Here is a 72089-nt window from a genome sequence, read left to right as displayed (position 1 = left end):
CCATTTAACTTCCCTTGGCCTCAGTTTCTTCATTTGAAAAATGAGGGGACTGGTTGAACTCAATGACCTCTAAGGTCCGTTTAAACTTTGAATCTATGATCTCATGATCATTTCTAGTAAAAATCTTCATGCTGATTTTATGTAAGTAGTTGTCCCCTAAATGTATCTGACCAACAGTGAATTGTAGCAAATGATACAATGAACTTCTCCACTAAACTAGTGAGTACTTCTAATTGTGATAGTTCATATTGCTGTTAAACTCCCATAACCCTGGCTATCAAAATCTTTTACTCCCAAGAGTATGGAAAAGCCTGTTCCTTCACACTGGAGGGTCTTCAAGCACAGGCTAAAGAATTCTTGTCCAGCCTATTCCTGCTGAGGTCTGAATTGGACTAGAAGATCTCTGAGATCCCCTGCAATCCAGGTATTAGATGATTTTTCTGCCATTTAAATTTGTGGTTCAGTATTAGTAGATGGCTAACAGAGAGAGATGAATTAGAAAACAGTCAGGAAATCATCTTCAGTAATGAAACCAGATGTACGCAACATAGGAAACATACTTTGTGGCTCACACAAAACATTTAATATTACTTTTTAAATAATGTAACCTTATTTAATGTCAAAAAATTCTACTTCCCATGATATGTAGGTATTTTGTGATAAATAATTCTGTGAACTAAAGAATTTGGTGAACATCAACTCTCCTTGGTCATAAATTTCAAATGTGAAAGGGTGAGACAAAGTGCAATTGACACACTTTTTCTAGGATGCATAAGTACAGGGACCTAGCTCTTGCCACAATGCTTGAAAGATATAGTTTATAGAGGCTATGAAAGATGACGCATCTTAATGTTAAAATAAAAAGCTATTGAGTATTCTAATACATGCCAATCCATTAAGCAAACAACAAAGGTATTAAGCAGTCGGAAAGTAGCAAACACCTAGATGGCTACCAAAATAAGAGATACTATGGGAATGTATAAGACATGTTCTGTACATACAAGGAGCTGACCAAGTCACTAAGAAGACATCTTGGTACTCCAACAAGTCTATGATGTCATTAATGTGGCTATTCCCTCCGGTGATGCAACTTACAACACATGCCTCTCTGTCTATATTGTGTTACCTTGTCCACATGTGAAATAATATATGACTTTTTTCAGATATATAATGTATCACTAGATATAAAATAACATATTTTATTATGAAACTGATGTTTAAAAGACATAGTTGAGCATTTATAATTGTGTTGTATACATTTGAAAGTAGGTACCTGGGGAGTTGCTACAATAACTCTAACCAAGTAACCATCCATTCAAATTTGGTATTGCCTGAAAACCTACTCTAGTTTATGGGTTCCATTAAAACATTTGTTCCTTTACCTTAGTCACTCTTTCTCTGAGGTGGGGAAGGGATGAGGGATGGCAGAAAAGAAATTCATCACCAAATCCTTTTATGTGTCTCAATTCCAAATAATCCGAAGGACTTTCCCACAAATATAATCTATGCTCAGAAAACAAAAAATTGCCATCATCAAGCATATTTTAAAAAGTGTGTTTTAACCAGACATTTCACTCAATGATAGAATGCCTGAAAAAACTGCACAGTTCCCTTAGGTGACTAGCCTGATGGGGGATACATATGTGTATATGCATACATATATGCATTTATATACATACATGTATGTATATGACATATATACATGATATTATATATCTATATCTATACATTCTATTTTTAAAAATACTATTACATTAGAGTGATACCTTATAAAGATAATAATAAAATTCTAAGTTTCTCAGAATACAAAATTAGACCACATAATATGGTACTAACTTATAGCAGAGACAAGAAAGTCAGGATAAACTTTTCAGAAGTGAGAAGACCAGTTCTGATAGTCCCATTTAGATGTAGGGCTATCCCTACATAGGTGGAAAGAAATGACAGCTCACCACCTACTTCTAGAGAGAAATAAAGCTCAGATAACACAAATACAAAAACTATTCATCAACAGTAATATCAGTTTACCAACAAGTATTTATTAAATACCTACTTGGTACCAGGCACTGTGCTAGGTGCTGGTAATACAGGTACCAATAATGAAATAATCCCTGCTTATAATGAACATACATTCTAATGCATTGGAAAATGCAATTTAAAGTTACTGGAATATTGCATCAATATCTATGTGACACAAGTGATAGAAAATGAATTCCATCTTGAAGCCAATAAAAAAGAAACATGTAGAATGGGATCTATAAAATAAAAAGTACAAATTCTAGATTCCATTAATAAACTCTGGAAGTAAACATCAAAAGATGTAGATATTCAAAGCAATTTTAAGGGAACACAATAAATATTTCAATAGAGGTCTAGAACTTTGCGATCAAGATTGCAAAAAGAAAAATCAGAGGAGAGAAAGAAATTCTAAAGAACAAATACATGGAAAGTTTCTGGTCATTACAAGAAAACTAACACAAAAATAATGCAAATTAAATCTTAAAACCTGAAATGGAAAATATTGGCATACTATTAATATAATGAATGATTAAACAATGACAATAAGATAAATGACTGAAACTCTTGCTTCTCTGTAAAACTGCAGAATGATTGGGTCAGAGAAGATCCATAATTATTGGCTCAGATGCTTCATATTGGCAAATGAATTACTAGCAAAGTACTTTACCAATTTCCTTTCATACAGAAGATTGATCTCACTTATTATATACTATAAATAATGAACTAATTTGATTGTTTTTATATGCATTGGATAGCATACAATCTAAATACTTTAAGCAAAAGTTAAACTACTATTGGAGAGAATTGCCATCAAAACTTTGATAGTGCGGAGCCTCAATGTATCCTTTCAGGGCTAAACAAATCTAACTAAAAAGAAAGATGAAAGAAGTTAAGAACCTAAATAGAATTTTAGAAAAGATAAATATGATATGTGTTAAAGAGTCATTGAATGGGAATAGAATGAAGAATACATGTTGCTCAGTTGTGTACAATAAGTTTGCAAAACTCAATCATGTCAATGACGATAATCTTAAAACCACACATTAAAGCAATAATATTAATCAATATCATACTTGAACACAATACAATAAAAAGTATTCAATAAAATACTTTTGAAAAAAGATTATAATTAACTGGAATTGAAATAACTTATTCCTAAAAAGCTGGTAGTTAAAGAGGAAATCATAGGATAGATAAAAACTAAAAGTAATGTCAAAAAGGCCAATATTTGTGAAATATACCAACATTTGTGAATTATACCAATATATGGGAGATATACCCAGAGCAACCCCTTAGTGAAAATTTATAACTCCAAATAATTTCATCAACAACAAAAAATATATGTCAAAAATTAAACATAAGACTAAAAAACAAACCTAGAAAATCAACAAATTCAGAAAAAACAAAGAAGCAACAAAGACAATTGAAAGTTTAAAATGATCATTAAATTTCTCTCTATAGAAACTGTTTTTAAAAAAGTAAAGCAGCTAAAACATTAGCTAAAAAGTTTTTAAAAGAAAAAAATCAAATTACCAATATAAGAAATAAACGAGTTCACAACAGATGAAAATAAAGTGAAGGATATTATTAGAAATTAGTTGACCTAACTATATGTCATTGAAACAATACCTTTAAAAAATTTTGTGAATATTTCTGAAAATTTAAAATGCTCAAATTAACAAAATAAAAAGTAGGTAATTTAAACAATCCAGTCCCAGGAAAAGAAACTGAACCAGTCATGAAAGAACTCCTAAAGAAACACATAACATGATTAGATGGATTCAGTTGGTGAATCAATAAACATTTATTAAGTGCTTACTTTGTGCAAGGCATTGTGGTAAACGCTGAGAATACAATTAAGCACAAAGATAGTCTCTGTCATCAAGAAGTTTACATTCTAGTAGTGAAGATAATTCATAAAAGGGAGCTAGAAAAGTGGAGGGGAAGGGTAGAAAAATTCTGGATTACAATCTGAAGAGGAATGAGGTCTGCCTCTTTAAATGGAGATTTTAAGAGAAGCTATTCAATCAATCAAAGGGAGAGGCCACAAAGGAAGACAGTATTTCCAGTATGCTAATTCCAGAGCTGGAGTGAGTTTCCAGAATGAAGAGCTTTCTGCAATGTGATAGAGAAAATCTACAATGCAACCTAAAGAGGAATTAAATATAGCAGGCCTAGATGTTGTCCTTAGATCCTTAGGTTCTTGGAGAAGATATACAATTAGAGGAGAAAGTAATACTTCTATTTACAATGCATAAATTCTGGGTCTGAGATCAGCTTGACAGATAGGGTTGTAGAGAAAATATTAAGAGTATAGCCTAGAAAAGAATAGGGAATAATTTACATATAAATTCTATCAACTTTGACCAAGCTAGCTTTATATTGGGAATTGTTGCTTTAATATCATGAAAATTATAAACATGATGCACCGTGTTAATAACAAGAACAATGAAAATAATGTCATTTATCAATGTATACCAAAAAAGCTTTTGACAAAATGAATTTCTCAAAAAAAAACCTTGGATATAAAGGAATAGACTGTCTCTTAACATTTTAACATATATATGTATATACATATACACATACATGTGTATAAAACTACAAGTCAGCATTATGTATGACAGCAATCAAGTAGAAGTCTTTCCATTTAATACAAGGGTAAAGTGAGGCTATCCATTGTCTCCACTATTTGAGGTGGTGCAAGAAATATTAGCTATGGTGACAAGAGAACAAAAATAAACTTAGATGATAATCATAGGCAAAGAAAACAATAAAAGTATCACTTTTTGCAGATGATATGATGAGAATCCTAGAGACGGAGCAAGAATTCATTGTAATAAGTAATATTAGGCATTAAGACTAGAAGCATATGGGCTTAGACCTGGAGTTAGGAAGACCGAAACTGACATCCGGACTCAGATACTTACTTCACTACCCATGTGCCCCTGGGAAAGTAACTTAACCTTTGTCTAGTTTAGTGTCATCATCTATAAAATAGGGACAAAAAGAACAGCTACACTCGATGGCTATTGTGAGGATAAAATATTTAAATGGGCTTCCAATAACAAAACCTATATAAATCCAGGGTGTTATTATTGTTATCATTATTATTGTCCATAATATCAACAAAGTTCAGAGTACAAAATAAATCTACTTAATCTCTATGTTACCAATAAAACCTCGAAGAAAGAAAAAGATGGAGGAATTCATTTAAAATAAATACAGAGTGAATAAAATATTCGAGATTCTACTTGTCAAGAGCCACAAAGGAATTATATAAATACACCATTAAATGATCTTTACAGAAGTAAAGGCAGACCTAATAATTGGAGAAATTTTCTTTGTTCATGCATTGGCCAAATCAATATAATAAAGATGACAATTTTAGCTAAATCAATTTACTTATTCAGTGCTATTCTAATCAATCTACCAAAGGTTTGATTGCTTTATAAAACTAATAAAAATAACAATGAAATTCCTGTAAAAGAACAAATGGTCAAGAAGCTTCAAGGAAATAATGAAAAGAAAGGAGGGAGGAAGGGAGCCTAGCAATACCTGATCTCAAACTGTATTACAACAATAAAACAATTGCAACAATACAACACACACACAGACACACACATACACACATGTACATACAAACTATTTTACTATATCAGTACTTGTTAAAAAAAATAGAAAGGATGATTAATGGAACAGAACTGATATACAGCACAAAGAAACAAATGGATTTGATAGCCTGGTGTTTGACAAATCCCTAAACCATGGCTACTGTGGAAAGGAGTCACTATACTCTAACAACTACAAAGAAAAATGGATAGTAGCCCAGCAGAAACTAAGTGCAGTCCAGCACTTCACACCCACATACCAGGATAAGCTCAAAATGAATACATGACGTAGATTTAAAACGTCACATCATAAAACAAGTTAGAACGAAGGAATTACCTTTTGCATCTATGAATATAGGAAGAATTCATGACCAAGCAAGGGATAAAGATCTCAAAAAATAAGATGGGCAATATTTATTATATAAAACTTAAAAATTTTTGCACAAAAAATCCAATCTAGCCAAAAGAAACAGTTAAGTGAGGAAAGAATTTACAAGTTTCTTTGATATGATTAAAATTTGTAAAGACATTAGTCATTCCTCAAATGATAAGTTATCAATGAATATGAATAAGCAGTTTTCTAGGGTAGAAATCTAAGCTATCTATAGCCATAAAATGCCTCAGGTGACTAGTAATTAAAGAACTGTAAAATAAGTAGCTCTAAGGTTTCCTTTCACACCCATAAGTTTGAAAACATTGCAAAAACATAAACAGACAAATGCTGGAGGGCTTGTGGGAAAATAGGTGTGTTAATGCAATATGGAACTGTGAATTGGTCCAACCATTCTGGAATATAATTTAGAACTCTTCCCCCCAGGTTACTAAACTTTGCATACTTTTTGACCTAACAATATCAATACTAGACTTGCAACCCAAAAAGCAAATAAAAAGGAAAAGGATAAATTATGTATACATATATATATATATATACACATATATAAATATATAAAAGGAAAATGATATATATAGACATACACATACACATATGTAGGTATATATATGTATACATATCCACATATGTATCTATACATATGTGTGCATATATAAATTAAGACATTTTTTTTTGTCATAACAAAGAACTGGAAGATAAGTAGGTATATAATCAGGCCATAGTTGAACAAATGATGGTATATTAATATGATGAAATAATATTGCATTGTTGAAAATTATGAAAGTGATGGTTTGAATGAAACCAGATAGATAGATAGATAGATAGATAGATAGATAGATAGATAGATAGATAGATAGATAGATAGACTGATAAGAGTGCTAGACACTGTGATGTCTGGAAATTCATATATAAGCAAAAAGATAGTTACCCCTGACCTAAGGACCTTATATTCTTATTGGTAAAGACAACATATAAAAGAGAAGAGAGGAGCCCTTGTTTTACTTGACAATGTATTTGTTGGAAGGATTTTTTTATTATTATTATTCAGTGGGATGGGAAGTAGCAGGCAGAGGAAATATAAGGAGAGAAAGAAGAGTGGAGGGGAGAGAGAAAGTATAAATAATCCAAGTCTTAGAAAATGAGAAAATGTTTAAATAGATGTGATTACTGTGCAAAGGTTAAACAGCTCATATATATTTCCAGTAATATATTGATAGAAAATGTTTTTTATAAGAGGGGATAGTCAGGTGACACAGAAGGAAGGACTTGAGAGGAGTAAAAACTCTTAAATACTGGTCCAAGTTACTAAAGAGGTAGAATATCTTCTTTGAAAAGCGAGAATCAGTCAATCAGGAATATGCAAAAGTTGCATTTTCTTGGTATAAACTTGCTCTTTGGGGGAAAAGATTAGTTGAGCTTTCATTGCTTTTAGCTCTTTGATTCCACAAATTACTTTTTTTCTAATAATTTACATTCAGAGCCATTTCTTCTTCAATGCTTTTCCCTCTTTACTTTAAATAGGAATACTATGGATCAGTCAAGGGAATGGTACAGATTTATCCTGATAGTAGAGTTGCCAATGCTCTGTGGTTTACTTAACACTTAGCACACAACCTCTCCAACATTGTTATGACTTCCCCTGTTGAGTTTGTTACAAGTTCTTCTGATTTTTTTTTTCTGTTGTTTCTTTAAGTGTTGCCACTCAGCTGGCAATTGCCTTAGGCAGGCATGGCTGGACATCTACATTTTATTGCCAGGAACTAAGCTTTTTGATGATCATTCCAGCTGTTTTTTGTGTCCTATTGCTATTCAGCTGGCAAGTTACCCAGGAAATTCATAACTGGCCCTTTCAGATTGGCTGCCAGAGACCAGAGTTTTTGATGATTGTTCCAGCTGTTCATTTGTACTACTACTATGCACAATAGGGTAGTCTTCTTAGTTTTCCTCTCTTTGGAAAATGATGACTCTGGTTTCCCATGGGTATTATAATGATAAGAAAGTTATCTCAAGAACTCAACATTCCAAAGGAATTATTGCGTTATAGTGTCTGAAGATTGCCTTTCCTGTTGAGTACTGAAAAGTTGAGAATTAAGATGTCTTAGGCATATTATTAATTGGAAGGCTTAGTCTCTATGTACAAAAAATAGACAGAAGATGTACACAAACTGCATTTCAAGTCATCAGATATTTATTAAGTAATAAGAGTGCATTGACACTATAACTGGCCCTTAAAATACAAAAACCCAAATAGTATCTGCCCTTAAGGAGATGGCATTTTATTGGCTAAGAAGAAGGGTTGAAGCTGATACAAATAAGTACATGGCAAAATTATTAGAGGAGGGAAGGAGACTTAGTACGTCAGAGCATCATAGAAGGTGTCAATTAGAAGTGGGTACATGAGCTGAGCGGTAAAGAATGATAAGAATTCTAAAAAGCAGAAATGAAGAGGGAATACATTCCCAGCATGGACAATGGCACTGTGGAGTTGAGGTACACCTCTTGTGTCGATTCATTCAGTGAGAAGATGGATTTGCAAGAGGAGGAAACAACTAGTAGGCCAATTTGACTGAAATGGAGAAGAGAAAATAACAAAAAATAAGACTGGAAAGACAGTTTGGAATGCAAGATTGAGAAACATGTATTTAGTTCTTACATGAGTAGGGAGCCACAGGATGGATTTGAATAGGGAAGTGACATGATCTGTATCTTAGATTATTTTGCGAACTGTATGGAGGATGATTCAATGGGGTTGGAAGGGAAAATGGAGGAAGTTAGACCAATTGGAAATAATTAAAATTATCCAGGTAAAACATGATCAAAGCCTGAGCTAGAACTGTGCCTGTACAGGTAAAGAAGGAGACAAAGTGAAACAGATGTAGCTGATTTGGTAATTAATTGGTTATTGCTAATAAAAGGAACTTAACAAAAAAAAAGCATAGATGAAAGAAAGGTTAATTCCTCTAAGTAAAAATTCTGATTGGCAATAGTGCCCTATCACCCATCATGTGTGTACTTCATCCTATATTGTTAAACGATGTATTAATTTGTTATTAATTATTATTATTAGTTCATCAACTTGTTTAATCTCAGTAAGAAAGAAAAAAATTAAGAAAATATACTACCAAATTTAAGTCACAAAACATGTCCATATACACACACATGCTATATATATGTATAAATATGTCACTATATATGTATATATACACACACACAAACATAGTACATGTTGTGTGTGTGTGTGTGTTGATAGATTGTAAATCCCATGGAAAATTCAAGAAAAATGGTGGTCAGATAAAAGGAAAAAAAATCCCTGATCCAATCACTCAGGGAAAACAGTCTAATCAGCTGTGTACATCTTAGAGACAGGTATATGTAAAATCTCCTTGAGAGGAGAGACTGTTTTCCTTTTTTGCCTTTGTATCTTTAATGCCTAGATATTATCTTACACATACTAGGCAATAATGTTTGTTGAGCTGACTTTTAAATTAATGTGATCAAAAGTTTCTGAACACTTTAATTTCATATTAGAGAGACCCTGACTAAATGGATGAATCTAGCAGCTTGACAACAGTTTTATTGAGCGGCCACTGTGAGGAATCAGAAGCCAGAAGACCATCTCAAGGGAGAAAGAAGTAAACCATACACAATGTATGTAAACCATACACAATCATTTTTTAAGCAGCAGTTCTCTCTAGGGCACATGGAAAGGAATGAGGATTCAAAGTTACTGTAATGTGAGGCAAGACTGGGGCTAGATAGAGCACTCTAGCAGACAAATTAATGAGGCTATATGAAGGAACTCCAGTCATAGAATCATAGAATACAATTGTTGGTAGAGAACCACCAACTTCCAGGTCTAGACTTCCAACCGAAAGATAAAACCACCTCTATGACTTTTCAGCAAGAGGTCATCTAGTCCTCATTTGAACATCTCCAGTGATTACCAAACTCACCAGCTCTCCAAGAAACCCAATTCATTTTCACATAGTACAGATTGTTAGAAGTATAACTTCTAAACCATTTCCCAAGACATAGAACCCTGAAAATCAGAGACCATTTTTATCAAAAGAGAGTACCCCTATCACGCATTCCTGGGGAGGGAGGAGGAAGCATGGCTGTAATAGAGTACAGGAAATTTTAATGCAAATAAATGTAACATTAAAATCTATACTATTGAAAGGAAAGATCTATTCTTACAGCAACAACATATGTCATAATAATACTTACTATATACTTAATAGTCTTCTGGAATTTGCATTATAACTCTATTTCACGGGTTTATATCAGAGCTATAAACTTGCTGTAAGCTAAAACGCGGCAAGTAAATTTCAAACCAGGTGTGAATGTACATGTACACATCTGAATAAAATTTTAGAGGAAATCTCTCAATATTTGAGTGGTAAGATTTTAAAAAATTATTAATAATCTCTTCTTTTCTCTAAGCAGTGCTATAGCTGTTCTAGGTGAGTAGGATATATTTGCCTCTCTGTGTAGCTTAGTGGGTTTTATTTGCAAGCAATTCAACAAACTTTGTTTGACATTTTAATTCAAACAAGACTGTTATACTGACTCCTCACCCCTCCCCTCCCTTCCTTCTTTCTTCTCCTCCCTTTTTTCCCCTCTCCTCCTTTCCAAAAACTGATGAAGCTGTAAGTTTTTATAATCTGTCACCCTCTGTTATCCCTATGGCTAGTAAATTATCACCAACTCTTACTCTCCTTATCCTTGCACTATTCGTTAGCTGCTCAGTAGTGAATGGTCCTTCCCAAACCCTAGCTCCCATTCTCTCACATACATGACCTCGTTAACTTTTCCCATCTATGCCCAGTGATAAGCACTATTGACATTCAGTTGAACAAAGATTCATGCCTACTATATGTAAGGCATTGTGCTTGGTCTTAGGAATATGAAGGCAAAAAATGCAAAACAATCTCTGCCCTTAAGAAGCTAGCAATCTTGCCTTCCTCTGCCTCCCCCTTCCACTGTGACCTCTTGAGTTACCATTCCATAATGAATAAAGTTCCCTACATTCTGGCCCACTGATTCTTATACTTGCTCTATATATTTGTACTTCCCCAGGGAAGTGGAAAAAGAAGAAAGGAGAGAAGAGAGGAGGGGAGGGGAGGGAAGGGCAGAGGAGGGAAGGAGAGGGGAGGGGAGAGGAGGGGAAGGGAGGGGAGGGGAGACTACTCACAGGTTGTGCTTGTCCCTTGTTCTAGAGGAGGACCATGACATAAGGGAAATGATAACTTGACTTGTAGTTGACTTGGATTTGAGTGATGAATGGCTGTGCAAGGTCACCAGTCTTACTTTTTCCTCCAGAGCCCTCTGGGTCCAGTGGCCAGATATTCATCAAGACAAAGGAGAAAAGAAGGTCCGTTTCCATGGCTGAAAGCTGCCTTTTTAACTTGTGAGCTTGCTGGCTAGATTTCTTCCAAAGACCAAGGCTTAAGTGTAATTCACTCTGAAGTTCATAGGTCCCTACCCATCTAGAACAGAGTGAATGTGAATAGTAAATAGTAAATCTTAACTGTTTCTCTTTTGGCCAGCTACCCTGAGAGTCTTCCCCTCCCAGTTTGACTTTTTTTTTTTTATTAAAGGGGCCATCCCTTGACTCACTTGTTAAAGAGGCCTATTCATTGAATAGGCTTTTCCTCACTTAAAGAGAGAACCTGAAAAGACATTAACTTACAAAGGTCAGGGTCTCCCATGGCATCCTAGGCCATCCCTCCGGGTCCTCTTCAAGAATGAAGGACAAACACAACAACACTTCTGTATACAGAGACCAGCTTCCTCCAGATGACACTGTATCTGTCCCTGGCCATCCTTTCCTGCATTGGCTTTCTGTACTTTCTTTCATACATACATCTCCCTGGTCTTGAAAGAGAAGTCAGAAAATTCTCGGTTCTTCACTTTTCTTTTTCCCTTGTCCCCATCATTCAGCAACTTTTATTTTTTTGAAATTCACTCAATTAGAAGTTTTTACCCAGTACAAGTCAGGCTGACTATTATCTGGTTCCAGGTTATTCTCTCTTCTTTCTCATGTAAATTCAGTACCACTATGGCACTGAATTGAGGAATCAGAAGTCAGAAGATGATCTCAAGGGAAAAAGAGGTCAGGTAAACCATATACAATCATTTTTAAAACAGCAATTCTCTCTAGGACTTCCTCAAATACTACAACCTCTCAGTTTTGTGGTTTACTCAGATCTCATTACTTATTCTTCTGTTCCAACAACAATATCCTACAAATAATGATCACAAAATACATTTCATCATTACCCATAAGTATACTTGTATCATAAATTCCGAAATTACTCTGACTATATGTTCTATTATTTCATTTCTCCCCTCCTAAGCTAAATTTTTACTCTGTTTATGATAGCCAACCCCTCTTCCTCTCAATACATTCTTGGATCCTCACACCTTTTCTAATTTAATTTTCCTCCTTTCCTAATCTCAATTCTGCATATAAGCAGTTCAACTCCACAAAGCCTTGAGTGATTATCTTTAACCCCTTGTTTAATTTTCCTTCATCCACTGCCAATTTCCAAAACTGGACTACTCCCACCATCCACCTTTATTGTTTCTAACTCCAATGCTGCTGAAAAAGCAGTTAGAGCATGTCACATAAAATTCTCTGAATCCACTGCAAGTTTCTGCTGTATAAACTCAATTGAACTCTCAGTGAAGCAAGGAAATCCTTTTACTTCACCCCAATTCCTTCCCTTTCCCATTCCACACAAAAATGATTCCAAAATTTCTCTTCTCTTCCTGTCTCCCACCACTTCCCCTAATCTCATCCTTTCAGTTGCAGGCTTTGCCTTTGACTTTACTGAGATAACCAAGACCATTTGCCATGAGCTCTTATCCTTTTCATCTCAAAACCCCCAACATCATCTCTCTCACTCTCCTTTCCAGACTCTGACAAGGAAGTAGCTTTTCTCCTGCCAAAGCCAATCCCTCTACAAGTACCTTTCTTTCTCTTTTTTCTTCCCTCTTGCCCCCTCTATCATTCTCTCTTTCTTTCTAATCTTCAAGATTTTCCTATCTACTGATTAATCCTCCAGTGTCTTCAAACATATTCAAGTCTTCCTGATCCTTAAAAAACCTTCAGTATGTCACCTAGTCTAATACCTGCCATGTAGTAAACATTTAATAAAAGCTTTTGGATAGGTAGAGTTTTATTGAGATATATCATAGATACCTTCTACAACCCCTCAAGTTATTATACTATGTTTCCTCTCTTTCTCCTAGAAAAATCTACTTATACTTGCTTATATGTCTTCTTTCCTCTCATTCATTCTCAAATCTGTGTAATTTTTATTTCAAGCACATCACTCCACAGAAATCACTGTCTCCAAAGTTATCAGTAATATCAGTTGCATAATTTTATGGTCTTTTTCTCAGTCCTCATCCTTTTTCACTTCTTCCTTACATTTGACATTGTCAACCCCACTCTCCTCCTGGATAATCTCTTTTTAATGGGTTTTCATTCAAGCAGTCTCTGTGAGTTATTCTCCAACTTGTTCGACTTCCATCTTGGGCACCTCTGCCAGCTCATTATTCATATCATCATCATTAACTGTGGATCTGCCATTAGCTTCTTTCATGGGCCTTCTTCTCTTATGTTTCCCTCATTTCTCTCTTCGTGACTTCCTCATCTCCAATGAGTTTAATTAGTATGTCAATGAAAATGACTATATAACTGGACCAAGTCTGTATTCTCAGCTCCATTTTCATATCATCGCTAGTGAATATTTCAAACAAAATATCCTAAGTTATCCCAAACTAAACATGAACAAATAAGGATTTGATGTTGTGCTCCCAAAGTCATTCATCTATCAAAATTCCCTATTTTTGTTATGGATACCAGTATTTTTAAGGCTACCAAGTTTATATCCTCAGCATAATCCTCAAGTCTGCATTCTTTCTTCACACCACAAATACAATGACCAAATCTTGTCATTTAAATCTCCATATTCTTATTTCAGACACTTTCTACCATCTTAGTTTAGAACCTTAACACATCTTGGCTGGACTATTTCAATAGCCTTCTAATCTGTCTCCCTGTCTCATGTCCCTCCATGTTACAATTCACCTTCTACAATAACTGTGAAAGTGATCTTTCTTTGAGTCAGACTTGAGCATGCCATTTCCTACTCAATAAACTGCAAGGGTTCTCTGTTGCTTCTAATATAAAATATAAACTATTCTCTTTGGCTTTCAAAACCAAGCTCCAATTTATATTTCCAGCTTCATTTTATATTACTTTCTTTCCCTTACTCCAGCCTACCTGGTTTGTTCTCTTTACCTCATGCACATTATTCCATCTCTCATGTCTGCCCTTGAATGACCATCCTCATGTTTGGATGCTACTACTACCTACAAATCCTTTTCAATGAAGCCTTGCCTACTCCCCCAACTGCTGGTGTCCTTTCTCCCTTGCATTCGCATTTCACTTCCATATATTTATTATGTGTTTATGTTTTGTCTATATTTATTCCTTATACAATTGCATATGTTGCCTTCTTTAACTTAATGTTAGTTTTTCATATCCTTAGCACCTAGTCTAATACCTGATACATAATACACATTTAATAAAAGTTTATAGATAGATAGGCATATGGATAGATGGATAGAGTTTCTATTGAGATATAACACAAAGATGCCTTCTACAACTTATCATTTTAGAGCATTATATGGAGTATCAAGAAGTTAAGTGACTAACCCAGTATATGTGACTAAGCCAATATATGTCAGAGGTATGCCTTCTTGAATATGAGGCAGGCTACCTAGATATACATATTATTAGCATTGACATGTAGTAGATTGAGGGCCTATCTGAGACTAAGGGAGATATCTAGATCTACATCTATACCTCCATGTACATCTATATTTATATCTCAGCTCAACCTGTGTCTACATTTATATCTGTACCTAAGTCTCTGCCTGTCTCTTTATCTCTCTGCCTCTATGTATCTATCTAGAGTTAAAATATTCTTAGATCTTTATTGCCATCTTTAGAACCAATTTTTGTGGCTTCATTTAATAAGGTCTCTTTATTTCAAATTTACTCAAATAAATTGTCCCACGCACACATATGTACACTGGTGAATGAACTCTATGGTTTGTCAATTCAACTGCAAATAACATTAGCCTGAAATTAGCCATGCTTTTTCTACTTGTTTTTTACCCCTTTTGTATATTGTTACGTAAATATCTTTAGTTTAATCATGGATCTCACTTCAAAGAGACACTGTAATATTCCAGAGCATAATGCAAACATCACAATATTATCCACAAACAGGAGCTTCTGGAGGATTTTACCACTCTTAAGGAATCTCTCTTTTACTGTAACTCTCCATTGTATCTGCTTCAGAACAATGGTGGACACTTTTGGAAAGAATACATCTGTCTTTCAAAATTTGCTTAATATTAGTCTTGAGGAGTCATTGAATAAGATTATTTCTATTGTTATTTCTTTTAAGGAAGCTTGTATAATGTTGGCATATATGTGAGTATCAACAGAACTACACTAAGGAGTCGTATCTCAATAATTAGTTGTTTCCATTTTTGCAAGTTGAAGGTAATAAGTATGTGATGTTTTAAATAATAACAATTATTGTTGGGAAAATTGTTAGAACTTTGAATTTTCATCTTTAAATTAATACTTTGGAGAGCTGGTCTAGATAATTTCTAGCAAGACTAACATTGGAAGGTACAAATTTACAATATACACAAATAACATATATATGCATATGTTTGTATATATGTATGTATGTATGTATGTATGTATGTATATATTTATATAACACAGATATGACCTGGGAAATAGACTTTTAAAAAAAACATTTTATTTGCTTCATTAAATATTTCCAAATTACATGTAAAATTTTAATAATCATATTTAAATTTTGAGTTTTAATATTTTTCTTTCCCACCCATCCCTCTTCCTTGAGAAGGCAAGCAATTTTATGTCACATACATATAATCATGAAAAATATGTTTCCTAACTAGTCATATTGCAAAAAATAAAACATGGACAAACAGTAAAAGAAGAAAAATGAAGAAAGTTTTTTTTTTTTTTAATTTTAAAGTATACTCTGACTTGCTTACAGAGTTCATCATTTCTCTTTCTGGAGATGGATAGCATTTTTTTTATCATGGGTGCTTTGGAAGTGTCTTAGATCATTGTCTTGATCAATGTAGCTGACTTTTTCCACAGCTGATCATCTTTGAAAAATTGATCATCTTTGCAAATTTGCAATATTGCTGTATACAATGTTTTTTTGGCTCTACTCACTTCACTTTGCATCAGTTCATGTAAGTATTCCCAGGATTTTCTGAAACTATTCTGCTCATCATTTCTTATACCACATAGTATTGTATCACAAACAAATACCAGAATTTATTAAGTCATTCTCCAATTGATGAACATCCCCTTAATTTTCAAACCTTTGCCACCACAAAAAGAGCTGCTATAAATATTTTCTCTTAAAAAAAATGTTCTTTTCCTTTTCTCTTGGATCTCTTTGAGATACAAAGACCTAGTAGTGGCATTCCTGAGTCACAGTTTTATAAGCCCTTTGAACATAGTTCCAAATTTCCTTCCATAATGGTTGGATAAGTTTGCAACTCCACCAATAATGCATTAGTGTTCCAATTATTCCACATTCCCTCCAGCATTTGTCATTTTGCTTTTCTGTCATGTTAGTCAACCAGCTAGCTGTGAGGTGGTATGTTAGAGTTGTTTTAATTTGAATTTGTTTAATAAGTAGTGATTTAGAGCATTTTTTCATGTGTCTATTAAAAACTTTGATTTCTTCTTCTGAAAACTGCCCATTCATATCCATTGGCCATTTTTCACTTAGGGAATGACTCTTACATTTATAAATTTTGATCAATTTCCTTTGTATTTGAGAAATTAGACCTTTATATGAGAAACTTAATGCAAAATCTTTTTCCAGTTTCCTGTTTTCCTTATAATTTTGTCTACACTGCTTTTGTTTGTGTAAAAGCTTTTAATTTCATGTAATCAAAATTTTTACTTTCATGATCTCTTAACCTCTTATTTGATCATAAACCCTTCTTTTATCAATAGATCTGACAGACACATTTTTTGTACTTCCCTAACTTGCTTATGATGTACCCTTTATGTCTAGTGTAACTCATCTATTCCATTGTTCCAACTTTCTATTTCTTAAACCATACCAGATTGTTCTGATGAATACCATTTTGTAATATAATTTGAGATCTGGAAATGCTGGGCCACCTTCTTTCACATTTCTTTTGTTATTTTTCTTGACATTCTTAACCTTTTGTTGTTCCTAATGAATTTTCTTCTTATTTTTTTCTAGTTCTACAAAATAATTTTTCGTTATGGCACTGAATAAGTAGATTAACTTAAGTAGAATTGTCATTTTTACTATATGGTCTCTGTCTACTCATGAGCAAATATTATTTCTCTAATTGTTTGCATCTGTCTTTATTGTGTAAAAAGTGTTTTATAATTGTGTTCATAGTAGTCCTGTGTTTGTCTTAGCAAATAAACTCCCAAGAACTTTAGATTGTACACAGTTATTTTAAAAGGAAGTTGTCTCTCTGTCTCTAATGAGTTTTATCGATGCTATATAGAAGTATAAAATGATCTGTATGAGTTTGTTTTATATCCTTCAACTTTACTGAAGTTGCTAATTGTTTTAACTAGCTTTTTTGCTAATTCTCTAAGGTTCTCTAAGTATACAATCATATCATATGCAAAAACATCATAGTTTAGTTTCCTCAGTGCCTATTCTAATTCTTTCCATACTTTTTTCTTGTCTTATTGCTGTAACTAGTGTTTCTAGCACAATATTGAATAGTAGTAATGACATACATTTCTATTTCATTCTTAATTCTGTTGGAAAGACTTTATCCCAAATATGGATAATGCTTACTTTTTTTTTAAGGTAGATACTATTTATCATTTTAAGAAAGGCTCTGTTGATTCCTATACTTTCTAGCACTTTTAATCAGAAATGGTATTTTATTTTTCAAATACTTTTTCTGCATCTGTCAATAAAATCATGATTTTTATTGATTTTGTTATTGATATAGCCAATTATACTGATATTTATCCTAATATTGAATCAGGGCTGCATTTCTGGTGTAAACCTCACCTGGTGCTAGTGTATGATCCTTTTGATATATTGCTGTAATCTCCTTGCTAGTATTTTATTTAAAATTTTTGCATAGACATTCCTTAAGGAAATTGATCTATAGTTTTCTCTCAGTATTTGATCTCCCTGGTTTAGATATCAAAACCATAACTGTGTCATAAAAGCAATTTGATAGGACATCTTTGCCTGGTGTTTCAAATAGTTTATATAGTATTGGTATTCATTTGTACGTGTTTCTTAGAATTCACTTGTAAATCTATCTTGTCCTGAGGATTTTCTTTTTTTAGGGAGTTCACTGAAGACTTGTTTCATCTCATTTTCTAAGATAGAGTTATTTATGTGTTCTATCTCCTTTTCTGTTAATCTGGGCAGTTTTTACATTTTTATAAAAAGTTATTCATTTCATTTAGATTGTCAGTTTTATTGCCATATAATTTGGCAAAGTAACCCTTAATAGATGTTTTAATTTAATCTCTATTAACGGTACATTCACTTTTTTCATGATTGATACTAACAATTTGGTTTTCTTCATTCTTATTAAAATTAAATTAACAAATAGTTTATTTTATTGAGGTTTTTTTTTTTTCACAAAACCAGCTCCTAGTTTTATTAGTTCACTGTTTTATCTTTTAATTTTATTACTCACTCCCCTGATTTTCAGGATTTTTAGTTTGGGATTTAATTTGCGCTTTTAAATTTTTTTCTAGTTTTTTTTTTTTACTTTTATGTCTAATTCATTGATTTATTCTTTGCCTCTTTTATTGACATACACATTTAGAGATATTAAATTTCCTTTAAATGTTGTTTTGGTTGCTTCTCACAAATTTTGGAATGTTGTCTCAGTGTGGTCATTCTCTTTAGTGATGTCATTTATTATTTCTGTGATTTGTTGTTTGATCTTTCTTTAGGAATATTTAGTTCCCAATTAATTTTTAATTTATTCTTCCATAGTCCTTTACTGAATAATTTTTAATTCATTATGGTCTGAAAGAGGTTCATTTAATATTTCTGTTTTTCTGCATTTGGTGGTGAGGTTTTTATGCCCTAATACATGATCAATTTTTCTAAATGTGCCATATACAGCTGAGAAAAGGTGTGCTCCCTTTTATTTCCATTCAGTTTTCTCCAGAGGGCTATCATATCTAACTTTTCTAAGAAAAGCTATTCATCTCTTTAACTTGTCTTATTTATTTTGGGGTTAGATTTATCTACCTCTGAGAGGTAAAGGTTGAGGTCCCCCCCATAATACTTTTACTGTCTATTTCCTCCTATAATTCATTTTACTTCTTTCAGAAGCTGGCTGCTGTGCCATTTGGTACATATATGTTAAATATTGGTATTGCTTAATTGTCTGTGGTGTCTTTAGTGAGATGCTGCTTCCCTGCTTACCCCTTTTACTATTTTTGCTTTTTCTGAGATCATGATTGTTACCCCTCTTTTTTTAACTTCAGCTTAAGTGTAGTAGATTCTGTTCCAGACCCTTATTTCAACTCTGTGTATGTATCTGTCCATTTCAAGTGTGTTTCTCATAAGCAACATATTTTTTCTATCTTTTTATTCTGTTACCTGCTTAAATGTGATAGTTGATCTCAATTCACATTCACATTAATAATTACTGTGTATTTCCCTTCATACTATTTTCTTCCATTTATCCTTCTCTTTGAAATGTGACAGTAAAAATATTTTATTCACTCTTTCTCTTAATCAAGTTATTATTTTTGCAACTTTGGGCATAGAATCACAAGTACACTGTATATATCCAGATCATTTTTTAAAATCTCCAGATAGAAATGTTTTCATCATATGTCGTAGGGTTTTTATTTTTAAAGTAGCAAAAATTTGGTAGAATAAGGATTGGACTAGTAATTAGGAACTTTTGAATTTAATCTTGATTTTGCTACTTTCTATCTATGCAATATTAGGTGAGTCCCCTAGTTTCTGTGATCTACATTTCCTTTGCCTACAATATTGGTATCTGTTTGACTTACACCTCTAATTTCCACTAACAGGTCAAGATCATTCTGATGGTCAAATGAGATTAAATGAATGAAAGCAGTCAATAATTGCAAACAACATTATGCCTACAAGATATTATTATGCTGATACTGATTAAGTCATACATTTCTCCATTCTGTGATGAAGATCATAAATATAATTCCTCAATGGAGAGACCCAATTCTTAAAAAAATACTCCTGGTCCATATATGCCTCACTGTGGCATGAAAATAGCATATTGCTCTTAGAGGCTTTGCATGGAGTACAACTTCTAGAAGGTTCTACAAAGCTTGAACAGTTTGGATTATGGTTTTTGAGACAGACTGTGTCTGCTCTCTGAGAACCTGTCTAGCTAAATATGGATGTGCTCATCACCAGCAAGTTGTCCACCCACTAACTGGATGGTTCCATGAAATACATACAGAATTTTTAAAAATTTATATTTATGAGTCTTATCTAACCACCTCTTGTTCCCACAGTAACCACAGTAGAGCTGGAGCAAAGAGAACAGAGGGTACTTAGTATCACATTTTTTTAATGTTTACCAACATGAATTTAACTGTTACAATCATAAATGTGAAACTTTTGCCAATTACCAACAAATTGATAAACTGTTGGAGGAACTGAAAAGTGATCCAGCAAAAAATGGAATCAAGACACAAAGAACTTGTAGCTACATAGAAGGATAGTTCCCATGCTCTCTGTCCTCAGAAATACACAGGAATTGGCAGAACTGATTTCACTAGGTATCCAAGGACAACAAGAAATACTATTTCAAAGGACTTTTGCTCATCTCACTTTGCAGTGCTCCTGATGTATAGGCATTGGAATCACTACAAAACAGTTACCATTTATGCAACACCTGTTATAGAGAATAAAAAAAGGGAATTCCTATGAAGAAGTTGACTCAACTGTCAGTACTTTAAACCTTTGTCCCTGTTGCCCCATTCTCTGATTATTGAGTTCTTATCCGGAACCTCCATTTGAGGAAGTGCCCAGAGCAGTTCTGCTCACTTCTCGCTCAGCTTCACTTGTGACTCTTAGTACTTTTATATCTTGCTTTCCCATGACCACCTTCTTCTTCCTCCACCCTGCTTTCCTCTTGTCAGTTCTCTTTAAATGCTGGGTTCCTAGAAAGTAAGTTCCTTGACAATAGGAACTACCTTTCCTTTCACTTCTTTTTATTCCCAGAACTTTCTACCATTCTTGAATCATAACAGCTGCTTTAACAAGTCTTTAGTTACCTATATGATTATCTACCTTTTTACCTACCTGTCTATTCATCCATCCATCCATCCATCCATCCATCCATCCATCATCTATCCATCCATTTGTCCATCTATCTATCCATCTCTCTCTCTCTCTCTATCTCTCTCTCTCTCTCTCTCTATCTATCTATCTATCTATCTATCTATCTATCTATCTATCTATCTATCTAGGCAGCTAGGTGGTGTAGTAGATAGAGCACCAGTGCAGGAGTCAAGAGGACCTGAGTTCAAATCTCACCTCAGAAATTTGTCACTCACTAGTTGTGTGACCTTGGGCAAGTCACCCAATTGCCTCATCCTGGATCATCTCCAGTCATCCTGATGAATATCTGGTCACTGGAGTCAGATGGCTCTGGAGGAGAAGTGAGACTGGTGACCTGCACAGCCCTCCCTCACTCAGAAGCAAAGTCAAGTGCAAGTCACGACATCATTTCTCTGATGGCATGGTCTTCTTCAGCAACAAAGGACGAACTCACACCCTCTCTATCTATCTGCCTGTCTGTCTGTCTGTCTATCTGTATAACTCTATCTCAAAGTGAAAATATATCTTGATATTAAGTAATTTGAATTTATAGGTGGGCACAGTATTGGAAGGTAAAATTTGTTGGCATATGATTTGGGATTAAGCAATTACTATATCCCATAGAATCTAAGAGTTAAAAGGGACCATGTATGCCATTTAAGCTAACTTATACTTGACTGAGAATCCCTTCTCCATACTCCCTAACAAGTGGTAATCCAGCCTACATATCTCTAGTAACAGAGTACCTATTACCCACCAAAGTTGCCAATTTGAGGATAGCTCAAATTGTTAGGCTTTTTCCCTACAATTAGGAAAGAAATCAAAGGTTCATAGATTAATAAGAAGCCCTAACCTGAATATCATGAGCACTTTGTGCAAGAAGAGAAAGGGAATTTGCTAAATATAATAAATACCATAATAAATAAATAATAAATGAATCAAAAATAAAATTGACTATATCTTAATTAATAGGAAATGTCTAGCTCCCAAAATGGAAATAATATAATCAGAGAGAGGATAATTAAATAATAGAATAATGGAATCAGCTATCTATATGTAGTTTAGATCACCTAGTTAGCGCAAATATTAGAAAGAATGTCAAAATTAGTACATATTTTAGGAAAAAACCCATAACTATGAAGTGAAAATACTATATACAATTAGAGCAAAGTCAATCCCACCTATTTAAGGAAGTAACTGAGAAATAGGGAGTAAATAAGACATACTTCATTATCATCATTTGTTATGGAAACTTAATTCACATAAAACTAACAACACAATGAAGTCAAACAAAATAAAAGAGACTGGAGGAGCCAAGATGGCAGAGTAGAAAGATACATATATGCTAGCTCCGAGCCCACAGCCCATAAAATATCTGTAAACAAATTCTGGAGCAGCAGAAGCCACAGAACAACAGAGTGGAGGAGATTCCTGTTCCAGAGAGCCCTGAAAAACCGACGCAAAAGGCCTGATGCTCACTGGACCCAGAGCAGAACCCAGTCCTGCCTTGGCCCTGCAGCACAGAGAGAAGCAGATCTGAGTAGGCTTCAGGGACAGAATCTCCAGCAGCAGCGCAGGTCCCTCCACCCACAGGCACTGGGGGTGAGTGAGAGAGGCTTTTTGGCTTGCTGGGAGGGGAGCAGGGTGTCTCCATGGCTCAGGCACCCTTGGGAGGCAGCAGTGGAGGCAGCAGTTGACAAGGGCTCCCCAAGCAGGCAGGACCCGAGATTCATTGTTGAAGGTCTCCGCATAAACCCCCTGAAGGAACCGAGTCACATGTGGCAGCCCTGCCCCCACCTGAGCACCTGAACTTAATCTCACACTGAATAGCAGCCCTGCCCCTGCTGAAAGCCCTGAGGCTGGGAAGCAGCATTTGAATCTCAGACCACAAGTGCTGGCTGGGTGGATCTGGAGGCGAGGTGGGGGTGGAGAGGAGATTCAGAAGTCAAGTCACTGGCTGGGAAAATGCCCAGAAAAGGGAAAAAAAATAAGACCATAGAAGGTTACTTTCTTGGTAATCAGATATCTCCTCCTTTCCTTTCAGATGAGGAAGAACAAGGCTTACCATCGGGGAAAGACACAGAAGTCAAGGCTTCTGTATCCCAAACATCCAGAATAAATATTTAATGGGCTCAGACCATGGAAGAACTCAAAAAGGATTTTGAAAATCAAGTTAGAGAGGTGGAGGAAAAGTTGGGAAGAGAAATGAGAGAGATGCAGAAAAAGCATGAAAAGCAGGTCAACACCTTGCTAAAGGAGACCCAAAAAGAAGCTGAAGAAAATAACACCTTGAAAAATAGGCTAACTCAATTGGCAAAAGAGGTTCAAAAAGCCAACGAGGAGAAGAATGCTTTCAAAAGCAGAATTAGCCAGATGGAAAAGGAGGTTCAAAAGCTTACTGAAGAAAATAGTTCTTTCAAAATTAGAATGGAACAGATGGAGGCTAATGACTTTATGAGAAACCAAGAAATCACAAAACAAAACCACAAGAATGAAAAAATGGAAGATAATGTGAAATATCTCATTGGAAAAACAACTGACCTGGAAAATAGTTCCAGGAGAGATAATTTTAAAATTATGGGACTACCTGAAAGCCATGATCAAAAAAAGAGCCTAGACATCATCTTTCATGAAATTATCAAGGAAAACTACTCTGAGATTCTAGAACCAGAGGGCAAAATAAGTATTCAAGGAATCCACTGATCACCTCCTGAAAGAGATCCAAAAAGAGAAACTCCTAGGAACATTGTGGCCAAATTCCAGAGTTCCCAGGTCAAGGAGAAAATATTGTAAGTAGCTAGAAAGACACAATTCAAGTATTGTGGAAATACAATCAGGATAACACAAGATCTAGCAGCTTCTACATTAAGGGATGGAAGCGGTGGAATATCATATTCCAACAGTCAAAGGAACTACAACTAAAACCAAGAATCACCTACCCAGCAAAAATGACTATAATACTTCAGGGGAAAAAATGGTCTTTCAATGAAACTGGGGACTTTCAAGCATTCTTGACAAAAAGACCAGAGCTGAAAAGAAAATTTGACTTTCAAACACAAGAATGAAGAGAAGCATGAAAAGGTAAACAGCAAAGAGAAGTCATAAGGGACTTTACTAAAGTTGAACTGTTTACATTACTACGTGGAAAGACAATATTTGTAACTCTTGAAACTTTTCAGTATCTGGGTAGTTGGTGGGATTACACACACACACACACACACACACACACATACATGCACATGCACACACAGAGGCAAAGAGCACAGAGTGAATTGAATAGGATGGGATCATATCTTAAAAAAAATGAAATTAAGGAGTGAGAGAGAAATATATTGGGAGAAGAAAGGGAGAAATGGAATGGCGCAAATTATAAACGAGGCAAGTAAAAGACTTTTCAGTGGAGGGAAAAAGGGGGGAAGTGAGAGAAAAAACATGAAGCTTACTCTCTTCACATTCAACTCAAGGAAGGAATAAAATGCACACTCATTTTGGTATGAAAACTTATATTACAATACAGGAAAGTGAGGGAGAAGGGGATAAGCACAGTGGGGGGGATGATGGAAAGGAGGGCAATGGGAGGAGGGAGCAATTTGAAGTCAACACTTGGGGAGGGACAGGATCAAAAGAGAGAATAGAAGCAATGGGGGGCAGGATAGGATGGAGGGAAATATAGTTAGTCTTACCCAACACGACTATTCTGGAAGTCATTTGCAAAACGACACAGATATGGCCTATATTGAATTGCTTGCCTTCCCAAAGGGAATGGGTGGGGAGGGAGGGATGAAGAGAAGTTGGAACTCAAAGTTTTAGGAACAACTGTTGAGTACTGTTCTTGCTACTAGGAAATAAGAAATACAGGCAATGGGGTATAGAAAGTTATCTGGGCCTACAAGACAAAAGAGACGATAGGGACAAGGGAAGGGAGGGATGATAGAAGAGAGGGCAGACTGATGATAGGGGTAATTAGAATGCTCGGTGTTTTGGGGTGGGGGGAGAGGACAAATGGGGAGAATATTTGGAATCCAAAATTTTGTGAAAATGAATGTTAAAAGTTAAATAAATAAAGTTAAAAAATAAAATTAATAAAAGAGACTATTTCCCATTGAGGGCCAGGTTGGAGTGCGGTTGACAAGTTCAGAATAGACCTTCGGGGAAACTGTTCCTTGAGACCATGCTCATTATCATCTAGAATGGCTCTCCATGCCCCCAGATGTTGCTGTCTCCCTGAGACGAGCAAGAGAACTACAGAATATAAGGGATATGTAAAATAGATGCTCTCTAGGCTAACAGTCTTTAAGACATTAAGACTGACCAAATCACTAGGACAGGAGACAAGCAGAATGTCACGTAGACTTGGCAGTTTCTAACTATAAATACCCTGACCCTGGGATAAATAAACAGAGTTGCCCTATCTTCTTCTGCCTGCCCGTGTCTTTCTTCTTCATAACATCACCAAGCTACATGGGGATGCAGGCCATCCACCACAATTTCCTTGACAAGCCTACAGAAATGGGACTCAAAACCAAAATCCGTTTTTAATGTGAACTCACTTCAAAACATTAACACTAAAGATGAATGATCATAATTTTCATTTCACAAAAAATGTGAAAAGCAAGGGAGAGAGAAAACTTGGTATATGATCCAAATAATCCATATCATCACATGAAAAAGTAGGAAAACATGAAAACAAATATATGTGTGAACTTGGACAGATCTAATTGAATTTGTAAATCAATTACTTTTGTTTATTATTGTTCTTATTTAAGTTTTGTCTTAATGTTTATTTTTATATCATTCATTTTAAATATCTCTTCTTCAAACAGAAAGCCACCTCATACAATAAAGATTTTATAGGAATGAAGAAAGAAGGCATTAAACAAAATCAAGCAACATATAGACAACCTAAGACAATATAGGCAATACTCCATTCCCATTGTCACTTCCTTCTGCAATAAAATGAGAAAAATGTATTTCTTTTTCATCTCCTTTCTTTGAACAAGCATCTTCACATTGTTTTCCTCCTTCTGCCAACATTAGGCATTAGTTCATCTAAGTCTTCCATTGGTTCTCTGAATTCGTCATATGTAAGGTTTCTTATTCCACAGTAATATTCCATTCCATTTGCTCCAAATGAATTATGTTGGTTTATATACTCTATTAAATAAGCCCCTTAATATTTATTATATCCCTAATTGTATAAATTTACTCAGGTAGCATCATCATTTTTTCATATTGTCATGGTCAAATCATGAGCATAAATGTGTCATATTTTATCAAAAGTCTTCTCTATGAGTTTGATATAATCACATAATTTGGAGTACTTGTTATACATATCAGTGTGCTAATTGTTTTCACAATGTTGGGCCATACTTTTATCCCTTATATAAATTCAGCTTGATCATGGTGATACATATATACATGCATACATATATGTAGAAATTACTTATGTATGTTGTGTAGATTAATGTGTGTACATATCAAGTAGGTATATTGCATATATGTATATGCATACATACACATACATGTGAGTGGGTGCATTTATAATAAATTTATACAGTTTCTATGCTAAATTCCATTTTAAAACTTTGCTTAGTGATAATGCTCTGTAATTTGATTTCTTTTGTTGTTGTTATTTCCTGGATTAGGTATTAGGACTATAGGCAGCTAGGTGGTATAGAGGATAGAGCACCAGTGCAAGAGTCAGGAGGACCTGAGTTCAAATCTCACCTCAGACACTTGACACTCACTAGCTGTGTGACCTTGGGCAAGTCACTTAACCCCAATTGCTTCATCCTGGGTCATCTCCAGTTATCCTGATGAATATCTGGTCACTGGATTCAGATGGCTCTGGAGGAGAAGTGAGGCTGAAGACCTGCACAGCCCTTCCTCACTCAAAACAAAGTCAAGTGCAAGTCATGTCATCATTACTCTGATGGTGTGGTCTTCTTTGGCAACGAAGGACAAACACACACCTATTAGGACTATATTTATGTCATTAAAAGAACTTATTAGAGTATATTCATTCTCAAATTATTAGAATAAATTGTGTAGTATAGATATTAATGGCACTAAACATTTTCTAGCATTTGTTTATAAATTCACCTAGACCAACTTTTATTATTTTATTTTATGATTCCTCTATGTATTATTCAGTTTCATTTTCTGTGATGGGGATGTTTAAGATCACTATTTCTTGTTCTGTTAATTTGAATGTGTGTGTGTGTGTGTGTGTGTGTGTGTGTGTGTGTGTGCAGTATTAAACTATTCTTAAAATGTATTGATTTTACTAAAATATAGTTGCATACAGTGGATGATGATTTTTTTTAATTATGAATTCTGATTTAACTTGGTTAATTTATTTTTTGCTTTGGAAATTCTATTTTCTTCCCTCTTTTTTTATCAGGTTGCAAATAGTTTCACAATTTTGTTAAACTTTTATAAAATAGCTTTATTTATTTGACAACCATGTGGTGTTTTGGATGAATCAGTGGACTTGAAGGCATGAGTACAAACCTGCCTCATATTCTACAATTCTCACAAGTCATTTAGCCTCTCTGAGTCTTAGTAAAAAGGGAATAAGGCTGATATTTCCCTGAACTGATGTGAGAATCACTTAAGAAAGTGTATGTAAAATGCTTTCTAAGCCTTCAAGTTCTATATAAATGTTTGCTAGTATTTGATGATGATGATGATGATGATGATGATGATGATGATGATGAAGATGATGATGACAATGGCTATGATATATAATTATGATGATTTCATCTATTTCTTCAAGTGACAAAATATTCCTTTATATATTGAAGTTTTCTATTTTTAGATTGTATTCTCAGTTGATTAATCTTCCTTTTCTATTTTAAATGCATATATTGAGAATTTTGTTTCTCTAAAGACTATTTTACTTTCATCTTAGAATTTTTTTATGTTGTCTCATCATTTTCTTTCAAATACTATTTAAATGTTTCTAGGATTCATTCTAAATATTGTATATTCGACCTAGGGATATCACTACTTCTCTCTTTCATAGAGGAAAAAGACATATGCACAAAAATATTCATAGCAGCAACTTTTTGTTACATCAAATTACTGAAAAAAAAGTGAGTGCCCTTCAACCAAAAGCTAGCTAACCAAAGCACTGTATCTGAATGTAGGGATAAGGATGGTTAATGGACTGATGGTTCCATTGTGTTAGGCAACTTCTGGATTCCCTCTGTTAAGGAAAGTTGGTACCTTCTGAACACCTATCAGTTCCAGAACACTGAGAGATTAAGTACTTTAATCTCGAGTACTCGCAGACAATAAGTGTCATGAGATGGAACTTCAACCCAATTCCTAACTTGGAGGTCAAATCTTTATTTACTACACCACAGCAGCCTTTCATATAAAATGATGATGATGATGATAACAACACTGAAGTAGTGCTTCAAGGGTTGCAAAGTACCTTGCATATGTTATATTATTTGATTCTCACAGCAATCCTATAGGATGTGTGCCATTATTTTATTCACATTTTACTGATAGGGAAACTGAAGTTGATATAGGTTAAGTGATGGCCAGGGTCACACAGGTTGTACCCAAAGCATGATTCCAAATTGGTTCCTTCTGACTTCAAGTACCTAGTACTTTAGCTACTGTGCTATGAAATTAATGTAATGGAATAGTGTTTTTCTCCAAAATACGATGAAAGGGATGGGTTTAGAGAATGCTGAGAGAATTGTAAACTGATGTAACATGAAGAGAGTAAAACAAGTCCTGCAAAGTGAAATAACTTTGAAAGTTTGAAAAGCTGATCCCAGCAATCACCATGGAGATGTCAGAGTACTGATGATAAAGTATGCTTCCCAGCTCTCATCAGAGGTATAGCCAACTAAAGGTGAAAAAGAGGGTAGACATGACCAATGGGTGAATTTGTTTTGTTAACTAAATCTATTTGTTAAAAGAAAGTACTTTCATTTTGCAGGGTATAATGATAGTAATATTAAAAAAAAAAGAAAAAATCAATCCAACATTTATGTAAATACACAAGAAGAAAGCAGATGGAAGTTCATCATAGGTCAGTGTTGGTACCATCAGGTTAAATTTAATATAATTTTAAAATACAGCATTCATAATAGAGATCCATGGTTTCATATATGTTCTTTTGTTTATGAAAACTATACTTGTTACCTTATTAGGTTCACAATAATTTTAGGAAGTATTTTGGGTTGTTTTGCTCGTTGCTGGTTTTTTGCTTTGGGTTGGTTTTGGTTTTTAAAGGTGTATGGTCTCCTCTGCACTATAATGAGAGATCAGAGTAGAACTTTCCTGGAGGTGCTTATCTGTTAAGTAGTACTGTCTAGGGGAGCAAATGATATAATCTCTATGAAAGTGCTTCATACTTATAATTTCTCTTCTATAAAAATGATCACTTCTTATTATCATTAATACAGTTGTCATTGGTATAAGAGGTAAAGTGTTGGATAAAGTATTAAATTCAGAGCCAAGTTGAAAACTGCCTTTAATTATGGGCAAATTGCTTAACCTTTCTGAACTTCAGTTTCCTCATCTATTCATAAGGACAATAACATTTTAAGATTTAAAAATTTCTTTCCCGTCATTGTTTGCTATGATTCTCACAATAATCTAGTGAGGTGAATCCTAAAGAGGGTATAATCCCCATTTTATAGATCAAGAATCTGTGGCCCAAAAAGGTTAAATGATTTATTCAGAGTCACATACCTAATAAATACCAGAGGTGCAGAGTTTTATAAAAGAAATTAAAATGTAAAACATCATTCTCTTCCATTTTTAATTTTATACCAATTCCCTTAGACAAATATATTCTTCAGGCATACTCATTATTAGTGAAACAGTGGGTAGTGGCCTGGCCTTGGAGTCAGGAAGACCTGAGTCCAAACCCAGTCTCAGAAACTGGCTAAGTTTGTGATCCTAGAAAAGTCTTTTACCTTAACTCAGGCTTTGTTTCCTTATCTGTAAAATGTGGATAATAATAGCACCTACCTCAAGGGGTTGTTGGTAGGATTGAAGGAGATAACATTTGTAGAGAATTTTGTAAGCATTAAAGCTCTAATAAATGCTAGCTAAAAATAAGAACTATAAAAAAAATAATGAAGCATTAATTAAGCAATATGTATTAGATGTATTGAATGCTACAATAAAAATATAAGCAAATAAAAAAGTCCCTACTCTCAAGGAACTTCTATTACTGTTTCCTTATTGTTCAGTCATTTTCAGTTATATCTGACTCTTAGTGACCCCATTTGGGGTTTTCTTGGCAAAGGTACTGGAGTGGTTTGCCATTTCCTTTTTCAATTCATTTTACAGATGCCAAAACGAAGGCAAACAGGGTTAAGTGACTTTGTCAGGGTCACACAGCTAATAAGAGTCTGAAGCCAGACTGAACTCAGGAATGACTCATCTTTCTGACTTCAGGCCCAGTAGTCTATCCACTGTACCACCTAGCTGCCCATTTTAATAGAGCAACACAACCTATATGCATGAGTAGTGACCAACAAGGAATGTTTGTACATGGAAGTCAAAGAGAAAAGAAACTGAAGTCAGAGGAAGGAATGATTGGCACATCCTTTCCAGAAATGGTAATGCTAATTTGAATACAAGTCTTAGAACTGAAATTGGGAATGGGAGAGAAAGAGTTGGTATGTGTGACATAAAATGGAGCTATCTGGGAAGTGGTAACCAGGGTGTAAGATGAGAAGATGAGGTGAATGCTCAACCAATCAGAGCCTGGGGTCACAAAGGTGTATATTTTAGTTTTGAGTTGAAGGTTGAGGCTTAGAGTACAGATAGAATATTATGACAAAAGTTATCAAAACAATAACATTTGATTGCTTGAATTCAATGAATCAGAAGCAATACTGAAATGAGACTTTTGAATGAAATGTCATTGTAGCTCCTATGGAGATAATTGAGGGAGTATGAGAAAAGATCTATTTTACCTCTTAATATTTCAGAAACAAAGCTGAGTTAGGCTTCCAGAATGGCAACTGCCAAGTTATGCCTATGATGTCCTATGTGCTTGCCTGACTTGTCAAGGAAATCATCCCTTCCTGGTTGTATAGTAGCGTGTGTGTGCACGTATGTATGCATGAGCATGTATGTGTGTGTGTATCCATCTGGTGGAGACAGCATTCCTGGTTTTTCTCCTAGATTCATATTGATATTTCTTATTTTCATATTTGCTAGATTTCCCTCTGTATCCTTTTCTCTCCTCTAGTCAGAGAGCCAATCCTTTTAACAACAACAAAAATGATTCAAAAAAGAAAACAAGAAAAAAGAACAAGAACAGAAAAAATCTGCAATCAATACATCAAAAAACTCTGACATTATATACAACATATCACAGTCATCTCCAATCTCAATTTGCAAAGGAGGGGAAGGAGAAAGGTAAGTAGAACATTTTCAAGCTCAAACTTATATAGAGGAGCCCACTAAAGCCTTGGTATTTGGGGGAGGGAGGAATTTCCTATCCCTTCTTACCCAAACCCTAAAATGCAAGTATTCCAAGAGAACTTGGGAAAATACAAAGGAAACAGGAGTATCATGCTGAATATCATAGCACAGACTTCTGATTTTTGTTGCATTCATATAGTCAGATGAAGAGACTTGGGACAAAACTGACATTCAGACTTGACCTCTGAATCTTATTAACCAAAACTCCTAGGAAAAGAATAGTCATACAACCACAAAGAACTAGGTTGCACAGACAAGGACAATGAACTGAGAGGAATTTCAGCAAAGATGAAGATAATAAACCTTTGTTTCTTCTAGAATGTCTTGGCAGGCTCAGTAACATAAAATGAAGGAAAGCTCACTAAGAGTTTTCTTGCACCTTTTAAACAACCCCCAAACTCATCAGTTCTATGAAACAGTCTAGGTATATTAAGCATTGAGTAGCCCTTTTTTTTCCTTTCTCCTCAAAGCAAGATACCTTCTCCTGCCTTTTAATTGTCAGCACTTGGTAACAAGGATCTGTTGTTTGTCTGGTACAGATCATCTTTGGGGCATTGCTGTGTACTTTTATAGCACTTTATATAGAACAGCCTTACTGAAATGAATACACTGGTATGGTGTGGGAAGTAACATATCCCAGATCTGACACTCTTACTACAGCTTCAGGCTTCAAGAGCTGACAAGAATTCCACCCCTCCCTTGTCTTCCAGAGCAAAGAAACATAATGAAGTTTATGCTATGCAACATATAAAATCCTCTAAGTACAACACACAGTGACTATCATTCTCAGCAAGAGATACTTTTCAGAATGAGAATTAAGCAATTTATTTTTGTGCCATTTGTATGGCGGACAAAGGGAACCAAATGTGACACTAGTTACTTAAATGCTCTCATAAGGGCCAATGTTTTAAAGGGTGTTAATGATGAAAAAGGCATTTCCTGGGTTTGATTCCTTCAGATTTGCGATGTTAACATGAAGGATAACATTTATGCCTTATATACTATTCTCTTCTTTATCTTTATAAAGACCCTTTTCCTTTGAAAAACTATTCTTTCCAGAATAACCTCTTCAAGAACATTTAGTTATTATTATTAGAAATTGTTATAGTAATAAATTATATTTTAAACATTTTATTAAATGTAATTCTCATGTACTTAAAATAAATTGCAAAGCCGGCTATTTTCATGCTATTTAATATATATGGTATGACACAATGTGCTTTTAATATATTTAATGTTATATGCTTTAAAAATGTAAGTGTGCTGTACTTTTATGAAACTTACTTTATATTCCTCTCTATATGGAAAATGTATTACTTTTTAATATGAGTTCATTGTAGAGTGCCATTAGGAAATAGAGCATGGTGCTTAAAAGTGGTAACTTTCAGAATTTAAGTACATTAAATGTGGGGGGAGGGGAAGAAACTGCATTATAGTAACATCACGCATCTAATTGAAACTGACAAAAGCAAGGGGAGAAATCTCCCATTGACATTGTAATGGCACTTGCATTTGCATTGACATCATAACAGTTCTAATGCAAGCAGATGAGACACTTCCACTGACAAAAAAAAGACTTCCCCCTGACATCCTGTCGGTTCCCTCATTTCTTTGGACATGCTATCACTGTCATTCAAGATGAAGATAAAAATATTATGAAAAACATATTCAGTCCATGCTTATTAGATACTTTCCAAAATTGAAATAATGTGGCCATCCTCAAAACCTCTTTCCTTAAAACATCAAGAAGGCATTATGGGAGTCTTCAAAGATGGGTATAATATTCTCTTCTGAAGCATTTAGGATAGTGAATTAAAAATTATGATTTTTTAGAAAAATTACTTGGGAGATTCTTTCAGGTGAGAAATGATTATGGGTTATCTTTTGGAGAAACAAATTATCCAAAATACTAGGACACCATGACGTGAAATCAAAAATGTTGTTGGTTAAGTGGATCTCAACGGAGATGAAGCATTCCTGCATGCTTCCCTAGGGAAGCTATAGCTTTATTTACAAATGTAAAATGAAATGGGGAATAATTCAGAGTGAAGTGACATTTTCACCTGAATTATCTTCTCTATAATATAAAGGAATGTACTGTTTTTCTTTTAATTTTCTAAACAATCATCTAAATTCTCTGTTTCAATTTATTTCCATAGGCACAACTATCATCTCTGTGTACTTGGTCTGTGGGAGAATGGGGGAGGCAGTAGGTGTGGTGGAAAGAGGCAATGACTCACTCTGGAGCCCTGGTTTCTCATCTGGAATCTGCCACTAACTCAAAGTGAGACCACAAATAATTTGTTTCCCTTCTCTGGGCCTCATCTTTCTTATCTGTAAATGGAGAAGTCTGTTAGATTATTTCCAAGGTCTTTACAAGTCTTGTGATTCTCTGACCATCATTCTTGAAGAATTATGCATAAAGAAAGGAGAAAGAAGAATTCAGGAGTTGCCACAAACCAAATTATAACATTGGCTCATCATTGCAATAGTTGATGTCTAACACTTCAGAGGAGGAAGAAATCTTATCTGCCCTGCTCATTTGGATAATGACCTTCCCAGAAAAGAGAAATATTTCATGGTAAATTTAAAAGCTAACATATTCCTTTTCATTATAAAATCATTATTGTCCAAAATCTTTACTACTTTAAAAAAACAGCAAAATATGACTCATAATTTGAGCATATGTTCTCAGTAGAAAAACTATTTAAAAATAGAAAATGTATTGGAATAGATCAATATCAAAGCCTGTAATATTCATAGAAGTTCTGTAAGATCTAGAAGGCACACTTTATTGGACTCCAATAATAATTTTCTTATTGAAAAAATATTAAATTAGGTATCATTATTATTGTTAGTCAATCAGTGTTCTTGCCAGAGAGACTATCTAACACATGAGAATTCAGAGGAAATTGTAACATTTTTCATGCGTATTCCACATGATACTGTGACTTTGCAGGAATACTGGCCTGATGTCACAATAAGGCAGGATGCACCTAAGTCTTGTTGACAGGAGAATAGGAAATGAGGCAGGCTAGGAAGCAATCAACCTTGAAAGGAAAGATGAAACCACAGCCAGAATTCCAGAGAAAAGTCTACAAATGAAATTCATTTCCAATCAGGTCAAATATTTGTCTGATTAAGGTATAATGTTGACTCTTTGGACTTTCTGATAAAGAAGTTTCACCACACACACACACACACACACACACACACACACACACACACACACACACTTTTACGGATACTTTTAAAACTTAACAAAATGCACAATTTCATATGAACACAATTTAAACCATATCATCATCACCACCACCATTTTAAAATACATACTTGGCAAAATGAATGTTCAAGATACTGAAAAGTAAAGAACTAAAACAAAAATAGACTCATCTAGGCAATTATTAGTCAACTTTTGAGAGTTGTCTTTGAACATATTCAATGACAGAATACTAGAATTGCCATTTTGTTTTTGTCAAATGATCTACTGAACTATACTCAAATCTTCCTGGAGGGAGCAACCATCTCACATTTCTTTTGTGTTACTTACAATGCATCTCATTGTATGATGCTCATAGGAATTCTTTAATAAATACATGTTTATTTAAAATGACATTCACTTATTTTTGCCAAGCAAGTACCACTGAACCCTAAAAATGCTTTTTTAAATGTGGAGGATTTTATTGGTTTAGATAAACTTATTCTACTTCCACAGAGAAGTTAACTTCTTTTATATTTTAATAATATTTATTTATATTACACTTTAATGTCTGCAAAACATTTCACATGTATGATCCCATTTGATCCTCATAAGGACCCTGTGAATTACATGTTCTTATCATCACCACCATTTTACACTTGAGAATACTGAAACAGGTTAAATATCTTGCTATGGGACACAACTAGCAAGTTCTTGATAGAGATGAATTCAAGTTTTTTTACTCTAAATCCAGGCATCTCTCTGTTATAATATGCCATCTTTTATAAAGATGAGTGAAAAGAAGTTGTTACAGATTAAGAAAGAATTTGAGTAAAAGCATTTCAGAAAGTAGAAATACGAATGTAATTCTCTTTGACAGCCGTATGAATTACAGAATCTGCATACTTTAAAAACTTAGCTAACAAAATATATAGTAATTAATGGAATGGATTTTACCTTTTTCTATCATCTTGATAAGTTGCATAAACTTAGAAAAATCATTTTGCCTTTCAGTAACAAAAATATAATTATATAAAATATACAATGATTTCTCAGTGATATATCATTCTGTAAACAAGAACTTTTGCTTAATTAGTATTTTTGCGCAGTATATTTATAATTCTCATAGCACAATGCTCTCCACACAATAAATATTTGATGAATGTTTGTGATTGTAACATATCTATGTTCAAAATGATGATCAGAGGTGCAACAGTATCCCAGTGTACTTTCTGAATCACACATAATACACCCACATCCACACCCACACACAAACACACCAAAACAGAATCGTTGGAAGGAAAATACTTGGTAAATTAGAAAATACTATATGAGTATGAGCCTTTATTTTTAGTATAATTATTATTACTACTATTATTACTTATAAAGAAAGATAAAATTTATTCTGTATAATTTGAGAAGCAATATTCTCAAAAAATAGTTCTGTTCAAAATGCAACATGCTCCCTTCTTCAACAGTTCTTTGCCCTTATGCAAAAGCTGACTATTTAATGTTGGTTTTGTAGAGTATTCATGTATTGAGGAAGGAGCTGGAATAGAAGATCTCAAACATTTCTATTGACTGTGACGTTGCATGATTTTATGTGTATCTTACTGATTATATGTACATATGTATGCTTGTACATAAAAAGAAAGAGTTCATTATTGAGTGGTTGTAGAAACAAAATGGCTATACACACCCCAGTGTCAAAGAATATAAAGGTATATGAATGTGGATCTATAGGCATGCATATGTGTATATATACATGTGTATGTTCATATGCATGTGTGTTCATATACACACATGCTTATATACACGCACGTGTGTATGTTTATATAGAAATGTATAAATGTAAATATACACAGACACAGGTAATCTTTTCTCAAAGGATGTATAGGACTATTAGATAATGCTTCACTTTTTCCTAGGTTTGGCTTGCTCACTCCAATCTGCTTAAGTGCTTTCAAATTTAAGTCCCAAGAGACAGACCAATAACTCCATATTTACACTTAAAATCTCTCATGATCTTAAGAATGACCCTGTTGAGTGGAAATATACTTCCCCTACTCACTACTCTAGTTCTTAAGTTCCCATACATTGTATTTTCTATCTGTTTTATAAGCAATTTTATAAGGTTTGTTTTTCAAGATTTTAAATTTATTTTATTTTAAATTTCTGGAATAAAACAAGCATTTTCATAATGCCACTTATAAGTTATTCAGTGTGCACAATATTTATATAATCAACCTATTCATGATAATTTATCTTTTAAATTGTAGCATAATTATTTGCTTAACAATAAGGCAAAATAAATAATATTATATATAATTTGACATACTATAGTAAATTCATAAATAGTAAAATGTAGCACAATTTACATATAAACACAAATCATAATCTCCTATCAATGCGCCTGATAGTTATGGTGAAAAATGGCTCATTTATAGGAACCTGGCATGGAAGCACATAAAGAAGGGAATCCCATGTGCTTAGGGTACATCACAACTCTGGACAGAATGCTTCAATGTTATTGGTCCATTCAGGAACAAATGAATCCAAGAAAGTGTCTCTAGGCTCACTCTTTGAATGCTGATCCTCACTGCTCTTCAGTCAAGGTAATTCTCTTCTCCATAATCAAATATAACCTTTATAGGTTCTTTCAATTAGCCATCACCCTTGAAAGGGCATTCAGAAAGTGTTAGCTCTTAACGTGACTATCAATTTTCTTAAGCTAGAAAAAAAGCAAAGCTCACCAAACTGGCTGCTCAGCTCACTTAACCAGATCCTTCATTGAACAGTCAAAATAGAGTTTATGGCAACACAGCTCTGGTTTACTCTCTATGCTGACTTTTCTCCATACCAAAGCAGCCCAAGGGTCCCCTGCTTTTTTTTTTTTCTCTAAAGCTAGATGTGGCAGCAGAGAACATCAAGTTAAACCAAGAAAACTTTCTCCAGTTCTAGATGGAGCTGAAGGGCAGTATCTGTCATTGGAACTCTTGGCCAATGAAGTAATTTCTTCCTGTCATTTCTCTTTTATCGTCCTGCTTCTAAGTACCACAGCTCTTACAAAAGAGTTTTCAAGGATGCTTACCCCTTCTCTCCCTCCCACACCACAGTCTCTTTGATTCTGTTTCTGCTTCCTTTGTACTACTTTTCTCCTCCTCTGCTGTGTCTTCAATGGCTTAAGTGAGAGGCTTCTAACCATCACTGACTCACTTGTTACTTTAAAAGTAAAATCCCCCAAATTTCCCTTATCAACTCCTAGACTTTTTAAAATCCTACTTCAGTTTCCAAAATTTTATGGCTTTTCATTTTATTTTGTTTCTCTACATTAGACATAAATCACTCCTAGGCAAATTAGCTGATACACCATGATGCATTGCAGCTCTGAATATTTCAGCCCTATTTTTTTCATTTCTTTGGTGCTGTTGAAACCATGTTTCCTTGTAGTCACATTTCTATAGTTTTAAATAAATGAAAGATCTTTCTTTGTGTCTTTACGTCATTAAACCTATTCTGATACAAGCACATCAATCTACACTGCTGACAGAGATCCCGTTCCTCACATCTATTTCACAAATAATTTTTCTCTCTAAAACCGTCCAAACCCCATCTGAAAGTGGTTTCTTTATACGTATATATTAGCAGTGTGCATTAAAACAAACTTCTTTACTTACCCTTATGATTTAACAAAAGATTCGTAACAGCAATACCCTACATCATTGGACTATTAACAGAAATCTTTTCCTTTACACACAAAAAAACTTTGTTGTCCCTTTTATGGCTAAGCTATTCTATTTACCTTAAAGAGGCAATACCTTATGAAGGGATATAAATGGAGAAGAATGGAGCCCCATGAGGAGAGAGGTCCATATAGGGTGGTAAGGCTTGTCTTTTTTGTGACTTGAAGGGAAGAAGAATAGACATCTCTAGCTTTTTTACCTCCACCCCATCCCCCAGCCCTTCTCCAAGGTGCCTAATTCTAACCAAAGTGGAAGCAGGATGCTGGGGCTAGAGACCACCATTCTGCTCTCCTCAGAGAGAGGGTGGAGTACCAGGCTAGAAGTATATCTTTCTATTTCCTTAAATATTGTTCATCTAGGAGATATGATCTAACTTTTGATTGTTTCACCATTTGGGGGAGAGGGGTGATACTCCAAGCCCTATATTCAAGATTGACCCTTTTCTCACTTAATATGATTTCTACAATGAACACACATTGCATATAGTAAAAAAGCACAGTTGTCTAAATCATAACAAAACAAAAATCACAGAAAGTAGATATAACAGAACACATATCAAACAATACTCAGTGGAGGAACACTCTCATTGAGATCAAAACAACTTAGCTCAAATTAGGGAACATCCTTAATTTTACCTAAGGAAAACTTCCCCAGATCTCTAGAACAGCATACTGGGAATAGAGACATGATGGATTGCCTGTTATTCTCATGTCTTCCCAGAGACATTTTCATCAGCAATCTGAAATGTGGTTGGCCTCTTCCATCTTTTCTCAAAGCTGGAAGTTGACTGGACATACTATGCTCAAAAAAGACTGTACCTTGAGAAAGAAAAGAATTGGTTGAGAAGGGAAGTCTTGTTTCTTGTTAGCTCCACCCAAGCTCTCACAGGGGCAGAGCTTTCATCTCCACCAAGAAGGAGAGAGTTTCATACAAATGGGCTTTGGGACAAGATTTACACTTACATATCTGTATATAAATATATCTATATACATACAAATGTATGTATCTATATGTCCACATATCTACATACATATACATGAACATATTTAAAAGTCCTCTCCCTGAGAACAGAAATTGTTTTATTTTTTATAATGTGTATTCTAGTACCTAGCACAATTCTAGCACCTATACTCTTCAACTCCCCTTTCCCAAAGCCATGACAAACAGTAAGGTTACTGTATTTTCCATAATACATCAACATTTCAGAAGCACAAGTTCCCATGAAAGAGTAAAATATCATCTCTTGACAAACAATAAATTAATGCTTCCTCATCTGTAAAAATAATAGTGATAATAGCTGCAATTACATAGTGCTTTAAGGATTACAAAGTACTTTACATGGATTATCACATTTGGTCCTCAGAAGAACCCTGTGAGGTATGTGCTACCTACCATTATATTCCTGGAAAAACTGAGGCTCAAAGAGGTTAAATGACTTGCCTAGGGTTACTCAGCTATAAATGTCTAAGGAAAAATTTGAGTTCAGGTCTTCCTGACTCCACGTACCAGTGTTTGATCCACCACTAGCTAATTTCCTCTAAGTCTTCTTCCAGTTCTGTCCATAATCCTAAAATAGTTGAAGAATCATTTGCTAAACTGATTTTAAGGTTACAAAGATGTGAAAACTACCTTGGACTTTTAGACCAGCAAAAAAATTCTTGATAGACCACAATGTCCAAAGTCAAAATGATTTGGGGAGAGGGAAAAACTGTAAGAGCTATGGAATATTTGAAAAGAAATGCAGTTTTATTATTCTTATGTAATTATGAGGTAAAAAACACTGCCTATATGCCAGGAGAGCTGGGTTTTAGCACTAGTGCTGCTACTTATTAGCCCCATATACCACTCCCAGCAAATCTCTTCAACTTTCAAGACTCATTTTCCTCTTCTTTCACAGAAAATGCTTAATAATTGTTTGCTGAATGGAATGAATGTCCTTCTATCTCTCCTTTTCCCTCCATCTTCCTGATAATCCTGTTCTTCATCTTCACCATAATCACTAATCCTCCCGTCTCTTCTCATTCTTCCAATCTAGTGCCTCTGCTCTGGTCTCATTATCTCATATTACAGTCTGGAGACTCGTTATCCAGCACAAGAAGGCACTGCATTCCCCGCTTTAATCTCTATTCCTCTTATCTTTCCCCCCATTCACAGCCTAATAATCCTTAGCCTTGAATCACTCCCACCTTCTACCTTCTCTTTTTATTCTCCAGATCTGCTGAATAATAATAATAGGGGAAAATATTAAATTGTGTGGAATAAATGCCTCTTCTCTCTTGTCTCCCACTCATTCCTCCACTCCAAGAAATTTCCCTAACACAACCAACCTCTGGAATGGAACTATTCTTTCCAACATCACCAATGGCCAACTATTGCTAAACTGGAGAGCATTTCACAGCTTTCCTTTTTCCTGTAGCATTTGACAGTGTTGATTGTTCTCCCCAATAGAATGTCCCATTGCACCTTTTCTTCCACTGTTCTATTCTAGTGTTTCTAATTATTAGACCAGTTTTCAATTTTAATCAATTATTCTTTGTCTTCCTATTCTGAGCTGTTGAAAAGCTCTGCTCTAGACCCTTACCCTTTACATGTATTTTCTACTTCATACATATATACATACACTCATACGTGAGTTGTTGTTATTGTTGTTCAGTCATTTCAATCATGTCTACCTCTTCATGACCTCATTTGGGGTTTTCTTGTCAAAGATACTGGAGCGTTTGACATTTCCTTCTCCAGTTCATTTTTATTTATGAGGAACACAGGGAAAGTTAAGTGATTTGACCAGGGTCACACAGCTAATAAGTGTATGAGGCCAGGTTTGAACTCTGAAAGATGAGTCTTCCTGAATTCAGGTCCAACACTTTATCCACTCTGCCACCTAGCTGATTACACACACACACACACACACACACACACACACACACACACACACACACACACACACACATACACACACACACACATAATTATAAATATGCATGCTTTAATGATTTGAACCACTTCAATGGATTTATTAGGTCTATGCAGCAGGCTCTAAAATGTCAATATTCAGCTCAATCTCTTCTCTGTCCTTTATTTCTTCATTTCCAATAACATGCTGGAGATTTCCCCCAGTACAGTGACATTAAGAGCTCCATGTCAGAATATCCAAAATTGAACCCTTTACCTTTCTATTTAAATTGGAAACACTTTTTAGATTTCTTACTTATGTTGAACCAAATATAACTTAAGAATTTTGAAATTTTCTTTGTTGTAATTAAAATCACTATATAAGTTCAGAAACAAGTCAAGGCTTATTGCTAAAAATTAGGACATTTTCAAAAGTGAGTTTCAATGTCAAAATAACACTGTTCCTCAAATAAAACATGAGTTAGGCACTTTAGATTACAGAATACAATCTAATTTATGGATAGTAGTTACTTTCTAGCCAGAGAAGGAAATAACAAACTATTCCAGTATCTTCATCAAAAAAAAACAAAAAACAAAAAACCCACGGGTTGGAGTTAAGATGGCAGAGTAACAGCATGGACTTCCTAGAGTGTTCCCACCAAACCCAGCCAAATACCTGTAAAAAAATATCTCTAAACAAATTCTGATGCTGCAGAACCCACAGAATGACAGAGTGAAGCAAATCTCCAGCCCAAGGCAGCCTGGAAGGTCACTTGGAAGTGTCTATCATGCCATGCTGGGAGCAAAACACAGTCCAGTATGAGCCACAAGTGCACAGAGGGAACCTGAGCAGGCTTTTGGGAGACTGAATATCTCACATCTGTGGTGGTTTCCAGACTTTATGATCCCAAAACACTGGGGATAAATTGGAAGGTCAGTGGGAAAAGCCTGTGAGACCAGTACAGGAGAGTGGAATGGTCCAGCCCCAACCCCAGGGCGATAGAGGGGGGAGGGGTAGGAGGAACCCACTGCAGCCACAGCAGCAGCAGGGGCGGCAGCAGCCACTATTTCTGGAGCTCAAAGCCAACAGATTGTGGGGGGATCAAATGGCTGACGGTATACTCCCCACCTGCACTGAAAGCAGAGAACTACCTTGACAAAGAGCTCAAAAGTCAAGTAAATACCTGGGGAAATGAGCAGAACCCAGAAAAAGAATCAGACTATAGAATCTTATTTTGGTGAAAAGGAAGATAAAAATATGCAAACAGAAGACAACAAAGTCAAAACTCCTCCATCTAAAACCTCCAAGAAAAATATGAATTGGTCTCAGGCCATGGAAGGGCTCAAAAAGGATTTTGAAAATCAAGTAAGAGAAGTAGAACAAAAATTGGGAAGAGAAATGAGAGCAAGAAATCATGAAAAATGAGTCCACTGCTTGCTAAAGGAGACCCAAAAAATGATGAATAAAATAACACTTTAAAAAATAGACTAACCCAAATGGAAAAGAGATCCAAAAAGCCAATGGAGAGAAGAATGCCCTAAAAAGAAGAATTGGCCTGATGGAAAAGGAGATCCAAAAGCTCACTGAAGAAAATAATTCCTTAAAGATTAGAATGCAGCAGATGGAAGCTAATGACTTTATGAAAAATCATGGAATTATAAAACAAAACCAAAGGGATGAATGAAAAAATAGCAGACAATGTGAAATATCTCATTAGAAAAACACCTGATCTGGAAAATAGATCCAGGAAAGACAATTTAAAAATTATGGGATACCTGAAAGCCATGACCAAAAAAAGAGCCTAGACATATTTTTCATGAAATTATCAAGAAAAACTGCCATGTTATTCTAGAATCAGAGGGCAAAATAAATATTGAAAGAATCCACCAATCACCTCCTGAAAGAGATTCCAAAGGGAAAACTCCCAGGAATATTGTAGCCAAATTCCAGAATTCTCAGGTCAAGAAAAAAATATTGAAAGCATCCAGAGAGAAACAATTCAAGTACTGTGGAAATACAATCAGGATAACACAAGATCTAACAACTTCTATATTAAGGGATCGAAGAACTTGGAGTATGATATTCCAGAAGTCAAAGGAGCTAAGATTAAAACTAAGAATCACCTACCCAACAAAACTGAGTATAATACTTCAGGGGAAAAAAATGGTCATTCAATGAAATAGAGGACTTTCAAGCATTCTTGATGGAAAGACCTGAGTTGAATAGAAAATATGACTTTCAAACACAAGAATCAAGAGAAGCATGAAAAGGTAAACAGGAAAGAGAAATCATAAGAGACTTACTGAAGTTGAACTCTTTATATTCTTACATTGAAAGGTAATATTTGTAAGTCTTGAGACTTTTCTCAGTATTTGGGTAGTTAGAGGGATGATATACATATCAGAGGGCACAGGGTGAGTTGAATAAGAAGGGATGATGTCTAAAAAATAAAATTAAGGGGTAAGAGAGGAATATATTGGGAGGAAAAAGGGAAAAATGGAATGGGGCAAATTATCTCTCATAAAAGAGGCAAGAAAAAGCTTTTTCAATGGAGGGAAAAGGGGGGAAGGTGAGAGGGGAAAAAATGAAGCTTACTCTCATCATATTTGGCTTAAGAAGGGAATAACATGCACACTCAATTTGGTATGAAAATCTATCTTATACTACAGGAAAGTAGGGAAGAAGGGGATAAGTGGGCTGTGGGGGGGATGATAGAAGGGAGAGCAAATAGGAGGAGGGATAATTAGAAGTAAACACTTTGGGGAGGGACAAGGTCAAAAGAGAGAATAAAATAAATGAGAGGCAGGATAGGATGGAGGGAAATACAGTTAGTCTTTCACATGACTTTTATGGAAGTCTTTTGCACAACTACACAAGTATAACCTATATTCGAATTGCTTGCCTTCTCAGTGGGGATGGGGGCAGGGAGGAAGGGAGAGAAGTAGGAACTAAAAGTTTTAAAAATGAATGCTAAAAATTGTTTTTACATGCAACTGGGAAATAAGAAATACAAAAATGGGGCATAGAAATCTATCTTACCCTACAAGAAAATGGAGGAGACAAGGATAAGGGAACAGAGGGGTGTGATAGAAGGGAAGGCAGATTGGGGGAAGGGATAATCAGAATGGATGGTGTCTTGAGGAGGAGAGAGGGGAGAGATGGTGAGAAAATTTGGAACTCAAAATCTTGTGGAAATGAATGTTGAAAACTAAAAATAAATAAATGAAATCAAAAAAGAAAAGAAAAGAAAACCCCATACATGGCATTGGCCTGCTGTCGTCTATGGAGTCACAAAGAGTTGGACACAACTGAATGACTGAACAACAAATTTCTGTTGAGATCACTAGTATCCTCCAGTCCACCTAGGTTTAAGACTTTTGTTCTATTCATACTTTAATCCCCCCTCTCTGACCATCTTTCCCATAGTCTTATCAGTTGTCTTATTGACCTGGAAAAAAGATATACCCTCCAATCCTGATTAGAGATATTCTCCCCTACCACCATTTTAAAAAAATCCTAGATATACTTTTCTTCATTTCTTCACTCCCAAGTCTCTAGCCATCTTGCTCGTAACCTGGAGAGCAACTTTATCCCTAATCTGAATCCTTTCCTCCCTCTTTCCTCCTCTTCATGTTAAAATTATGAACCACTTTCAAATCAGTCCTGCTACTGTTCCTGAATAAGACAAGTCAATCTACCTTCCTATGGCCCTACTCTCAATCTTTGTATCTTTTCACAACAAAATCGCTCTCACTGGCCAACATTCCCCTTTGTGTATTGTCTTCACCTTTAGAATATAAAGTTGTCAAGGGCAGAAGCTGTCTTTATTTTTGTATGTTTGTATCCCTAGTACTATGCTTGTCACATTATAAACATATGTTTTTCCATTCATTCATTTAGTCATCTTTAACTCTTTGTTCTGTCTCATTCCCTATACTCAGTTACCAAGTCTTGTAATTCTGCTATAACATCTCTCACATCTGTTCTCTTCCCTCCCCCCATACTGCCCATAACCTTATTCAGTGTCCTTCATCACTACATGCTGGAGATAATTCAATAGCCTGCTAATAGGGCTCCCTGCTTCTACAATCTCCCTTTGCCTAATCCTTCCACAGTGCTGCCAAAATAATCTTCTTGAAAGTCAAGTTGAACCATGTTAAAACCTCAAAACTCTTCCAGTACCTATAGGATAAAATAACAACTCCTTAGCCTGGCCAAAATGGCATTCCATAATATACCATCCATGTACATTTTTAGCTTATTTACCTTCAAATATTCTGTGTTCTAACCAAACTGGACTACCAACTTTTATCGAAACTCAACGTTCTATAACCTAAGTCTTTACGTTTATGTCAGTCTATCACTTCCCTTAAGAATTAGGTGAATGACACCTTCTCTGATCCCTCCAGCTCAAGATTCTTTCTTCCTAATTAAATTTTCCAGGTGCACTTTGTATGGATCTCTAACCTATATTAGGTATATCTATGTATAGATCTTCTCTTCTCCCTCTGTTATAGAATATATCTGCCTCAGAGCAGGGATATTTATATGTATTTTTTAAAATGTTTGTTCCCCCAGCTCTTATCTCAGTGATTTTCACATAGTGGTCACTAAATATATTTTGTTCTTGAGGGACTGGGGGAAGATAAGGTGATAATTCCACCCTCCCCAGGTATACTCAGTAAACAGCTAAACTCATGCAAGGAGCTTTAATACAGTAGCCTAGGAAGTACAGAGTATATAACAAACTAAGGAGGTAGCTGTATTGGGGGTCATTTCAGTCTCTCTTTCCCTATGAGGATCTAGGAGGGAAGGTACAGAGAGGAAGCCCTTAGGCGAAACCACATCTATGATGTTTTTATTTTTGCATTCTAGCGGGGGTAAGGAATTTTCCCTCCAAAATTGACCACTCTCTGGTTATTCATTATTCTGGAAAGCAGGGATTTAGGTGACAATAGGTGCCAACAAAGAAACAGGATCAATGAGTTAGTGATCCACAATATCTTTGAGAAAAGCTTTTTCAGAAACAACTCTAAAAAGTGATCTCCGAGTACTACATGTCTTACTGCAGGCATTTTAATGAATCTTTATTAACATGTAATTTATAACTTATTTTCTCCTCAGACAGCTAGCTGAGAGAAGGTCCCATTCTGAGAAATGGGGAGTTTTAGTTAAGGCATTTATTCGTATGATAATTGATTGAAGGTGTGAATGGGGTGGGTGGAAGATCTGATTAACAAAAAGCATATTGTTGAGTTGGAAAGAATGTTGGATCCAGAGTCAGGAGATCTGTACTCAAATTCTCGTTCTGTCACTTACAACCTATGAGCTTAGAAATGTCATGTAACTTTACAGGCAATTTCTTTATCTGTAAAATGGCAGAGGGTGGAGTATTGGGCACAATGATCTATGTGGTCCCTTTTAGCTATAGAGTCTTGATCTTCTGAAGTGTTGTGTCAAGGAAAGAAAGGAAGGAAGGAATGAACGAATGAACAAATGAATGAGGGGAGAAAGGAATAAAAGAAGGAAGGAAAGAAAAAGGGAAGGGAGGGAGGGAAGGAAAGGAGAGAAGAAGGGAAAGAAGGAAGGAAAAGGAGGGAGAAAGAGAAAGAAAGGAGGAAGGGAAGCAAGAAAGGGAAGGAAAGGAGGAAGGGAAGATAGGGAGGGAGGGATGGAAGAGAGGGAGGGAAGGAAGAGAGAAAGGAAAGAAGGAAGGAAGAACATATTTATGACATGCCTGCTATGCTTTCAAAGAGGATGAACTCGGCATCAAGATCAACTACTGTACTGATGGTAGGTTCTTCAATTTGAAAAGACAACAAGCCAAGACCAAAGTACAGGGAGTGTTGGTGCATGGTTTTCTCTTTGCAGATGATTGAGCACTCAATGCAACCTCTGAAGCTGATATGCAGCAAAGTATGGATCAATTCTCTGCTGCCTGTGCTAATTTTGGCCTAATAATTAACTCCAAGAAAACAAGGTGCTCCATCAGCCACCACTATATCATCCATACATGGAACCATCAGTTACAACAAATGGAGAAGTTTGAATGTTGTGGATCAGTTCACTTACCTTGGTAGTGTAATTCCAGGGATGTACACATTGACAATGAGGTTGATGCACGCATTGCCAGGGCTAGCTCAGTGTTTGGGAAGAGAACAGGTATTATACTGACTGCCACACTGAAGGTCTACAGAGCTGTTGTGCTAACCTCATTGTTATATGCTTATGAAACATGGACAATCTACCAGCGCCATGTCAGGAAACTGGATCACTTCCATTTGAACTGTCTTAGGAAAATTCTGAGGATCACCTGGCAGGATAAGGTACCAGACACTGAAGTCTTTGCTTGAGCTAAACAGCCAAGCATTCGAACTGTGCTTCAGAGAGTGCAACTCTGATGGGCTGGTCACTTTGTTTGATTGCAAAATACATAGTGGCCTAAAAGACTTTTATGGAGAACTTACATAGGGCAGACGATCACATAGTGGTCAGAAGAAGTGACACAAGGACACACTCAAGATCTCTCTCAAGAACTTTGAATTTGACTGTGCAACATGAGAGACACTAGCACAGGACCACTCAGCATGGTGTGCTCACATCAGAAAGAGTGCTGTGCTCTACGAGCCAAGCAGAATTGAGACAGCACAAAGTAAACATAGGATGCGCAAATTTGGAGTATCTACCCCAAGTATTCACACAGACTATCTGTGCCCAACCTGTGCTAGAGCATTCTGAGATCGTATTGGTCTGATCAGCCACAGTCAGACACATTGTAACTTCACTTTATCACAGTGATGTAAATTTGGTCCTCTTCAAGAATGAAGGACAACAACCAACCAACTATGTACCTGGCACTATGCTAAGCACTTTAAAATATTTGCACATTTGAGCCTCATAACAATCCTTCAAGGTAAGAGTTATCATCATCCCCATTATAAAGTTTAGGAAACTGAGGCAGACAGAAGTTAAGTGACATGATCAGGGTCACACAGCTAGTAAGTGCATGAGGTCAGATTTGATATAAGGTCTCCCTGACCCCAAGCCCAGCACTCTATGCACTATGCCACCTAGCTGCCTAGGGAAGCAGAAGGTAGAGAGAAGACAATGAAAGGTGCTACATGAAAAGGGAGAAGAGCATCTAAGTCAAACATTGCCTGTATTTCACATTTCCCTCTATCAGCATTGATTATTTCTCAATATTATGAATTTTGCCTAGGGCCAACATAGGTAACTATTTTAAATATTTTCCACTATTACAAATTTGTGAATGATGTTCTTAACTGTGGAAGAAACTCATAGAATGAGAATAAACCTATATTGTCCACTTTTTTTGTTTGTTTTCAAGAAAATATCTGTATTTCTCAGAAACAGATAAGAAATGGACAAATCATTCCAACCAATTTCCTCAGTTTCTGAAAAGCGGTTTGGATTCTTGCTGGCCGCTCCTTTTCTCCTGACATATGTGGTGGCTACAGTCCAAGGGTATTCTTAGAGCCTGCTCAAATTGTCTTGTTAGAGTCAATTGTTAAATTTTAAGGGTGAGCATTTGTACCTCACTACAAAAGAGGAGTTGATTTATTGTTTTGTTCATTGTCTAGACTTAAGAAGATGATGGAGAGAATGTTAATAATACAGATTAAACTGAAATACATGATCTGCTTACATCTGCCCCCTCTGTCCTGTTATATATGTTGCTATACATTTACCAGCACATCTCTGCTAGCAAAACTGGATAGTTATTCCTGATACAACTGCAACCTGCTATTGGACTTTAAACACGAGTGAAGGAAGGGAAGCAGTAATAATACTGTAAAACAGAAGTGTCAGATATGTGGTCTACAACATTCCCCAGTACACCTCAAATCAGATTAAAATCTAGCTCCTATCTGATTTTAATACACTGAAGTATTAATAAAAGAAGAAATATACAAACGTATGTGGTTTTCTGAGTTAATATGCAGCCCATGGGGATACTTATGTATGGTTTCATGGCTCTGTTTCTATTTGACACCAGAAGGATAAAGGATGAAGCAGAGGATACTATGATGAGAAATTGGAGTTCTATTCCTGGCCCTGTCATTTACTCACTGCATGATCTTGGACAAATCACTTCAACTCTCTGCGTCTTCGTTTCCTCCTGTGTAAAATGAGTGGGTTGGATTAGATCATCTCTAAGATCCTTTTCAGCTCCAACATTCTATGATTCTCTCTGTTAGCCATTCTTTCAAGCAACGTTATCAAATAAGAATGATAGCAAGAAAAACAATAGTTGTTAACACTGATACAGTGTTTTCAGGTTTTTCAAGTGCTTTACATAGATTTTCTAACTTAAATAGATGCCAGCTATGTGTAATATGTCATACTAGGTGTTGGAGAAGATGCAAAGATAACCACAACATGGTCCTGGCACTTCAGGAAGCATCTGTGCAATGGAATCCAAACAAAAGGAAATTCAATGCAACCTCATTGAAGTGAGATTGACAAAAGAATGCACATTTAGGACATGAGTAAAAAAGAAATAGAGACCAAAATAACTAAGACTTCTGGAGATGGGGAGAAGGAAAGAGAATATTCGAGGGGGAGAGCATTCATTTCTGTTTCTCAGACCCTGTGATGATTTATTTTTTATTGTAAACTTCAATGTCTAGAGTCAAATAGATTATATCAGAATAAAAAAAAAACAAAGTGTTTAAAAAAATGAAAGCGATGGAGAGATTCTGCAACTGCAGTTCTGAGAGAGTATATGTAATGGATGTTGTAAGAAGAACACTTCTTTTCTATAGAAATACTTCTCTCCTGACACAAAAAGAGAGAAGAAAAACAGTTTTTAGTTGCCTGTGTGACAAGACGTAATACCCTATCATGTCTATTAAGATCTAAGAGGTAATATGGAAACATTGGCATTTAATAGAAACAGATTCCAGGTCAGCTGGTATTTTAAAAATAGTTCTCTTCTTGTTTGAAAAAGAATGCAAGTTGGAGAGTAATACATCAACCTCACAGATCAGCTTAAAAATTTCTACCAGCCTGGAAAATTTCCACCACACTTAGCAGAGGCAAGACATGCAGTATCTGACGGCAATTAACATCAGGGTTATCGGTTTTATTTAGAAATATTAGAACCATGATCCTACTAGTCTCACTTCTCTTAAACAGACCCCATTGTATGAGGACTCTCATTCTGCAAGCCTATGTCAATATGCATGTCTGGAATATATTATTGTACGATAACTGTGTCCATAGCTATGCTTCTCACCTATGTATACCAGTAAATTATTCATAGTGAAACACCACTGCCAGCCAGACACATTTTTGCCTCTTCTAACATAGCAACATATCATAGACTCAAGAGTTGTATAAGTATAAATTACCTGGAGCTTAGGAGGACATTGTCAGTAAGCCAACTCGATTGTCCCTTGTTTCAAAGGACAGTACCAAGAGTGAAGGACAGGAGGAGGATAATTAAATGAAATACTGCTTCATTTGGCTTTTATGCACTTAATCATTTTTGAGAGTAGAATAGAATTATTTGTACACATTTTTCATCCTTCTTCTAAGAGTGTCAGAGGACAAGTTCTCTTTCTCTGTCTACTTTGTATTCTAGGACCTAGGGTCAAGCCTGGAACATTGTACGTCCGTAATAAATGTTTGCTGAACCGAATCAAACTAAAACTCAAAGCATTCTTATTTGCTTTCAGCATTAATTCGAACCTCTTACAGTCAACTTTTTTCTCAGAATGTCTCAAAAAGGCAAAATTAACTGAACTGAATAGGACCAGTGAAAGGTAAAATGTACTAAGTAGTCACAACCCATCATTCTCCACCCTCCTCTCTCAGGTACCTTTCAGTGAAACTCAGAGTATCCCCTCCCTGCCTATAACCATCTTGGCACTTACTCTCTAACCCCATCTCTGAATTAAGGTCAAAGGATAGGACTTCTGGACTCCATTATAGTTTTGCAGAATCCAACAGAGTACATATAGTCTCCTAATAATGGCTAACAGTTTTGTAGTGATTTATTGTTTGCAAATTTTACGTATGTTTTCTAAGATACAATAAATCTGTAAAACAAGCAGGACATTTTTTACCATCTCCATTTCCCTGAGACTCAGTGATTTTTAAGTTTAAGAAATGATCCCATCGTACAGATGAAATACAAACCCAAGTCATATGCTACTAGATCCAGTTTTCTGTCCTCAATCCCACAATCCCCTCCCTCCCTTAGAGAACTTCCATATAGGACCAGTTCTGGAACTGAGTCTCCCTTCCTTTCCTTTCCCCTTCATATCTCTTGTTGGAGATTCTAAGAGTACTGAAATTTCTGAACACTGAAAGACAGAAGGGAAGAAGAATATATAGTAACTAAGAAGTATGGGTAACCCACAATTTTGATAATTAGCACCTAACTAATTGAGCTCTGGCTGTACATCAAGTAGAATTTTGTAAGGCACTGTCTCTCTACTCTCTCCTTCCCCTTAGCTTTGCTTCTCTATTTTAATGCTGTTTCTCATTAAGGCAAGTTTTAGTGTGAAAACAGAGCTTGCCTCTCTTTCTGTCTTGAAATGTTTATTGATATTTTAAAGGAATATTATACTTGGAATCTGTCCGAAGGTTTGTAAATATAGTAAAATGTTTTACTATCATTTATCCATATTTATATCTTATCTGTCTGTCAAGTTTAGGCTGTGAGTATGCTAGCCAGTGACTATCTCGTTCTATTTTGTTGTGCAATGTTTAGAGAATTGTTAGTGCTTGTGGTCTATTGCGTACATGACAATGTTTCTCATTTTGTATTTAAGTTTAAAATTTCTACCTAACATCATAACAGGCTATATATGCCTAGATTCCAACAAAGTCTCACATTATATCTTCTACACAAGACAGAAAGATATAGCATAGACTGTAGGACAATTATATAGATAAGAACTGAACACAAGAGGAATGGTTAATGTGAGGACTTCAAACTTGAAGAGAGGTTTCTAGTAGATTGATCCAGGATCTGTCTGGTTCTGTTCTGATCAGCATTACTTTCCACTTACTTTGATGAAATAGAGAGCATGCCGTTAAAATTAGAATATGTTACAGGTTCTAAGAGATAAAAAATAAGGTGAAAATAAAGGTTAAACAATTCTTAACAGAGCAGAATAAATGTAATAAGATGAAAAAATAAATGTAAAGCCCTAGAAGGGTTTAAGGAAAGAAAAACTTCATAAATACAAAATGTCTATACAGTGAAACATAACAAATACAAGGTCCCCTACTAGGTGATGGAGGTACAAGGACAAAATCTCATCAGTTGTAGCACACAAGGAGTTGGCATTTAATTGGGTAGATTCAAATTTTACACAAATATATATATATACTGGGTGAGTTTAGAAGAGATATAGGAAGTAATTCCTAAGATATGAGGCATCAGAGATGATATCTGAGTATACTCAAAGAAGTTATAGTCTGAGATGAATAGGGATGAGAACAGGTGAAGAGGCAGCAGATAGAAAGGAGTTTTGCCTTAACAATGGGACTTCTAAGTTACAGACATGAGGGAAATGAGAGGTAGAAGTTTGCCTTCCATCATCTGGGGGAAGAACCAAGTCCCACAGCCTGCAAGGTTCTCCAGTGACTGAGATAGATAATTGACATGGATGAAAAAGACATTGGGATTTTAGTGGACTATAGATTAAAATATGCATTGACAGAATGGAATGGCAGCAGAAGCAAAGACAAAACAACCAATAAACAGCAAAATTAACAATATTATAGGTTGAAAAGGGGAAAAGCACTGTGCCCAAAATATGAGAGGTGATACTTTTCTGTACTCTGCCATGGTTAGAACACATCTAGATCACAGTTCTGGACATCACATTTTAGAAAGCACATTGACCAGATGAAGAGCATAAAGAAAAGTGTGACCAAGATAGTGAGAGGACTGAAACAATATCAAATAAATATCTGGATATTACATTATAAATATTATAAATGAACTCATACATACATATATACATATGTGCGTTTATGGGGGGGGGGGAAGAGAGAGAGAGAGAGAGAAGGCTCAAGGGAGGGAGAGAGAAGCAAGAGTTAACATTTTCAAGTGAAAAGCAGCTATTTGCTAAAGGGATTAGACTTTCCCTGGTTTGGCCCAGAAGGTCAGATGTAAGAATGATGGTTTTAAATTGGACAGAGGCAAAGTTACTTCCTTAGGTTAAGAAAAACTTTCTAATAATTACAGTTTTGCTAAATTGAATACAATGCTATGAAAGTGACTGGGCTCTTCCACTCACTAGAGGTCTCTAAAAGAGTGTTGAAAGACCCTTTCGGGTATATTACAGAGAGGATTCTTGATCAGGTTTAATTCAGAATAGGTGGTTTTTGTAGTCCTTCCCACCTATCAAAGTCTGTCACAGCTAATGTCTAAGAGCTTCAAGACTCAGCTTCTGTCCTATCTTTTGCAAGAGACCTTCCCTGGTCCTCTCTCCCCCCAGTAATTTTATCGTATGCATATATTTGTTTGCATGTTATTTATCCTAATAGAATGTTTGCCCCTTATGGGCAGAGACTCTGTTTTTGTCTTTCTTAGCACAGCGCCTAGCCCATAGTATGCCTTTAGTAAATGCATGCTGACTCCTGAACTTACTAATTGACACCTTTCTTCTAAACTCTATCTTCTCATCTCTGTAAATTTTAAAGTACAAACCTACTTCAGGGACACAGTGATGCCGGACTTAATTCAGCCTTTCACTTGAGAGAATCAGTCCCAGGCTAACAATGCTAAGTATGCAAGATCCAATCCTGGATGGTCATGCCTGTCTTGTAAGAAGAAAGGTTAGCAAACATCAGTTCTCCTTGCTTCACTGATGCTTGTGCTTTTCAGAAACTAGCAAATAAGTTGACATTTGTTGATTCATTAAAATATGAATACAAATCAATCTTAATAACTTTCAAGGAAGTCATAGTTCTCAAAATATGAGGCTTGACATATTCATCCTTTAGTTCATTATCAACAACCTCATTCAGATTTAGCCTGTCACCCAGAGTGGCAATGTTACATATCCCAAATCCTAATATTTCTAGACATCTGCATGGCTTATTGAGAGTTCTTTTTTTTTAAACTCAAATACCTTGGTATGACATATGTTCAGCCATTGCCTACAGGTTTATATATGTATGCCACAGTTGTTCTCCAGGAAAGAAAACATGTAAACACTTTGCTATATTTACAAACCTTTGGACAGATTCCAAGTATAATATTCCTTTAAAATAAAAAAAAAAAACACTTGCTTTGGTTACATACAACAACTCGCTTTAATAAGAAACATTAAAATAAAGGAACAAAACTGAGGATGGGGGGAAGAGGGTTTGGAACTGAGAAGGAAATCTTCAAGATTTCAGTTAGTTAAGGTATTATCAAGATGGAAGTCACACAGCAGCATCAAAGGAGTAAGGAGTCACAAAGCTTAAGTGTGAATCCTAGTTCAGCTGCTTACTAGCTGTGTAACCTGAGATAAGAAACCTAACCACTCAGATCCTCAGCTTCCTCATGTATAAAATGAGTAGCTTGGACAAGATAATCTCTAAGGTCCCATCTAGCCGCGATATTCTATCGTAGAGCTGTTCCCTAGACCATTAGGCTGATTTGGAATTTAATGTGACATGGATACCGTCTGTCTTTCTGAACGACATTCTGGTTTCTTCATCGGCTTTCTATTTTTTCAACCCATGGCTGTTGTGTTGCCCATGTATCAGAATTTGGTGACAGCTTCCAGTAATGTATTGATGGCTTCTTGAACTACTTTATCAGCATCCCCTATGAGTCACACTCAGTATTCAATGGCAAGGCAGGCTCACCAATAATGAAGTCCTAGACTTCCACCGAACCACCAGCATAGGGCAGAAGCTTGTTGCAAACGTATGTGTGAAGGATGGGCGACAGCTCACATTAAAACCCAACTTCAAGTCATTTACCACAGCCCTGGGATGCTATGGAACAATAGTGGCAGAAATAGAAAGTGTGTCATTTTTTTCTAAGCATAGGTGTCAAGCAGTCTGTGGAAACCAAACACAATAGTAGCCTTATGCAGACAAGGTAGCTAGAGTAACAAAAGGCTGCAGGTTCCAGGATCTTTGTAGATTTATTCAGATGCATGAGTAATAAATACTACTGCTCATAGAAGTCTCACCTTCTAACACACAGGCACACATATTTGGCTTTAAAATCAGAGTGAAATTTCAAGGGGACACCAAATACGTCTAAGGAGCAGAAATGGCAATTATCCATTTAAGTTATTTCTTTCATTATTTAGACAGGGATTGGATAAAGAGAAAACAAGAGAACAGCTATAATCATTTAATATCAATACCATATACAACTGAGAGATTTCAGATCCCTGAAAGGACAAGAGTTTTGAAGAAAGGATTCATAATAGCTGACAACAGTCTATTTTAATGGATTCCCATATGTTAAGTAAAATTGCTTTATTTTTTTCACAAATTTTTAAAAGATAATTACAATGGTTTTCATTAATAAGCTCAAACATATTTTATTGCAGTGAACTTATCTTACTATGCTATCTCATTGAAGGAATAGGAAAATATCACAATTTACTGCAATAAGGTAATTATTATAATAAGATAAATGTTAACTTTTTAATGAAAACTACTGTATTTGAGTAATTACCCTTCTGAGGAGAGCGCCATATATGATTTCTTTGCAATTATTAAGATTAATTCACTTTTTTAGCTGGAACAGACCAAAATACCAAGCCAAATGATCATTCTTATAAGAACATTTCTGAATGTCCTGGAAATTTAAGAGAAAAAAACCCAGTGGATTTAAATCATGCTTCAGATCCTATTTTATTAAGTCTCAGGCTATTGAGTTCCTAGTCTCAGTTTAGTACAAATAAAAGCAACAAGCTGCCCAGGAAAAATAGGGATGTGATTAAAAATAGGAATGTCTGTCCACTGACCATCAACTACAGTGTGGCAAAAGTGATGATTTAATTATAATTTTCTTTGTTCTAAAATCCACTAGCTTGCTATAAATAGCTCGTTATATTAGCATTCCCAATGCATAAATAGATGTGTAATAGCACTATACCTTCAACATTTCTCTCTGAGTTCTGAACGCCTCCAGAATTCTATTTAAAGAATATTGTAGATATATCAGCAGAATGTGAAAAGCAGCACAGTAATGAAACAGCAAAACAGAACCAAAGTAGTACCTGGAGAGCATAATCACTTTCACCTCAAGAAAGTTCAGCTTTGCATCTGTTTACGTTGCCACACCCATCTCCTAATCTAAGGCTTGAGGGGTTTCTCTAATACAAAATACTCTCTCATACAACAAACTCTCTCTCACTACATCCCCCCCTCCCCAGCCCCTTCCTCACCCTGCGGGCACTTTACTCTTGCTTTTAGCCAGGAGAGGGAGCTTGAGGGGAAATTTTTTAAAAAGTGATTTGTGACACCAACATTCTGCTCTGAAGATTTGAGCACCTCTCTGTGGTTCAGAGACCACTAGCTCTGGTGGGGAGGGGGTGAAGAAAGGGTTGCCGGGGAAGGAGAGGGCTGAGAGCCCTGGGAAATCCTAGGAAACCTTGCTTGATTCAAACTAGGAACTCCTGATCTGCCACAAGCAGGAGTCTGCAAGGAATATGTGAGCTTTTTGCTAACATATTAACATGTGAGCTGTTGGTCCAACTCTGACTTGACACCAGCTTTCCCCATTTGTTAGAACTGCAGCTCAAGAAAATGCAAGGGTGAAACAATTTATAAACTATAAATGACTATGCTCTCCTGAGTTCTTTCATATTGCAAAAAGCAAGAAAAGCAGCTCATCTTTTATCTTGCAAATCTGTTCAGATTTTCATGGCCCTCTGCCAATTAGAATTTAACAATGCCATCAATTATCTTAATCTATTAACAAGGTAAATTTTTGCCCTCTTCTTTTCTCATTGGCTTTCTGACAGGATTATAGTCTCAGTTCTCAAATGAAGCAAGTTAGACCCTTCCCAGCTTGGATTGCTAAATTATTTCTTGAGCACAATTGAGTGAAAATAAGGAGGTGAGATAACAGAGTACTTCTCCAAGATAGCAAGATTTGTATTTTCCTCCTGACCTTTACATAATCTGAGAGTGAAGCTAATGACATAATGAAGGGAAAATAGACCTGGGGTGTACACTTTACTTGAATAGGCAGGTAGAAATTCTCTCATCACCTAAGAAGACCAAAGGACATACATTTTGAGCTAGATAAATCTTAGGGGCCTTCTATTCAAATTCCCTCATTTTCCAGATGAGAAAACTGAGACCAAGATGGTTAGGTGATATACAGAAGGTCACGAAATCAAATTCAAATATTCCAAAAACCAAATAAACCAGAAGTAATATTAATCAATGTATTTTTCCGGCTGCCTCTGAGCCTAAAATACTGATTTCAAAGGAATTCTTGATTTGGCCATGTATGACTATTTGCTGAGATATTTCCATCTCTGTGAATATAGCCATTATTAGAAATAATGATAATGACCACACTTACTCCTAGATCACTATTTACCTTTGAATTTAAAATGTACATAAAATATTAACTCATTATTTATAAAGAAAACTATTTTTTTTTTTAAAGAGAGAGCTAAGTGGTCTAATGAATACAGAGTTAGAACAGGAGTTAAGAGGAACTGAGTGTAAACATAGTCACAAATGCTTATTAACTGTGTGACCATACTATATGTGCTTAACCTCTGTTTGATTTAGTTTAGTTATCTGCAAAATAGAATTACATAGCACTCACTTCCCAGAGATGTTTTAAGGAAAACAGGAGATATTTGTAAAGCACTTTGCAAACTTTAAGTTGCAATATAAATACTTTATTATGAGTAACTGATATCTTATCAGAGGCTGATAATGTCCCTTTAAGTGTACATACAACATGAGCTGTATATTAATACGAATAATTCTGCACTTTCTAAATTTGGGTATAGAAATGTTTCTTTGTTATAGCTAGGGAGTGTTCCACTGGCATTTGACTGGATTAAACAAAGCCCTAGAAAATGCAGTGCAGGGGACACTACTTCACTGACTCTAGGAAATGGTCTCAGTGACCCTCTGGTTCTTTTTATTCACTAAATCTTCTAATTTTATGATTAATTCTAGGAAAAAAATAAATGAAGAGCTAATGCTTCCATTAACTTGTTAAAAAACTCCATTTCATTTATCACTGGGGTAAAAAGGGAAGCCCTCTCATATTTGACTGTAATGTGTACATTTTCTAACATTACATGCAAAGCATCTATTGGGAAATAATTCTCTACTTGACATTAAAGCCTGTTAGACCTCACATGCTTAGGGAGGTCAATACAGGTCAATTATTGGTCATTTCTGAGAACTACCCTCTCATGTGCTGCTGGAAGTGCCACTAGAGATTTACTCTGATCATATAGAGCCAATATCCAGACATAGAAAAGCTCTGTCTGTTGGATAAAGCATAAAGATAAAGTGCCAAGCACTTAGGGACATGAAAGATCTCCCAGTAGTTTGAGTTGATCCCATTGTCCTACAAAAGGGCTTTTTGGACTATGTCTTAGGTGTTTTAATGGGATGGCATTATTGGCATCGCTTTCATTTGTCTGTACAATTCTCCTGCGTGTATCTGGTTTATTACCTAGCCGTTCCATTGCTGAATGGCTTAAGGGTGACAGAATTTATTTACATACACATACATCTTTTCCCTGGTCCATTCTTGTAAGTTCAGTGATAAAGAGAGCTCTGGAAAGAAATTCCCTGTACCAATGCATATCAGAACCTTTCTTGGGGAGTTTCACGGGACACTGAGAAGGAAAGAGACTTTCCCCAGGTCACACAGGCAGTAAGTTTTAGAGGTGGAATTTGATGCTAGGTCTTTCTTAGCTCTATATCCAATAAGCGTCTATGTCTTTTTCATTATTTCTTTGTATACATGCAATACATATACATATGTAGTTATATACATATGTTTCCATATGTATACGGAATGGATATGTTATATATATATGTTTCCATATGTATGTGTATGTATTGTTTCTAATGACTGTATAAAAAGTTTAGCAAAAATTCTGTTTTGTGATGTTTATAGAAGTTAAAAAAATTACTCATCTTTTAATCACACAGAGATGTATTTTCCTATGTGTAGATTAATTGCAACATCATCAGAATAGAAGGGTACTACTTCTGGTATGTGATCATACCCTTTTACTTTTAAGATGAAGAAGCTGATTTAGTGGCAAGGTTAAATCCAGGAATGCTATTTCTTATTTCTTTCTAGCAGAATCTTCATTTTTCCTTGGACATGTAAAAATAATATCAGAAGATATTATAGTTTCCTTAGAAGATTTTAGAGAATCAGCTAAGAAAATGATTTTTAAAATCACTAATGTTAAGTAGCAAAATAAAGAATAAACCCTCAAAAATCAGCAGCTCGGTAAAGAAATAACAAAATCTAGAAGGATATAAAAGAAAGGAAATCCCATTCAAAAATTATCACAAGATACATAAAATGTCTGGGCATCAACCTACCAATACACTTTCGATACTTGTTTAGATAAGATTGGAAAATGTTCCTTAAATGAAGAGTGAACGAAGAAGCACTTATTAAGTTTTATATGCTGAGCACTGGGAATAAAAATGGAAAAGTGAGATAGTTTCTTCTCAAATATCTCAACGAATGAGATAAAACACAAAAACAGTGTTCTTGTCTAGGCCATGCCTATATAATAAAAATGACAACATTATCAAAATTAATCTATAGATTCTGTGCAATTCCAACAAAGTACCAAAGGTATAGTTTACAGAGATAGAAAAATAACAATAAATGTATTTGTAGGAAGAAAAAAATATATGATATCAAGGAAAATGATGGAAAAATTTCAAGATGAAAGGTTGGGAGGAGTACTAGATCAAAAACATATTGGAGGGTAGTAATTATCAAACCTATTTGATTGAGGTTTAAAAAATGGAAAAGTAGATAAATGAAATATACTAGAAAAAGAATAAAAATAATTGAACTCAATGAACCAGTAAATAATAAACCACCAAAACATGAATTATCTAGAAAAGAATGACTGGTTTGATAAGAATTGCTGAAAGAAACTTAAAAGTATTTTGGAGAACTTAGGTTTAGATCATGTTATACTATATGCTGCAATAAATTACAGATGGGTGTGTGCTATGATGCAATTAAAAACTTAGAAGAAAACCCAGATCAGGTACTTTTCATAGGTATGTGAAAGGAATGAATTCCCAGTCAAACAAGGAATGGAAGACATTACATAAAATAAAAGGAAATATGTCTTTTGCATATAAAATGATTTTAATAAGAGAAGAAGGGAAGTGGTCAGTTGAGGAAAAGAATATTTGTATCAAATTTGTATCAAATGTTGCTAATAAGGGTCAAATATCCAAGATTTATAAATGGTTAACAGAATAATAATAAATGCTCACATGGTCAAATGATATGGTGATATGGTTACGTGAAAGAATGCTGCAAATCAGTAACAATAAAAGAAATGTAACTCAAAATAACGGAGATTTGACTACACACCCAATAAATTGGCAACGATGACAAAAGATGGGAATAGTTGATGCTGGAGGGGTTGAGAATGATTGCTATATTAAGTCACTTTTGGTGGAAAAATGAATTGTTCCAAACCATTTTGTAAAGGAAATTTAGAATTGTGAAAGGAAAGTAAATGCACTAAAAGCATTATCCTCATTGACCTTTAAGAGTCAACTTCCAGGCATATTCCCAAAGCAAAATAAACTAGAGGTGAAATAGATGCTCATCATTTAGGGAAGGGCTAAACAAATTCTGGCACATGGATGTTGTTCTGTAAGAAGTAACAAATATGATGGATATAAAGAAATATAGAAAGAATTATGTGAACTAATGCAAAAATGAAGTAAGCCAAAAGTGGAAATATATATATATATGTATATGTATATATATATATATATATATATAATAGCTTCAATAGAGAGAGAAGCAGTAACAAGATAAATGAAGTTAAATGTGATGAAATTAGAATATTCAAGCTTAGCCAAAAAGACTACATATAGGAAGATGCTCCTTCCCTTCTTTGTAGAGGAAGGAAAATATTGGTGGGGTGTGGAACACTACAGATGATATCAGACTTTTCTCTTTTTGATTGTTGGTAAGTTTTGTTGACTTTTAATTCTCCCTTTTTTCATATCCTTTGTAGTTATGAGATCACTTTCCTTGAGGGACAGAAGGGAAGGATATGTTGGGAAATATAAATGATGTTAATTTTTTTTAAATCAATAAGATTTATTTTTAGAATGATATCAAGAGCATTAAAGCTCAGAATGAGTCTTGTGATGAATGCAAAAAAAAAAAATGTTTTAAAGGAAGTTTTAGATTATGATTGGGGGAAAAGGAGGTTCCAAGAATGATGGTGTTACTAACTTTGATGCCATAATATTAATGGATGATAATAAGAAGTCAGAACTAGTCAATACTTATTTTTCTTCTGTTTTCTCTGATAAAAGAATGATCTTTGAGAAAAATAAAAGGGAAAATGGAATAAAACCTTTAATGTGGAGTTGAAACCTAAGATAAATGAGACAATAATAAGAGAGTGACTTGCCCTCAATGAGTGTAAGTCACCAGCCCCAGAAAAGTATCACTCAAGCTACAAGGGAAAAAAATAGTAGATAGAATTATTGTTCAACTGTTAGTGATTTTTAAAAGATATTGGAAAAGTGGAATCTACAGAATTGGGCAGAGGCAAACATTGTCTAGATTTTTTAAAGTGGGGAGGATATTTAAGTCTGTGAGCCAAGACCTTAATTTTTATTCCTGACAAAATTCTAGAATTCACATTAAGGCAGCAAGGTGGCACAGTGGGTAGAGTGCTGGTCCTGTAGTCAGAAAGACCTGAGTTCAAATTTGGTCTCAGACATTTCCTAGCTATGTGGCCCTGGGCAAGCCACTTAACCCCTCAGTTTGCCTGAGTTTCCTCATTTATAAAATGGGGATAATAATAATACCTACCTCCCAGAGTTGTGAAGATCAAATGAAATAAGAATTGTAACGCACTTAGCATAGTGCTTGGCACAAAGTAGTAGGCACTAAGCACATGTTAGCTATCATCATCAATATTATTAAAGGATGGTTTGTGAATATGATGTAAGGGTGAGTTTGACTGACAGAGTTAATCATTACCTCATTGCACTTGAAGAAAGTGATAAGATCTTGAAACAATCTCAAGTATAGGTTTTAAAGGAAGTGCAAAAAGTACCTGTAACTGAGAAGATGATGCATAGGAATCAGTTTGGATAGGCCAAGGAAACTTTGTAACATCGAGATAAGTTATCAACCTAATTTAGAATCGGAGTCATTACAGAGGCTGGAGTAAGCATGATGCTGGAGTAATATTTTTGAATACAAAGTGCCTGGGAGAAAGAAAAGGCTTCAATTTTGCTTTGCTCTAAGTCTCCTTATCACCACCACCCCTGCCCTGCAACAGAAAACAACCATGTGAGCTTCAAAGGTCCAGAGCATGTTGGATTTCCCATCTTCCCAGTTATGTCCTAGCAGCATCCCCAAATCAGCTGGTGGCAGTGTCTCCATTGGGAGCTAAGAATACACTAGATATGAATAAGCAAAAAAACGAAAAACAAATCCTAAATATTGCCTGAGGGAAACTTGAAAGAAGAGAAAAGGACTTCCGGTAACTAAAGTATGTGTCTTATTATGAGAACAGATTTTGTGCGTGTGTGTGCACACACACATATGGTATGGTTGGTTTATTGGTTGTTGTCCTTCATTTCCGAAGAGGACCAAAATGATATCACCATGATAAAATGAAGTTTCAGTGTATTTCACTGTGGCTGATCAGACCAATGTGAGCTTGGAATGTTCTACCATAGGTTGGGCACAGATCGTCTGTGTGAATATTTGGGGTGGATACCCCAAATTTGGACATCCTACGTTTACTTTGTGCTGTCTCAATTCTCCTTTGCTCATAGAGCACAGTACCCTTTCTGATGTGGGCACACCATGCTGAGCGATCCTGTGCCAGTGTCTCCCATGTTGTACAATCATGCATATACACAGTGCACAAATATAAGCATGGATATATACACACATATGTGTATATGTATGTGTGCACATGTGTGTATACATACACATATACATGTATGGATGTATGAATGAGTGAATTGGGAAATCATGGCCAAGAATTCTGTAGAAACCATTTACATAGAGATATGTGAAACCCCTGGCAAAATCTCTTATGCTATCTGTCTGGACAAGATGGAGAGTTGTAAGTGGATGGCAATACAATTAGGTGGATTGGAAGATTATAGGATAATAGCTAGTTGTATGGGAAACCTCCCAAATTAATCATTAATTCATACATGTAAACAAGGAAGTAAATTTCTAGCAGCATGCTATAGGCATACGTCCTGTTACTGGACAATCAACATCTTTATCAATGACTCAGATACAATATAGTCATCAAATTTTCCGATGACAAAAACTGTGAGAACTTGAGGTTGGTTTTTTCTTTATTTTCTTCATATATAGACTTGGATCAACCAATAGAAATTTCATACACACAATAGAAATATGTACACACAAGTGTATTACATATATGTATTTTGTGTATTTGTATATATGTTTATAAAAATATACTTTGTTTTTTCTTTCAGTACCTACAACTGCTATTTCTGGTTGAAACCTCCAAAATCCCTCTAGCTACACAAAGTAGGGATTGAATTTAAAGCCAGATTCTATTCTGTCCTTGCATCTAGATGCACAAAAGAATTACTGGGAGATGAGGCTGTTGCTGCCCTAAACCATACCTATGCCTGCAGGCAGATGACTGCTCAGGTGAATGCCTCCAGGGGATTGCCTGTAGGGGGTTGTTGGAAGTCAATGCAAATGAGTACTGCTTCCCTGGGAGTAGAATTGAACCTGCAGGAACCTGCAGGCAAAGGTGTATTTGAGGCCAGCAGCCGGGGCTGCCCAGGTCACTCCTTTACATACTCAGCCTCAGGCCTCCTTTAAGTATTTTCATTTCCCCTGTTAAACCTCAATCCTGCCATAAGAAGACAGTTGAAGAAAAGGTTCTTGCCTACATATTCTTTGTTCCTAAAAATGACACACTAACACAGTATCATCCAGATTTTGAATTCAAATTGTATGTGTAAAAAATATAGACATTGATATAACTTAGATATAACTTACTAGTTTGTACCTTTGCATTTTGTACTCAGTCATCATTGACTCAATATTGAGAACAGACAATGGACAGGAGTCCCATTAAGTAGAAAGCATTTTTGGAAAGCCAGAAAGAGATTACCTATTCATAGAGTCATAGAGTCACAATGGAAGGCAAGTAGAGCTTAGTCCCATCCTCACAGTTTCTAGATTAGGAAATTTAACTCCAGAGAGGTTAATCAAGCTGCCTAAACTCACATGATTAGTGACAGTACCAGGACTGCAATCCTAATCCCCAGACCCCAATCTAGTACTGCTGACAGAATAGGCTGTCTTCTATAGACTAGGCTTGATCAGACTAAGGAAAGGAGAGTTACCATATAAGGGTAACAAGAATAACAATCATAAACAATGGCTGATTGAATGTGATAATGCATTTTTTACAATATGGCCTTACTCCTAAAAAGAAAGTAGAGCTCATAGACCAAATGGTCCAGATGGGTTGTGTATTTGAATTCTTATCACTGCATAGTAACTAAAATATATACTCAAGCCCTAAGTTTTTCTAAGTGTAAACAAGAGGTATTTTGACCTGGGAAGTTATTTCATCTCTCCTTTTAACTAAATTTGTATAATTATGATTTGAGGGATGGGATATCAGACTCACTCATAAATGAAACAGAATATTTATTTGAAATATTTGTTACTTCATCTGACTTTATTTTTATTGAAATTTTTGTCTTCTTAACAAGATGACATGGGGAAAGCATTCTATATGGAGAGGCAAACAAATCAAAAGTTCAAAAAGAAGTTATGCTTCTAACTTCATTAAACAGAGAAATCCTATGAACAATCCTACCTGACATTCCCATTAAGACAAATAGAAATGTGGATCTCTCTTCTGGGCAATTTACCTACTTGGACAGTGCTATTCATGTCAAATTTCCTTTACCATTAAATTCTAACACTTGAGAAACACACAAGACGCAACTAAATAAAGGGATATGTTGGTCACTAAATATATTTAATACCACATAGTGATTATACCCAAAGGGCAATCAAACAGTGCATATCCATTGATCCAGCTATACCACTACTATACCACCAAAGAGATCATAAAAGATAGAAAAGGACCTACACGTACAAAAATATTTATAGCATCTCTTTTTGTGGTAGCAAAGAATAGTAAATTGAGGGGATGCCCTTCAATTGAAGAATGGCTGAACTAGTTGTGGTATATGACTAATGGAATGTTATTGTTCTATAAGAAATGATGAGCAGGAAGATTTCAGAAAATCTTGGAAAGACTTATGTGAATTGATGCAAAATGAAATGAGCAGAACCAGCTATGTTATAAAGATGACTGACTATGAATGACTTAGCTCCTCTTAGTTAATCCAGCGAATGAAAACAATCTCAACAAGTTAAGACAATTCCAAAGGACTCATGATGGACAAGATTATCCACATCCAGAGAAAGAACTGATGGAGTCTGACTGTAGACTGAAGCACGCTATTTCCACTTTATTTGTGTGTGTGTGTGTGTGTGTGTGTTTCCTTTTTGTCTGTTTCTTCTTTCACAACATGACAAATATGGAAATGTTTTACATGACCATATATATGCAACATATCAAATTGCTTACCATTTTTGGGGAAGGGGAAGGGAAGTAGGGATGGAAAAAAATTTGGAACTCAGATCTTTTAAAATGAATGTTCAACATTGTCTTTCCATGTAATTGGAAAGAATAAAATATTTTTTTAAAAACTCCACATCATGTTCAGGCATATTCTTAGCTTTTAGCAGGTGAAGAGGCCAGCCAATTGTTTCCAGTCTTTCTTGGTATCAAAATGCACACTCTCATGGAGAAGTTTTTTTTTTCTTTTAATAAACATCTGAGATTAAAGTACCACAGTTGACAGCAAAATTATAATATACAATTTAAAGATGAATTTGGTTATGATTACACAGAGACAGAGAAGACTAATGAAATACTGACACAAAACAAAACGAAAAATACACTCAAAGGAAAATGCAAACTCTTTCAATGCATATCAAATCTTAATCGAATAATCTATCTTTAATTATCCACATTATGATCACTTAGAGGGTGATCATTTCTGAGTCTCAAATCTCAAATCTTTTGGCCCAAAGCCTCAGGGGTAATTGCTTTATAACTAGGTAAGAATATATCATCTATGTCTGATCTAGACTCAGCAAGAATATCTGTAACTAGTATTTAAAGCTACAGTTCTGGAAAGGATTCAGTCTGCCAAGAGACTCCTTCATTTGTTTACTTGGTCTTGCCCTTCCACTCAACATCTATAGTACTTACAAAGGGCTACCATAAGATTTTCTCCTTTATGGGGGAAGGAGTTATAGTTTTGTGGGGGAGTAAGGAGAAGAGTGAGTCTTCATGTCAGTATCACCAAATACCCAGAGATTCCAAAAACCAAAGGACTGTTTCCTCAACTGATCCCAGGAAAGACAGAAAAGGACTGACCATTTCCGTGCAATAACTGGGCGGATTTAGGGTGGTAGCTTCAGGGTGCTAGCCCATTTGGCCTTTGCTCTTTAGCTGCATCTCCAGAAAGGTCTGATGCTGCAGATAACAAAAAACACCAGGCAGCTTTCCAGTGGCCATCGATCCCTCTCCAAGCCATGGTGTGCTTTGGAAATCGTTTCTGCACATGGCAGACAAGTTTGTCAGCTTTTGTTTGTTGTTCAGGCAGTGCCAGCTGGTGTGCTGCTACCACTGCTACTTCTGTCCTTCCTTTTCGCCTTTTGATTTTGCAGCTCAAGTGTTTATAGAAACAAAATGCATGTACCCCAGGAAAGCAACCTCTCATAGACCAGCAGTTTTTCCTTTGAGGGCATGGAAGAGAATTTAAAAAAAAAAAAAAAAGGCTCTAGGCTGGGCCATAGGTCTGTGCTTTCTCTGCTAGGGAAATGTTTGCCAAAGTTGCCTAGGCCTAGCATGCTCCCCAGGGTGTGCAGCACAAAACTTGGATCTCTCTCTCTCCTCTCTCTCTCTCTTTCTCTCTCTCTCTCTCTCTCTCTCCATTTCTATCTTTCTCTCTTTGTCATTTTTGGTCATGACCATTCTTGATTTATAAAGACATTTAAAAGCACACAGAGTACCTCTATGCAGATGATTTTAGAGGACTCCCAGTATTGCAGGTACTGCCAGAGCCCATTCTTGGCAAAGAAAGGACACTGTGTTCCCCATCCCTGAAGTTTAATGTTCCATTGCAAAGTCAGATCCAAGAGGAAATAGAGAGAGGAAGCCAAACGTTGTCCATGGGTGGCAGTGGGACGATATCCTCCCCTGATTCTAGAGAGACTGCTTTATGGCAGGAGAGCTCTCACTATACAACTACACTGCCATGCCCTTGGAAATGTTGTAAATAATCCCTGGGTGGTAAGACTTCAGAATATGCTACAGCCACATGTTCTTTATAATCATTAGGCTGAAAATAAGTGGTTCCAAACTCTGGCAAAGATAACGTTTTGATACCCGTTGCCTCACATCTGATAATTCAAGCCTGATCACAATGAACTACTTCCAATGGGAAATAATGGAGCGTAACTCTGGGCTGGGAAACTTTCTCCTCCATATGGTTCACAAGTTCCCTGGGATGTGTAATCCTACTGGGAGCACCATCTGCATAGATTCTACGCAGGCTTGTTCAGAGTGAGATTTTTCACTACAAACTCTGCATCAGAAATGTTGTTTCCCTCCACCACCACCCCCTTCCCCACTGCCAGTGCATAGGCTTGATGACTGAAAGGCCAGAAACTTATTGAGGTTTTTGATGAAGATGTGAATGTGTAAATTGAGGCATGGAACTTCCAGTGGTAGTATGGTCCAATTCTCTATATCTTTAACGCACGAAAAACTAAGAGAAGATAACTCAGAAATTATATGCAAATTAAATTCTTTGTTATAGGTCTGTATAGTTTTTGACGCTGCAGTGGATGACATTAACAAGAATTGTGCATAAGTATTTCATCTTTGCAACTTTTCAACCAGGCTGTAAATTACTTAAAGAGAGAATCTATATCATATTCATCTTTACACAGTACCTGAATGGTAACTTGTCCTTAACATAGTTATCAGGGAATATTTGTTGAAGTAAGAGAACAAATAAAGAGAGGGAAGAAGGAAAAAAAAGATGAAAAGGAAGGGAAGGGAAGGGAAAGAAAAGAAAAAGAAGGGAAGTGAAGAAAAGGGAAGAGAAAAGTGAAAGAAAGGAAGGGAAGGGAAAAGGGAAACAAAAGAAGAAAAGAGAGAGGAAAAGGGGAGAGGAAGTCAAGGAAAAAGAAGACAAGGAAAGGGAACTCTGACACTTACTTTGGCTGAATTCATTACTAACTTTGCCAAAGTGAACAATTCATGATTTCCTCAAATAGGTAGTATTTCTCTTTATGAATCATCTAATTAATTTTGACTTTGAATTATTATTTAAGTTCTTAAATGGCAACATGGTCTATTTTTGGCATCTATGGTTTATGAATTATTTAGGTTTTCTGTACATTCCTGAGCCCCCTGAATAAGGTATGTCTGTTGACTTGAAAAGTTAAGAATAAAACTCTGGCATGTATCGGTCAGGAGTAGAGAGAGCTATGAGGAATCTATTTGCAATAATGGGAAATTAGATACACATTTTCACATGCTATCGTATCCTTAAAAAATCTGTCAGAAGGTTTTCATAAAACAATATCTTTGAATTCAAAGTTAAGTGCCATCAATAACCCATCTGCAGAGTCAAAGTCAAACATAGAATTCCCCTTGGAGCACTTTTCTAGATTATCTGTTTAGTAGCATACAAATTCATTAAATAATTCTTAAAACTACTTGCTTTGCTTTAGCAACTCTGATAAAGTTTTTGCTAAAAAGTCCTCGCCCTACCTATTTAAAAGGTAAGGATGGTACAAATGCATTGGAATTTTTCTAGCCATGGAAAAAGTGTCCTTGTAGAGGCTAACAAGTGAGTATCTTCCTCTCTCAAGGTAGATCATACCTGCCTTGCCCATGGAGTCTGAGAGCATTACCGGGGAGCAGTGAGAGGCTAAATGATTTGATGACTTGTCCAAGATCTCCTATCTTTCTGTATCTGTCTCTGACAGTCTCTCTTCCCTATGTCTCTCTGTCTCTTTCTCCTTGTGTCTGTTATTTGTCTGTCTTTCTCTAACTGTGTGTCTCTGTCTAACTCTTTCACCTTTACATCAATTTCCATCTATCTCTGGTTCTTTAACTGTTTATCGATGTGTCTGTATGTGTTTGTCCTTTTACACACACACACACACACACACACACACACACACAACCCTCTGGATCTTGAATAAAGATCATATCTTTTCTAAACTTTGTATCTCTTTAGGAAGTTATTTAATATATGATTGTTATATGTGCTTTATGTTTAAGCATTTAAATAATTCACAGACTTTTAGATTAATTTCCATCACACTTTCATGCATTAGAGATATGCCAAGTGTTATTGTTCATATTTTAACCACCAAGATTTGTATAGAGAATTCTTCAAATTTACATCACGCCTCTGTGATTGAACTAAAATTGAACACTTGCTCCCTAGTTCCCAGTACTATACCCCATTTATCTGAATATAGGAGCCCAAACTGAGGGGAAAAGTGTTAAAGTCTATGTTGGGGAGGGGAAAATATATATAATTTGTGTTTTAAAATAGTTTTAATGTTATTTTTAAAGAAAATAGATTTGGAAAAAAATGTTGCTGTCAGTAACACCTAGTTTGACTGACAGTTAAGGTTTTCTAATAGGACTTAGAGAGGTTAGTAAGCAGCTTCCCCATTGAGTAGTAAAAGACCTATTATGGAAGCCCTAAGTCCAGTGAGAGGAAAGAGAGTTACAATGGATATCAAAAATTTAAGTAAGTGCAAGGTACTTCAGTCTCCTGCCCAACTTTCTAATTGGGAGATTTAGACAAGTCTCAGGACAAGAGGGATTGCCATAGTCATACCTTTCCAGAGAGATAGAGAAATGAGTGAAGAACAAAGCCAAGAGGAGCCTTCCTGGGTTACACTTAACTGTAGGTGGTCACCAATGAGACAGTGAAGTCTTGAGTAGATGCAGAGGGACTGGTACTACTACCTCAACCCCTGGGTAAGGAACAAATAACCTGCTTAGAGATTGGCTTAAGAGTAGTAGTTAGTTAATTGAGAAATCAACACAGAATATAGCCAAATTCAAGTGTAAGACCTGATGCTTTGCATCCTGTGAAGAACATCCACAGAAGGTTGAATGGCTACCCTAGGAAAGTTAATGACCCCAATCCAGTCTAGTATATAGACTTTAACCTCTATGAACTCTCAGGGGATTTGTCCAGGTGAAGTATTTCTATCTCTAGCTCCTCTTTTAGTCAGAATTCTTGTGTTTGCTTTAATTTTTGCGTCAAGTGACCTTTCTATCTTTAGGTCTTCAAGAAACTAGAAGTATATACTTATATTTTGTTATGAAAAAACAACTATTATCTGTCCTAAGCTTTATACATATGTAAAGGATGTGCATTAGGTACAGTGTTTTGCTCATGTAAGGTATATGACAGACATGGATCTTTCTGGATATAGATCACAAGGAGCCATGACCAGGAATATCTAGCATCTCCTACGGAAGGAGAGCCCAAGAGATAAGGCAGGAGGTTGGGAACAGAGGCTGAACATTCTTCTCTACTTGAAGAAAGGGTACCACACTAGAATAATATCTATCTAACCCTTAAATATTGATAGTCTAAGGTAGATAATTTTTAGTTCAAACTGAGCTCCTGATCTGTGGGGAAAGGAGTGCCCCAAGTTATATATCCTACCAAATGCTAATTCCGAAATGAATACACATAGCAAATAGAAAAAAAGAAAAAAAATGCATACCCGCAAACAAATCATTCATTAGTGAACTAAAATTAAAGAAGATATACAGATGAGAATAAATATCAGACAATACACAGAGTAAATGAAGTTGTCCATTGTGAGCAAGATATCTCTTACAAACCAAGAGGGAGACTCCTAGATCTTAACTAGGGGAAATCTCTCAAATTTTCTAATAAAGTAATTTGGAACTAGGAAAGTAATCAAG

The sequence above is a fragment of the Notamacropus eugenii genome, chromosome 4 (assembly GCF_028372415.1).
Source record: "Notamacropus eugenii isolate mMacEug1 chromosome 4, mMacEug1.pri_v2, whole genome shotgun sequence".
Lineage (NCBI taxonomy): Eukaryota > Metazoa > Chordata > Mammalia > Diprotodontia > Macropodidae > Notamacropus > Notamacropus eugenii.
Note: the sequence above shows the minus strand (reverse complement) of the source record.